At 41.7% G+C, this 72,089-nt stretch overlaps 1 protein-coding gene across 5 annotated transcripts; it reads left to right on the top strand.

The window, feature by feature from the left end:
* The first annotated feature begins 14,790 nt into the window (after window positions 1-14,790).
* Window positions 14,791-69,319, top strand: CPEB4 (cytoplasmic polyadenylation element binding protein 4). 5 transcript variants are annotated; one of them, XM_036313253.1, is made up of 10 exons: window positions 14,795-17,344; window positions 32,350-32,431; window positions 51,516-51,566; window positions 57,522-57,545; window positions 59,163-59,336; window positions 60,714-60,803; window positions 61,177-61,295; window positions 61,814-61,928; window positions 63,064-63,245; window positions 65,561-69,319. In XM_036313253.1, the coding sequence occupies exons 1-10, from the start codon at window positions 16,220-16,222 to the stop codon at window positions 65,786-65,788; spliced, it is 2,190 nt and encodes a 729-aa protein (XP_036169146.1). In that variant the 5' UTR covers window positions 14,795-16,219; the 3' UTR covers window positions 65,789-69,319. The 5 variants fall into 5 exon arrangements, with proteins under 5 accessions (XP_036169150.1, XP_036169146.1, XP_036169149.1 ...); XM_036313256.1 differs by lacking the exon at window positions 65,561-69,319 and adding an exon at window positions 63,697-64,899; XM_036313254.1 differs by lacking the exon at window positions 57,522-57,545.
* The last annotated feature ends 2,770 nt before the right edge of the window (window positions 69,320-72,089 follow it).

Here is a 72,089-nt window from a genome sequence, read left to right as displayed (position 1 = left end):
ACACAGCGAGAAGGAAAGAAAAACAAAGCCAGGCAGCTTCACCATTTGTCTCTCATGGGCGCATCTTAGGAATATTTTTCTTGTGAAGATTCCCGTGCCGAGGACTGGAGAAGAACGCGTGTGCATTCCTTGCATCTCCAACTCAGGAACGCATCCTAGGGCTAATTATTTTTTAACTAACTAATCAGCATGCTCCCGTCATAAATTGGGATTTATCAGCACAGCACATGCAAGGAGAGAACATATTATGATTTTGCTTTGGTTAATGTGCAAACGCGCGCTGTGTTGGTAATGACCTGCGTTCGCTGAGCAGAGGGGGCTGGGAGGGGGAGCAGCTTCCTGCAATGAGAGCGGCGGCCGGGCCAGCTCTCCCCACCAGACACTCTGCTCCCGGACCCATCCGTGCACGTGGCCTCGTGGTCCCATGGTTTCGTGGTCCCCTGGTCCTGTGGTCGAAGGTGAGGAGGCAGGAGCCATTTCCTCACTGGGGAGAACTGGACGCCTCGTGTTTGTTCTGCTGATAGAACCAGTTCCACCCGCTTTGTTAGTGGGAAGAAAAGGCCTGGGGCGTGGGGGTGGAGGGGGCGGAAGGAGTGTTCACTACAGGGCGCGCGTGCACAGGGAACCTGCCCAGAACAGGGCCCAGATCCATTCTTGAGACCCCCCTGTAATCTGGTGATTGTCTTCTCTCGTCGTATTGGACCTGCCCTCTCCTGCGAAGCTTGTCTGCCTGAAAGTAAGTGCTCTGCTCTGAAGGCCCCTGATAAAGGGATTTGTTTATCAAGCCGCCTGCGTGCCCCTGTGCTGCTGCCAGCAAGCTCCTCCCGGCTCTCGTGCTCTGGTTTGGAGCCAGGGCCCCAGGGCGCCCGGTTCACCTGGCTGAGCCGCGCCTGGTTACCTCCCCGCCCCCTCCAAGCATCAGGTCCGGCTTTGAAGCAGAATCGTCTGGCCACTCTGGCCTCACCTAGAATGAGGAGCAGGCGGGCGGGAGCAGGAGTGCCGCCGGCCTCCCCTCCGCGTGACCACGGGGCAGAGTCCAGCCGCATTCTTTCTGTCCGGCCCTGGTGCCAGGCTGCCGAGGTCTCCGCCTGGGCACAGCCTGATGGGGCACATTCTCCAGCCGGGCTCTGCTTTTGTGATTTAAAGGAGACATTTCCTCTCCTGTTTTATTTATTTACTTATTTTTTACATTTTTATCGAGGAGCTATTTTTAAATTATGAAAGAATATACATGCTCATTGTTGAAAATTTAGAAAAAGCAGAAAACTACCCATTGGGGGGAAAAAAACATAACTGCACCAGCACCCACACTCCCATTTGGGGTACTTCCTGCTGACCCTGTGTGCCCAGGGCCTCACAGGTCCTCCAGCCAGGGGGCCGTCTAAAGCAGCGGGAACACGGGACTGTGTTTTACATGTTTGCATTCAGCAAGCAGGGCCACGTGAACGGTGAGAGTATCCCTAAGTGATGATTTCTGTAACTGCATTTAGAGATCATGTCCAACGTCTGCATTTGAGACCTTGGGGAACATGAGGCTCTCCTGGGTTCCCCCACCCACCCACCCATGGGACTTACACAAATGTATTTGTGCTTCTGTCACATTTGAGACCATACTACCTTCAGATCTTTATACCTATTATTTTGTTAACATCTTTACAAGTCAACGCGGTTTAGATGGCTACCCAGCACGCCGTTATGTCCAGCGGCCGCTCTCGTCAGCTGTCCTTTGTTAGTGAACGATCCAGATGATTCCTTTCTTTTTCACGACGATAGATAACACGGCAGTGGACATCTTTATAGGAAACTCTTTGCGCCTCTCCGGGGTTATTTCTGTCAGATGGATTCCTAAGAGGAAAATTACTGGGTCACAGGGTAGGGCCATTGGAGTGTCTTGTTTCTCGTTGCTCAATGTGTGTCTAAATAGGGGGCGCTGATGGGCCCGCACGCCAGAACATTCCATGGCTCTGATGACCCTTTCGCCGCAGAGGCAACTCACAGAGCACGCTCTCCTAGGGAAAGATGTCAGGAGTGAAGGCCTAGCTTTGGTTTTCTGTTCAGCAAACGCATTTAGTTAGTCCTCTGTGTGCTTATATGAAATGTGTATCTATAAAAACTTGCATATCTCTGTAACTATAGGAAACATGCTATGTTGTGTGTGGATTTTTTTAAACATGAATGGTATCCTTTTGCATGTGAGGTATAGGATGTGTTTTTTTCCTTCAGCTGTCTGTCTTGGAGCCTTACCTGGGTATATATGACTCTACCTCACCCTTCCTAGCCTTCCATATGTTTCCATGGGATAGATATTGCCTAGTTCCGACAGCCATCCATCTATGCATAAATATGTAGGCTCATCCCAATTTTCCCCCTTTTTGCAAATAGTGCCACAGGGCACATCTTTTTACATGAGCAAGTTTTTTTTTTTTTCTACAATAGAAATCAAGAAATTGGATTTCCAGGTTATGGGATATGCACATATTTAATTTTAATGGGTACTGCCAAATTGTGGAGGACATCTTAATTTCCTTTCATGAGGGAAATTCTAGCCTGCCTTGGAGCTGGCTTCTCGGATGTGGTTCTGAAGTGTTCTCTGAGGCAGGCTGTTCCCCAGCGGTCTGTTCACGTGTTCATTCATCAGCCCTCCCACCTCTGTTTGTGAGGGCCCGGCCTGGCCTGAGACAGAGGACACAGCCCGTGAATGTGGGTTAGGTTCTCTCCTCTTGACCAGCCGCACCCTCAAGGGGCCTCAACCCGACACCCGAGTCCTTTCCCCACCTGCCCACCCCGGCTCAGTTTTCTAGACGGCGCTCAAGTGTCACCTCTTCTTGGAAGCCCTCCCGGGAGCCCAGGCCGAGGAAGGAAACCTCCCTCCGTGTCCCCACGCCACCTTAGGAACTGGCTCGGCGTGCCCATCGCGTGTGGAATTCAGTCCTCTCTCCCTGCTACCTGGGATCCTCTCGGGATCTCAGTGGTGCGTGGCTTTGGGGCATCGCCTGGTCAGTGTCTGTGGACTGGCGTGTGAACCACAGCAGGCGTGCGTGGCTCTGCTGTCACTTGGTAAGGGGAAGGGCCGAGTGCACGCAGCATTCCTTCTACAGAGCTTAGCAGAGAAAGGCCGTAAGAGATTAGATGGCTGGTCATTGACCTTTGACAGTGATGATGATGATGATGAAAATGATGAACAACTGGTAAGTTGGGTAAATCAGAAACTCTCTCACACAGAAATTCAGAACCACATCATTCTCCTCACGCCAATGTTTCTCCACAAAATCTAGAAGTTTCTCAGGCAATTTGTCTTTTAAAATGTATCATGGGGAATGACAAACAGCAGGAAGGAAGCTGCCCAAATAGTTGGAATATGTCAGCTTCGCATCATAAATCTCTGGGTAATGCATCAGCTATGAGCAGAAATGTATGAAAAAAAGACTAGAAATAAATACATCAAAATGTTCCTAATGGTTGCACCAGTTCTCTTCTCTTCTCTATCCTTTTTTGAACCTTTTAGATTATTTTAGCAGGTATATAAATTCATTTTAAATAAAAAAAGAGAAACAACCCCAACTAGTCTAGCCCTTAGTGAACTTTCTAAGGGAAACATTTTAAATCCCCTGTGATGTGTGTGCATATGTGACAGGAGAAAACCATGCCCAGAGGACGCACCAGAAATGGCAGCAGGGTCCGGTGGTGGCGGTACATTTCCCACCCTCAGGAAGCCCACAGTCTAGCTGGAGCCACAAACCCAAGTGCTGACAGGGACCAGGTGGCAAGGAGAAGGGAGTGAACCCCACCAGCAGGCCCCCTCCTGTCCTCTGCTAAGATTTGCAGGCCCAGGGAAAGCCCATAAACAGAAGTCCATTTGCCATACGTACAGGTTATAAACCGAGTTCACAATGGAAGCACCTGCAGTCTCTTAACTTGACAAATATACCTTTATAATGACCAGGAAGGCCAAGTTCAAAGTTAGAATTCTCAGACGCCTCAGTTTCCTTACCTGAAAACGATGACCTGGGGAGAACTGGTCCCCAGCCCCGTGTCCCCCAGCCCCCCAAAAACACCTGCTCTTCTTCCCTTCCCACGCCTGCCTCCAGCTCACATGGCAACGGGCTCCATGCAGGTGGTAGGCACCTCGGCCCGCACATCCAAGCTTCAATCCTCTCCTTCCCCAAGACCCCCCTGGCTCCATGGACTCCTGGCGACCTGGGGAAGGGCACGTTTGGAGAGGGGCCGGAGTCGGGCCTCTAAAGCATGTGGCCCAAAGCAGGGACCCCCCCCTCCCCAACCTGGGTCTTAGGGCAGCAGCATCGTTGAGGCAGGTGGGAATCTGGTGGCCAAGAGAACCAGCGCCCTATCTACAAGAGCAGCGGCTACTCACTCCAGCCCTGAGTTCCCGCCATGAGAATCTGGGTGGATGTGACTTCCACTCCTTAAAGAGAAAACACAGATCTGGGTTTTCTGAGTGGATGATCTACGCATGTTAGCAAAGAATACTTTTTGAAAAACGAGTGAATTACTCTGTAGGCCAAACCTCAAATATCTGTGACCACCTGCCTGTGATTTCCATGGGAGCCAAGAAAATTTAAATTCCATTTACACATTGCTTGACCACTCTTTGGTCTTTAAAATAACATTCACCAATTCATTATGCCACGTAAGCCCACAAGTAACCGATGACATGTCTCCATCGCTGCATGTATGTTTGGATTTCATGCATCTTCTGTTCCCAGTGGAAGGCCAATGTACTCGGTCCCTTCCAGCACGGATGTTTGTCTCCATAAGCCACTGGGAAGGGCCTGATGTCGGACTCGCACATCTCCCTTCCTGATGCTGACTTCCGTCATGTCCCGCTCTGGCCTGCCCTAAACCCAGGCACGTGCCTCTCACCGCCCTTCCCACGTTCTGCTGCCATTAGCTCTGAGCCTGTCTGTCACTCGAGACCGATCTGCATGTCACTAGGGCCTACCACAGAGCCTGTCGTGTGGTAGACACCGAGTACATCTTGTTTGTTCTGGACTGAACTTGTGGGTGGATGGTTCCCTGTGATCACCCAAGTTTTCCCAGTTGCAAGTGAATAATAATCATAGTGGACATTTCTGGGACATTTGCTAAGAGATTTAGATGTATTGCCTCGTGTAATCCTCTCAACTAACTGCTCAACAATTTTATCCCCATTTTCCAGACGCAGAATTGTGGCTCAGACAGACAAAAAGACCTGCTCGTGAGTCATGCAGCTGGCAAGGGGCAGAGGTGGGACTCGAACCAATCTTGCCTGATTCTAAAGGTGTGTGTTCTGAGCCAGGAAGCCAGTGCTCCTTAGGCGTGCCACTGACAGTCCTCGCGATGCCTCGAGGTGAGATGCAGAGGAACTCCTACTTTAATTACTAGGCATTTGTTTGCCTCAACATGTACTTATTTCAGTGTGTGTCAGGAAAAAATAAATGCCCATCTGTTTTACGGCACGACATACTGATTTTCCTATTTACATTAGTGATACAAAATGTTCCAGTTAAACTTATTTAGTGAAGTTCTAAAAAGTTGAGTCCATTTACAAATACTGTTGGGTGGATCATAAGTAAGACAGGTAATAATACCGCAATGCAGCAAAAATGACGTGTCTGGGTGTACACAGAGGCTAGCGTTTGCAGAAACACTGCCCCAGTAACCACCATGCATGGATTAAAAAGAAGCACTCACGTACCCATAATGAAACTCGTTTTGAAACTCGCACCATGCGTTTACAAGTTCGTAGAAAGTTGCTTAAAAAAATGCATCCCAGACCTTGCTTAACGAGGACTGCACCCAGCCTCGTAACTTCTAAGTTTGTAGCCTGTTTATTTCTTTTTCCTCCTTCTATTTTTGGAACTTCAGTGGCGGAGTGGACTTTTTAAAAAGGGCCCTTAATAAAAAATGAGCTAGGGGCCTGGAGCGCTCCTCCACCTTGCTTCCACTCTGAGCAAACGGTGAATTACAGCGCCTGCACACAGTGGCCCCTCACCACCACGCTTCTGAAGAGCAGCAGCCCAGAGTGCGCCCACAGCGCTGCCATTGCCCTGGCTGGATTATCTATGTGCTTATCATACTGCACAGGGGCCGCTGAACCTGAAGGTACGGCTGTGGGGCCGGGTCATTTCAAGAAACCCATTACTGGGAATGAACTCAGCTACATCAGAAACTGGCACATCCAGTCGGATGTGATGGTGCCCATTAATATTAGATAATTACTACCTCTGTAGTTGTTTGAGGTGGTGATAACTTGGTATGTGTGTATGTGTTTGTATGTATGTGTTTATGTATGTTTGTGTGTACATGTGTGTATTTGTGTGTGTTTGTGTGTTTGTGTGTATATGTGTGTTTATGTGTATGTCTGTGTTTGTGTTTGCCTGTGTGTATGTCTGTGTATATTTGTGCGTATGTTTGTGTGTATATGTGTTTATGTGTGTGTGCCTGTATGTTTGCGTTTGTGTACTTGTGTCTGTGTGTATGTGTGTGTGTGTGTGTGTGTGTGTGTGTGTGTGTGCGCAGGCATTATTGAATCGCTTCAAGGCAATCCACTTCATTAAGGAGCTGCTTACCACCGGGGGGATGTCGATAAAGACTGGCTAATGGTCTCGTGGAACTGGCCCTGAGATGACTCAGCCCAATGAAGCCATTACCCTGTTTAATGCATCTTACACAAGATGGAAATGGTTTACTGAGTGTATAAAGCCACTCTCCAGGATTTACAACGACTGATGTGCCAGAAGATCAACAGCGTGGTCCAAGTTTTATGCCACTCGTTCCTTGATGTACACTATTAGGAGATTGCTGTATTTCCCCCAAAACACCAACAATAAAATCTAGAGAACTCTAAGGTTTTCCAAGGCATGCTTGTTAGCTAAGTTCAACCTAACGTTTATTACTTTAGGACTCACTTGTGACTTGTATATAAGGAAGAAAAAATTGATTAATTCAACAAACACTCACTAAAGGCCTGCCATGGGCTGGGCATAAGGCCAGGCCCAGGGGATACAGAAGACAAAGAAAAGAGTGCCTGACCTGGAGGAGTAACTCTAATGGGAACCAAAGAATCCATAAGACAATAGTCGGTTATGTGGCCAAGGGTCTGTGCCAACCTAGAAGACACGCACCTCTGCTTGGGGCTCAGGGCAGGCCAGCGAGGGCGCTTGAGTGGGAGGAGCCTCTCTGGCAAACGCATCCGTGTTCTTGGCAGTCAGACCCCCATGGAAAGGCCTAAGGAAACAGTGTGAGCATGGAAGGCTCTTGTTATGCCTCCAAAGACTTCCCCTCCTCCTTCCAGCAGAATCCTGACGTTATGTTTCATGTTGGGACCCTTTGGTCTCAGAGAAGGTGGGCCCAGGTCTGGTCTATATCAAGGATTGTGACCCAGTTCTGACCGAAACAATGTAACAGGAAGTGTGTTGGAGGGCCCTTGGGAAAGCCCGTTCCTCCCTGGTCACAGGAAAGCACAGACCAGCTACTCTCAGCTCTTTGAAGTCCAGGGCTTCTTACTTCGAAATGCCCTGCATGATGACTGGAGTTGTAGGGGACATCTTAGGGCCCTGCAGGGGGGGCCGAGGTTCCAACCAGACCCTGGCATCACTGACCCGCCGGCATCAGTGACCTCTGGACTTGTTGATGTCTGAGAAGGATAACCTCTTGTTCAAGTCACTCTTCCTCACCCAGATGGTATTCACGATTCATGTCATTCAAAGTCCCGGGAAGTGTCTCGGGATGCTTGGAACAAGGCTCTCAGAGAGTTGCAAGAGGTGATACTGAACTGCCCTGCAGGTCAGGTGGTCAGGTGCACGGGATGCCATGTTAAGGAGCCTGGCAATGCTTTTCAGATGATCGGTCCTCTCCTGGTGGATTGTGGAGAGGATTGTGGGTGGCACCCAGGAGGGACCTACATAACCTTGAATCAGACCATGAGAAATGTGGTTCCTTTTCCATTCTCTTTCACTCCTTCTAATGCTTCCCAGATTGGTAGGAAGTCTTTATCAACTCTAACCCTTTTAATCTTCCTTGTTAACAAAGGGAAAGAAGGCCTCAGACTTACAGACTTTGATATGCATATAAGACGGAGGGGAAATTCAATACATCATTTTGTTTTCATTGTTTTAAATGTGATAATTACCTTTTGGTTATAGTTTTCACTTTGGGTGGTGAATCAAGTTGCCTTGAATGTATATTTAATTTTTTTTCTCTAAAGGTGAGCCAGCTTATAGAAAAATATGAAATATACGATAGTGTAGGAGCAACACCAATATGGCACACAAAAAAAATGTGATGCTGGAAGTGAAAATTGCTGACGTTTGAAAAGAACATCAGCTATACATCAGGAAGCCACTGCAAGTGTTTAGGCGATGGCTTCATGTAATTAGGCTCTCTATTTAGAAAGATTCATTGAGCAAGGCCAGGCATTAAGCCTGAAGATGGCTTTCATTAAAAAAAAAAAAAAAAAATTCAGGTGAGGAATGATCAGGCTTAAACCAAAGCAGAGATGGAGAAAAGGAGGAGATGCTGAGGAAACAATATGAAGACGACCTGAAGTCCAATTAGAGCAGCGGTTCTCAACCTGTGGGTCGCACAACCCTTTCACAGGGGTCGCCTAAGAACATAGGAAAACACATATACAATTACATATTGTTTTGTGATTAATCACTATGCTTTAATTATGTTCAATTTGTAACAATGAAATTGGGGGTCACCACAACATGAGGAACTGTATTAAAGGGTCGCGGCATTAGGAAGGTTGAGAACCACTGAATTAGAGGATAAAGAAGGAGAGGGAGGAGTTTGGAATGACTCCCGTAGGCAACTGACAGAAAGAATCATGGTACCATTGGGTGAGCTGGAGAAAATGGGAGGAGGACTAAGGCTGAGAAGGAGGCGATGGGTTCAGTTGGCCACACAGGATTGAATGTCCCTTGTTAAACCCATGTGGGGAAGACCTGTGGACCACTCGCTCTCAAAGCGTGTTCATCAAACCAGCAGCTTCAGCATTGCAAGTTCTTGGATCCCATACCTATGCCATCAGAACCTCTGGTTTGTTTCAACTGGTCAACCAGATGATTCCGATGCACTAAGGTTTGAGGACCACGGGTAGAGGAAGAGTCTGGGTCGAGATACCTGGAGAAAAGAGCTAACTTTAGACAAGGCCCTTCCCTGGACCTCAGCTTCCTCAGCTGCAAAATGAGGTCCTTGGCTTGACTGTCAGACCCCAGGTAAGTCATGAAACACCGCTGGACCTAAGTGCCCCACCCTATGGCATCCACCTCCCTTTTCTTCTTTGGTGATAGAATATCAATTTTTAACTAAGTGCATGAGTGTGAAATAACGACCATACTTCCCAACCTCTCTGCCAGTAGCTGTGACCATATGGCCAAGTTCTGGCCGATGGGAGGAGAATGAAAGTGATGCGTGTGTCTTCTGGGAAGTTTTCTCAAAGAGAAGGGTTATGTCCTTCGTTACCTTTGCCTCCTGCCTTCCGTCTGGAAGACAGACGTGATGGCTGGAGCTTGATCAGCCATCTCAGATCAGAAGGCAGCAGGAACAGGTTGAGGCTGGAAAACACTGCGCTGGAAGGAACCTGGTTTCAGATGACTTCCTGAAACCACCCGCCAGTCCTCTGTTGACTCCCGGTCTTCATTTATGTGAGAAATGAACTTCTTCGTTTTTAGCCATTCTTATTTTGGTCTTCCTGTGCTTTCACATTATGAGAAAATCTCTTGTACCTTATAACTGTATTAGAAGATACTATGAGAAAACATAATCAGAATTCTTGGGGGGCAGGGCCTGGGAGTGTGCATCTGATGGACTCCCCCGGGGACTAATGCACACTAAAGTTTGAGGTTGGATGCTTCCGAATCTACTCTTTAGTTACACTCATACTGCAAGAATAGGGAGCGAGCCATTTGGACATAAAAAGAAAGGACCAGCTTTAGTGTTTTTCTAATAAAGTGACTTCCTTTGAACCTTTATTGCTGAAGGGTTGTGAAGTGAAACTCTTTTGGTAGTAAAAATGCTGGCCGAAAGGAAATCATCAAACTGGACAAACTGGACTAGGGACTGAGTTGATGGCCATGTTGGGGCCACGGTTTAGGTCTGTGACTCCCAGCTCTCTGGTCCCTGAATCTTCCCTGGAAGCTCCGAAAAGCTGTTCATTTCCCGCATCGCCGGTGCCAATCCACCAGCGTAGCCACGGGTGCGAGCGGGCAGCTGTTTGGCCGCGCGGCCTGGTTCTGAGACAGAGAAGGGAAGTGTGTCCAATCACCGTGGCACGGGTAACGTGGGGCAGCCGCTCCCGTAGGTGGCGGGAGCCACAGAAGAGCCATGCCATGCCATGTGATGCAGTCCTGGAGGTCCGCCCCGCTCCAGCTCACCATGTGATGCAGCGACCGCAGGTGAAGCATGTCTGTGTCCGGACCTTCCCCAAGCACTTCTTCAGCCACAGGGCGTCGGGGGAACTGGCACCCCCACTCGCTCCCCATCCAGATGGCCTTCCAACTGTGGACTCCATGTTAAGGATCACCCCTCAGGTGGGAAGCGGAGGAAAACACCGTTCCCAATGCAGAGGGCCATGAAACACCACACAAAGAGAAGCTGTAACCAGCATGAGCTGTTAGGAACAGTGGTGCCTTCTAAGTAACATGCACACTTCCCAGGACTGACACAAGGTGAAGAGCAGAGGCGGGGTTTAAGGAAACCTGCTTTGGGGACTTGGCTTTGTTTCTGTCCTTCCCCGACCTTCCCAGAAACTGCCCTGGAACATTCTTACTGCATTGTTCTTTAGTTTCACTAACATCTATACCCCACCACCACATTAGAATGCGTATTGCCACTGCCCGGAGCATGCTGCTGGGATTAGTCTCTCGGGGGACTGGACCACACACCTGCCCGGACTTGCCTTCTCACTACGCTCACCACAGCTCCGAGGACACCGTGTCCTTCAGTTCCCTCGCGGGACGCTCCTGGGCCACCAACCCTGAAAGCGTCCATTGCTTTCAATATTTCCGCATGCGATGAGCATGTGCCCATGGAGTTTATGGTGGTGTCTGGTGGCTTCTTTGGTCTGGGTGTCCGAATTCCAGTGTGCCTCCGTGACTTATGGAAATGAACCAAAGCGGGGCTGATGCTTGTCCAACTCCGGGTGCCATTCCCACCTGGAGTCTTTGGTGCCCGATGGAGTGGCACAGTGCGCAACCTGGGCGGCCTTGGGTGGTGGCCCTGATTGCTGAAGTCATCAGACCGGCCCCTGCAGAGCCTGGGCGTGTGCTGATGGGGACAGGCTGACAGTGTGTGTTTCAAGGGCAGCGTGGAGGACATCAGAGCTGGAGTGGGGCAGAGTTCACCCTGTGGGATTATGGGGTGAGATTTGTATCGCCTGCCAAGCTTTCAGGGAGGCTGCTGAAGGAGATTTTAGGGCCTTGCTTCCTGGGAGGCTCTGGGTTTGGGGTGTGGTTGACCTCAAACCCCGGAGGGGGCTGGGCAGTAGCCAGCAGGGGACATGCACTCACCAAGCTATGAGCTCTCTGAAGGTGTGTCAGCCCTTGCTGGACAAAGAGGGAGGTTTTGTTTTTTCCTTTTTGAAAATCTAGTAGCGCCTTAATGTTTGGGCAGAGCTTGCTTTCTCTGCAACCCCAAGCTTCCCAGTGAGCGGGCTTCCTGGGAGGGGCCCTGTTCCGCCAGCAGAGTGCTCAAGCCAGCACTCATCTGCAACGCTAGGTCCCTTTGGAGATCCGAAATGGAGCTGCTGAATTGTTGTCATGGTTACCTGGGACAGTTTCTAAGGCCAGAATGTTTTCAAGGAGGGCAGCCCTGAGCTGGGTATCCTGGGTTTCTGAGCAGACAACTGAGCCCAGAGAATTGCTTCCCTCTTCCTTCTCCCATTCTCCCAGTCCCTCGCCGGAGCCTGGCTGATCACTCAGCCCTGCCCAACACCACAGCCCACGCTTGCCACGGCCTTCCGAGATCAGGCTGACCGGGCAGCACCCTGGGCTCGGGCTGCCTCCTCCCCCTACAAACCAGCACAGGTTCCCGGGCTCATTCATGCGTGCAGCTGCTTCTGGGCGAAAGACGTCTGTGAAGCAGTTCTCTGCATTTAATATATTAATAAGGAACTGCCATTTTTGGAAACCTATGAGCCCAGCACTTCACATGTATCTCGTGTAATTTACCAACCCACTGCTGGAGGAAATATCATTCACATTTTATCTGTGAGGAACCAGAGGCTGGCAGAGGTGATGCCTGGGGCTGTACAACAGGAAGTGGCAGAGCTGGGATTCAAATTCAGGTTGGTAGGTTCCAAAGATAGTCAGTCCTCTTTGCTCCAGTAATGGCTGCCATGTTAGCCACTGAGAACTGGTAACTCCAAAAAGGACTCTGCACTGTCTGCTGGGCACGGAACATCCGCTAGGTCATGTAAGAAACATGTCCCGAGTCTGCTCCATGCCAGACCTTCTGCTGGCTGCCGGAGACACAGAGGCAAATCAGGCCCAATGCTTGCCCTCAAGAAACTAGCCCACTGACAACCAGCAGCAATGTTCAAAGGGGGGCTCTATAAGATGCTAGAAAGAGGGCAGTCAGGGAACCCACTGGGAGGAAGTGACACCTGACAGCTAAGCCTCAGAGTCTGCCCAGATGTGGGGAGTAAACAGCAGACTAGGCCCAATCCCCATGCCCCAGGTGCGTGCAGGAGAGCCACAGAGATGGGATTCATGCTTGTGACACGGTAAGAAAGAATAAAACCACTAAGGCTCTAAACAGGTGTTCTACATGGAAGTGTTGGAAGATGGAAAAACCAGGCAGCAGAAGCTGGGGCCATTGAGGGAAGGTTACAGAAATGAAGTAGAAGCCACCTTTGTTCATAAAAGAGTTCTTAAAGGTCTTTGATCTCTCTTCCCCTACTCTTGCCACAGTCACTTCTGGCTCTACTCTGATTTCTTTTCTTCATTTTTCATTTCCTACTAAAGGAAAACACTCACCTATTCAACATCTTTAGAGCTTGTGCCGAGAGCAAGGCATTCACCTACCCAGTGGTTCTCAACCTTCTGGCCCTTTAAAGACAGTTCCTCATGTTGTGACCCAACCATAAAATTATTTTCGTTGCTACTTCATAACTGTCATGTTGCTACTGTTAGGAATCGTCATGTAAATATCTGATATGCAGGATGGTCTTAGGCGACCCCTGTGAAAGGGTCGTTCGACCGCCAAAGGGGTCTCGACCCACAGGTTGAGAACCGCTGACACACCTGACGATGGTCACAGTGGTGGGAACGTGTAACGATGAACAAAGCATACCCTTGAGCAGCAAGTGAACAACCTAACTGAGAAAGCACGAGAGATCGGAGTTCCAAACCAAACAGCAGAGGAATGAAATACTTCAGACTAGGCAAGGCGGCTGTCATTCAGGAATGACTTCATCCTTGCAGGTTTGTTCACTCGTTTCTTCAGCGTTCATTCCCTGATGCCTCCTACCTACAGGGTCCTCTCCTCACAGAGCCCACAGCTGAGCACAGGAGCATGGACATAAGCAACCGGTACAACACACAGCACTGTGATACACAAGCACGAGGTGCACACAGAGCCGTGGATGCTCAGAGAGAATCCACAAGACAGAGCGGGTGGCTTCTGAACTGAGTCCTAAAGCTAAACAGGGGTTCACCAGGTGGAGAAGAGAGGCAGGGGAGGGGAAAAGCACTGAGAGGATGTTTGAAACAGCTTGGTGTGGGGCGTTGGGGGGGCGGGGGGGTGAGTTTTAAGATCTACAAAGGCCTTGCCCAGCACGGCTCAGTGGTTGAGCGTGGACCTATGAACCAGGTCACACGGGTTCCCGGACAGGGCACATGCCCCTATCGCGGGCTGGATCCCCAATGTGGGGCGTGCAGGAGGTGGCTGATCAATGATTCTCTCTCATCATTGATGTTTCTCTCTCTCTCCGTCTCCCTTCCTCTCTGAAATTATATATATATATAAATTTAAAGATATTAATATATTTATATATTAAATTTAAAAATATATATATATAAATTCACAAAGGCCTTGAACACCAAATTTAGGCGAGGTAAAGGGCAATCATAGAAGAGATCTGAGCGGGGAGGACCACACGATTTTTGTTTTGAAGATGCCCCTCTGCTACAGGGTAAGGTGGGCTGGAAGGGGATGGACACCAGGGCTCAGCCACGGGCGGCCCAGCAGCTGTACCTTTGTGCCGCAAAGGCTGCGCCAGACCTAAGCCAGGCCGGGGGTGGGGATGAAGGGTGAAGGGAGAGTCTGGGACGTACGCAGTTCTAGGCACCGGACAGCTGGGAGGAGCCCCTCTGGGGCGGAGCTCGGGGCAGCACGTGACGCCTGGGAACCACCTTTACTGTGGGCAGTCCTTCCGCTCACCCGCGCTTTTAGGGGTCACCACTTCGACACCCAACACCTGGCCCCTTTTCCGCGGTGCTCAGGCAATCCGTTCTCTTCCCCGCGTCCCTCCATGCTCCTCCTGCCGGGGGTGGTGGGGGGAGATAAGCAGCGAAGGAGGCCTCTGCCCGCCCTAAAGATGGCGACCCGCCGCGCTCAGCCCGGGTGGGGGCGGGGTCCGGGCGGCCGGCCTCACTGGGCGAGGCGCTGACGGAAGGGGCGTCTCTCGAGGGAACTTTTCGACCTTCCTGGGAGGGGAGGGGCGTGGCCCCGTCTAAATTCCGGCAGCGGATTGGTCTCTCGGCGGGTGGGCGGGGCGTGCGCGCTACCCCGCCCCGCCCTCTGCGAACCGGAAGTGTCTCTCGTTCTTTCCAGCTGGTTGTCATTTCACTCGGCTCGGTCCTGAGGAGAAGGACTCAGCCGCGGCTGCGGGACCCGAGCACCGGAGGCGGCGGCGGCGGCGCCCGCGGCGACAGCAGAGGAGGAAGAAGGAGAGAAGAAGAAGAGCCAGGCGGAGGCCGCCACGACCACAGCGGGCACTGCGGACCGGGGTAAAGCGACGCTGGCGGCGGCGGCGGCGACGACGACGGCGGCGGCCCAGCAACCGTGAGGAGAAACAAAAGCCTTCTAAATTATAGTTTAAAAAAACAAAAAACCTTGGGGGAAAAAGAGCGAGAGCGCGCCACGGGGGGAAGGCCCTGCTCTCTTAACGCCGCTAGCGGGGTTTTCCTTGCTTCCCTCCCTGCGGAGAATCGAACTGAGAGAACCGAACAAACCGCCCCGGGGTCCCATGAGGGAGCCACACCGCGGAGCCGCCGCGAGGGGAAGAGGCCGAGCCCGCAGGACCGTCCAGGTCGCCCCCGCGGTCCCCGCGCCCCCGGGCCGCCGGCTGGCCCTCGTGCGGTCTCGCTAGTCCCTGCCGATCGCGACCCCCGCGGAGGGAGGACCGGGTGTTGCCAGCCCCTTTCATGGGGGAGAGGAAGCCGGGGGGGAGCCCAGGAACAGCGACCGCAGCGAGACCCGCACCCACAGCCTCCGGGACAGCCCCCGAGGCCCAAGCTGCACCCCGCGGAGGAGCAGGCACGGGACCGGGAACGGCAGACACCTCCCTGCGGTCACCTTCCCAGTAGTCGATGCTGACCTCCTCGCCCGCAACCAGGAATTCGCCGCCGCCCCAGATACCCTAATATAATCTATCTATATATAAATATATAATATATAATGTTCTTAAATTATTCCCGATTTTTTTAACCAAGCTGCCAAGAAAAGAACGTATTCTCTCCCCCTCCCCCCCCCTTTTAGCCCTATTCTAATTTTTATGTGAGTGAATCTAATCTGCTGAGGAAGACCATATGTGATTGTTAAATTATATATATACACACATAGACATATATATATTTTTTACTCCGCGCAATGCTTATTCTTCTACATCCATAGATGCTTGAGAAGCTGTGTTTTTGTCATTCATGTAACACATTTTCCTTTGGAAAAAAAGAAAGCGCCTATTTTACTAACCAAAGACTTGGTTTTTACCCTCTTCGTTTTTATTCCCTCCTAGAAAGAAGCCCATTTTGGATGAGATTTGGGTGGTTTTTTTTTTTAGTGTGTTTTTCTTTTCAGAGACCAGAATTCCAAATCAGAGCTATTTAGGGTGATACGCTGCAATCTTTGAGCTAGCTATTAATAAGACATTTCAAACAAACAAATATTTTGGGTAGAGGATACAAAGGCGTGAAACATCAGGTTGTCGTGTTTTTTTAGTTTTTTAATTTTTTGTTTTTTTATTATTGTAAGATTCTGCTCCTAAAAATAATAAATGGGGGATTACGGGTTTGGAGTGCTAGTGCAAAGCAATACTGGGAATAAATCTGCTTTTCCAGTCCGATTCCACCCGCATCTGCAGCCTCCACACCATCACCAAAATGCCACCCCCAGCCCTGCTGCTTTTATAAATAATAACACAGCTGCCAATGGCAGCAGTGCCGGCTCAGCCTGGCTCTTCCCTGCTCCGGCTGCCCACAACATCCAGGATGAGATCTTGGGGTCAGAAAAAGCCAAAAGTCAGCAACAGGAGCAGCAAGACCCCCTGGAAAAGCAGCAGCTCTCCCCCAGCCCCGGACAGGAAGCTGGAATACTGCCTGAAACGGAGAAGGCGAAATCGGAAGAAAATCAAGGGGACACTTCTTCAGAAAATGGCAATGGGAAGGAGAAGATCAGAATCGAGTCACCCGTGTTGACAGGGTTTGATTATCAAGAAGCTGCAGGGCTCGGTGCTTCCACCCAGCCCCTGACGTCCAGCGCCTCCTCCCTGACTGGCTTCAGTAACTGGTCAGCGGCCATCGCGCCCTCCTCCTCTACAATCATCAACGAAGATGCCAGTTTCTTTCACCAGGGAGGGGTCCCCGCTGCTTCGGCTAATAACGGTGCTCTGTTGTTTCAGAATTTCCCCCATCATGTCAGCCCTGGCTTCGGAGGCAGCTTCTCCCCGCAGATCGGGCCTCTGTCCCAGCACCACCCTCATCATCCTCACTTCCAGCATCATCACAGCCAGCATCAGCAGCAAAGGAGGTCGCCTGCCAGTCCCCACCCCCCACCTTTCACACATAGAAATGCTGCTTTTAACCAGCTGCCTCACTTGGCGAATAATCTTAACAAGCCCCCCTCTCCATGGAGCAGCTACCAGAGCCCCTCTCCTACACCCTCTTCTTCCTGGAGCCCGGGAGGTGGTGGATATGGTGGCTGGGGAGGTTCCCAAGGCCGCGATCACCGCAGAGGGCTGAACGGAGGAATAACGCCCCTGAACTCCATCTCGCCTTTGAAGAAAAATTTTGCAAGCAATCATATTCAGCTCCAGAAGTACGCTCGCCCCAGCTCTGCCTTTGCTCCTAAGTCCTGGATGGAAGACAGCTTGAACAGGGCTGACAACATTTTTCCTTTTCCGGTAAGATTGTGTTCCACTAACAGATAAAGATGAATAAGGAAATGGCCTGGTGTAGTATCCAAGTAAGACAGTTTGAATTGTCCATGTTCCTATTGGAGCTCTTAGAATATGAGTTACCAGACGTTATTTTGGTAGGAGAGGAGTGTAACTTGGAACAAAATGTTCAGCTGTTTCTTGGGTGAATGTCTCATTGTAATCTTCCCATAGGTAATTGTATGACTTGGCATAATTAATACCAGGTAGCTAGCTAGTGATGTCGTAATTATTAACTGTAATACCTTTCTAGCCTAACAAGAGAATCAGGGTTGGTTTTTCCCTACTTATTTATGTAAAGTACATAATGTAGAGATACCTTTGCTGTGGAAACTGCTGAGCATTTTCTACCCATATGCAGTAACTGTATAACCAAAAAAATTCCTTTTTCTCCACTGTAAGGTACCAAGTCACTGAAAACCAACCCTTAAATTGTAGTTTTCTCACGCTTACATTTTATACCTGCAACCTCTCTGAACCATGCGGTGTGAACAGTCTGAACTCATTAGTTTCCTTTGAAACCTCCGCAGTTTCTGGCCTGCCTTGTATCAGCAAGGACTGCTAGAGAAATGATCTAAGTGTCTTCTTCATGCTGATTTATTTGTGAATACTATGAAACTGTAGATCTAGAGTGACTCTTTTATGATGCCTTTCACCCATTTGTTTATTTTCCAATGTTAACACTAGGGGTGTAGTTAATTAAACCATGCCTAAAAATAGATCCCGGCCAGGATCACTTGTCTTTCTGCCACCAGTGTATCCTTATTCTGCAAGACTCACATTGTTTGATGTTTCTGAATTAATGAGCAGCCGGTCTAGCTGATAGATATGAGATAAGGGGAATTTCATAGTTAATTGAACATCAGATGCCCCACTGAATTTGTATATTTTGGGGGTATGATCATTTATGTGTTCAGGAAATTTATATGAGATAATAAACTAACATTTAATCAGTCCTCACAACAACCCCACAAGGTAAGTTCAATTATTATCCCATTTTACAGATGAAAAAATTGAGCATCAGAAAGTTATAACCTTCTTAAGAGCACACAGCTTATAAGAGTACAAACTCTAGGTTAAAAAAAAAGGATTAAAAATATACCTGTATACATACATGCTTATACATACACATGTGCTGTAGGTAGAGGATTATTTTAGATCTCTTTCTGCAAGGGCTAAAACAGATTACGTGAAGAATTATGTTTTAATTGATAGTTTACTTAGTGGTGGGGGATGTTTGCTAAGAAAACACTGTGTCATTCCAAGGAATGAAATATGCCCTCTCTAAGGATTCAGGTGTAATGGTTAGAATGTATCTTAAAATATTTGGTTAAATTTAGTTTTAGATTCTTTAAAAATAATTTTTTGCCTAAGGATCAAAAAGCTCTGTTGGCTTCTGTTTTTAGAAAGGGATTTTACTCAAACGGAAGGGAGCAATTGTTGTGTTCAGTGGTCAGGTAAAAGGCCGTTAAGACATTGACAATCTCATGAAGTCTAGTTTTAAAAAGTTACTTTTGACATTCCTTTGAACATAAATTTAAGGGAAATTTAATGCAAAGGTAACTGCTATGAGTTACTCATGTATTATTGCTAATTTAAAAAATCTAAGGTGGCATTTTATACATTTTAACTGGACTAAGATTGGCTCAGAATTGAATATTGAATATACTATTCTTTTTTATTTTGCTACTATACACTAATGGAATGGCTCATGGTTTATTGTCCATTCTCAGTTTACTAACTTTGATAAAGGTTTGCTTTGGGAAAAGTAAAAATTTCAGAAAATGAATAAACTACATGTGTGCACATGAATAATATTTTTATGGAGCTAATGGAATGTGTTTAACAAGTGAAATCTTTTCCATCAGATGGTTTCTATTAAGTTGGTTTCTGAAATAATAAAGTAGGCTAGGATTGTTACTAAAATCTATTGTGAGAAACTAACTCATCCCTTGGAATTGTTGTCTATTATGCTAAGGGTGGGAAAAAGGAGCCAATATACCTGGCTCAAACGTGATAGGATTAGAAAGTAAACTGCTCATTTCTCCTCACCATCCCCACAGTTTTTTAGAGAGACTGAGGAGTGTGTAAGAGAGCAGGAGAGCAAGTGCGCATGCACACACACACACACACACACACACACACACGCATGAGTATGCAGGCTCTGGCATTGGGGTGATTTGAAAGTCACAATAAAAATAAGTGATTTGAAAACAAATCTTTATAACAAGAAATTCCTAATTGGGTTTGGAAAATATCATAACAAGTTAGTAAACTGACTGCTGTGGTGCTTACTGGAATGAATGTAGTTCCGTGTGTTTGTTTTAACAAGAATTCTTGTGAATTAGTTATTTGGCACAAAAAATAGTTTCGAATTGATATGAATTAGATAAATTTGATATGAAAAACCTTGAAGGGACATTTGACTGGGAGCCAGGAGACCTATGTTGTGGTCTTAGCCCCATCAGTCGGTATCGTAGCATTGGGGGGACTCAGTTTCTTTATAAAATGTGTGTGTGGGGGGGTGACTTTCTAAGTTCCTTTTGATCCTTAAGCAAAGCAAGATACTGTGGAATTTACTACCACAATCCACTCTTTAAAAAACAAAAACAAACAAAAAAAAACACCACTACTCTCTTATTTAAATTTATTTCTTTGAGCACTATTAATTTTAGGAAAGACATTTTATAGATATTAGTAATTCAGTTTTGATTGCTATTCCTTAGATGTAAGAGAGATCTTTACATTTACCACAGACATTACAGGATAGAGCTACTTTATAACATTGGTATCCAATCAAAGACTAGCATGGTATTGTTTTTTAAAAGGAAATAACTTACCTGAAATGTAACTAATACTAAACAATGTTTATTTAATTTAAAATTCATCAGAATGGTTTTTATGTTTGTTTAATGCAGGTTTGAGTACCATATAGTGAATTAAAAATAATGGTAACATTTTTAATGAGGTGGTTTTTTTTTTTTTTTGGCCAATCTTAACCTTCTCTTTTATCTATGTTTATGGAGCAGGAGCACAGGTTCCAAATATGTGAATAATCTTCCAGATAACTGATATTCCAAAGCATTGTATTTTGGGATATTTCATATTAAAATTTGTTTCTAAGTTACTTTTGCTTAACTTAAAGTTTTCATTGTGTGAATTCAGATAACATTCTCAAGTCCAGTTTTCAGATACAACTAAATTTAACATATATTTAATAATAGCTAAGATGTCTATGATATTCTAAATGTTTTACACATATTAACTCATCTAATTCATTCAACAATCATGCAAAGTAAAAGTTATCATTATTATTATTATTATTATTATTATTATTATTACTATTCACACAAAATTTGGCTCTTACCTATTATACTACAGTGCCTCTTCACAAAACCTGATACAGGTGGGAGGGATGGGGTATGGGAAGGAAATGCCTCCCAGAAGCACATAAGATGAGAGGAATCTTTTTACAGAGAATAATTGATACATGCTGCTCTGAAGCTGATTATAGATAACATTTTGAAAGTAGAAAATAATAGAATATATTTATCAACTTTAAAATGTTAAACTTAGTATTCTAATCAAATCTTTTTTTGTTTTTATTACATACTATAGGCCCGATGCACGAAATTTGTGCAAGAGTAGGCCTTCCTTCCCCCGGCTGCTGGCACCAGCTTCCCTCTGGCACCTGAGACTCAGGCTTTCCTCACAGCCCCTGCTTTGTCTGGAAGGTCGCCTGGAAGGACATTTGATCTAATTAGCATATTACTCTTTTATTATTATAGATTATTATAGATTACATACCAGGCACTGAAATATAGGTGCTTTTGCATATGTTGTCTCACTTCCTATATGAGGTTTCTCAGCCCATGAGGTCTGGTTTTATTGTCCCAATTTCAAAATGAAGAAACGGGATCCATATTCATGTGACTATAGACATGATTTGACCTTCACATTAATGGGGGGTGGGGGGGTGGGGGGAGGAATCCACCCCGTCCTACAAGCACATCCTGGAATTCTGATGTCCAAACCAAATAGTATGTTGGGGCACCACCAACAATTATATTTGACTATAGGATTTCTTTGGAAGGGTGCCTAGATCATCTGCCCTACACAAAAGTAAAGGGGAATTGTGTAGTATCTATTCTCATACTCTCTTATCTTCAGCTCAGTTATGTTCCCACCTCCATTAGCTGAGAACCAGGAAGTAGGCAGAAAAAATAGGGGGACAAAATCTGTCACAAAGATTGATTGATAGGGAGACATTTTAGGACTTAGAGATTATTTGCTCTTACTACAGACACAGTCACCATGGATTTGTTTTCTTAACCAGGCAAATAATTCATGTCACTTTAATAGTTCTCCTTGGGTTGTCAATTTATGGATCCTTAAAATTATAAATGCCATCTTACATTTTAAAACAGAAAGTATACTGTGTTGCTTCAGTTCTAAAAGTCATGGTGAGTTATTAAATTATCTAAAGTGCAACCTCATTACATTTTTTGTTTTTAATATAGTTTTAAGAGGGGTCTTTGACTTTGTATTTATTTATACAAGAAGAGAGGAAACTAATATTTTCACTGTAAATTCCAGCAAAATTGAGATACTAGAAAAACTTTGGGAAAAGTCTACCAGATCTAATTTTAGTCTTTTTGTAGAAAGCTTTTTAACTAGGTGTAATTGCATTTCTGATGGAATAGAATTTGAGTTGGGTAGAGTTTTTGATTATGTTTTGTTGTCTTCAGAGAAGCCATGGAATATGATCAACACATTGTTCCAGCATCTTTCAGGAAAAAACTGTTTATTGCAAGCATACTGATTGTGTTTTTTGCTAATTGCAACGAGAAAGATGCTACTTACTTGGTTTGTGAATTTATGCTTTTGAAAATAATCCTTATGAGAAAGAAATGAAAGGCAGTCTTAACATTCACATATGTCTACTTTGAATTTTAAAGTCTTAATGTATTTTTCTTAAGACTGTTCTCTATGTTGCTAGAAGGAAAATAAGCTTGAAGATCCACCATCACATTTTTTCAGCACACTATTATTGTACCTTAGTTTTTTGCCCCGTCACAGATAACATAACGTGTTAACGTGTTTCTCTTTAAGGCAGTGAGCCCATAACTTTAGCATTTATCTTAATTTTTCCTGATAAAACTCATTTTATATGTAATGGTTCAAAGAAAATTGTTCTTGCAGAAATTAAGGTATATTTTACCATGATAAGTTTATAGCAATATGTAATTTGTTTACTTCAAATTTAGTGTTGATTCTCTCATCACATTTTATATTATTCAAACAGAAGGAGTTCCACTTTCAGGTTTTCAGAAAATTCTTAGTAGATAGAAAGATAAAGGTATTGATTCTATTTTTAATCCGTTCCTAAAGGTGAAACTTGAATAATTACTGAGAAAGGCTATTTTGTGAGTCCAGAAATGTAGCAGAGTGAAGCATAGGCTCTGGGTCCAGCCGTAAGTTTGACTCTATCTAAACTCTAATTATCTACGTGACCTTGAGCAAATTGCTCAAATTCAGGAAGACGGTCGTCTCCAGGCAATACCTGACAGCGAAGGCTTACTGTGAGGTCCCTTGAATTTTTTTTTTTTTTAAATTTAAAGCATAGATCTCTAATATTGAATTAAATTATGAAGTTAAAATAATTACAAATGTAGCTTGGGCATCTGTGAATGGTTCAAACAATCCTTGGTATTGCTTATTTTTTGCATAGGTTTTACTTCTCAGAGAGCTCCTTTTGGATAAACTAAATGCACCCCAGGACAGATAATACCTTTAGCAGAATTACTAAATTTCTTGAAAAGAAGTTTTATAGTTGTATATTCTCTAAACTTTCATTAGCGTCGGTAGCCTGTATCTTTCAGTATTTTGAAAGATTTTACCAAGTTTGTTATTTTAAGAAATTTGAAACATTTGCATATATTACAGAAAATGATATTTTAATGAAGAGTTTGTGATTTCTTTTTTTTGCTAAGAGATAGGAAAAGGTACCATAGATTTGAATTGGGTATATTTTAGCTTTTATCCTGGAATTGAGTTTTGGTTTTCATATTTTTATTAATTTATTTATAAAGCACCTGCTATGTTGTGGTCTAAACATAGGACTAGATATCTCATAAAAATTATTTTGATTTGGTTTATTTAATGTATTTTTTTATCTGTGCTAATCTTTGAGTAATATTGAACAAACATTTTTTCTCTCATTATAAACAAACTAGAGGCCCAGTGTGCAAGAGTAGGCCTTCGGAGCTGTGGCTGCCTTGGCCCTCGCAGCCCGGGCTTCGTCCAGAAGGTTGTCCGCTGTTCGGCCATTTGGTCGATTTGCATATTACACTTTTATTATTATAGATAAGCAACTAGCCCAGATAATTTCCTTTTATTTTAATCCATGAGCTGTTTAAAGTAAACTAACATTCAACTTTAGGTATACCAAAAACAATGTATAAATGGCATTTCTAAATATTTTATTAATGGTCCCATTTATAAATATGTGCTTGTACAAGCTTCCTTGTACACAGGTGTGCTTATTTAAGTTTGGTGGCAAAGTGGTACCACAGAAGGCAGACTTGAACCTATGGGTAGCAGAATGCAGGTCCCATTACCTGTCAAAGAAACACTCCATCAGCCACTTACAGGTGCTCGCTCATGTTTACAAAGTTTAAAGTCTTCAGCTGAACAGTGCTTTTCATATTGTAGAGTAATTAGATTGGGAAATTTCCGTTTGCTGAATATTTACCGACATATCCCAGCCATAATCCCTCAGCATTATATATTTGAGAGCCATATTTATGTTTAAATATTACATAACATACTTTTAATAATAGTTCTTCCAGTTGTTTTTGAGGATTGCATCAAATGCTGGTCAGTGAAGTAGCTGCTATCTGTAAGAACCTTAGAAAAACAAAACAAAACCCAATATGAGAATGATGCTACTCAGAAAAGTCTAATTATAGTATGGAACTCAGATCTTGGTTCCAAATATGGCTCAGCCACTAACTAGCTGTGTGATTGAGGGCGAGCCGCTCAACCGTCCTGGTCTTTCATTTTCTCATTTCTATTGTCTGGTCTTCTTGAGGATAAAATGAAATATGTCTTGTGTTTAGCTTCCAGAAGATTCTGTTGTTATAAGAAAGCAAATAATCAGAAATATTAAATCAAAATCTTGCAAATAGCACATTTTCTTAAAATGTGAAAAACACTGTATAATGGGCGTGGGGCAAAGTGAGCTTAATTTTAAGGAAAAATTTTATAAACAACTATAATTTTTTAAAATAAAGTCACTGTAGTTAAATAGTAATGGGAAACAGCCTAGATGATGCCTTCTTTCTGAAAAATTTAGTGACCAACTGTTTTTTTTCCCTCTGAGTAAAGTTTCCCCCCAGGCCTTTTAAATTTACTGTGGAAAACTTTAAGCCTGTTCAATAGTAGATAAAATAGAGCAAGCCCCTGTGCGCATGTCACCTGGCTTCACCAACCGTCAGCTCCTGGACAGTCCTCTTCCCTCTGTCTTCCTAACCTTTTCCCTCCCTTTCATGTGATTTTGACGAAGTTCCCAGGTATTGTATCATTTCATTTATAAATCGTTTTGTCTGTGCTTCTAAAAGATAAGGAGCTTTTCCCCCCTTAAAAACAAAAATGTTTTTCTTTAGTTATTTTTAAAAGAAAGGAACTAAAGCAAGGCCCATATTTCTGTCGCATCTGCTCAGCCTGTTTCACCACTCAACCTGGTGCTAATCTCTAAGGAAACCACCTTCAGGGCAGAGAAGGATGCTGGTGGTCACATGGCATCACCAGAAAAGAGATCCAGCAGACACACCAAAGCACCAGCCGGCGACCAACAATTTGGGAGGAGCTTGGCCAGTTTTCCTCTCTCAGCCTTCCCTGAGGTTCAGGCTTCTGTGGTCTTGTGCAAGGGTCCCTGGAAGGAGATTGAATAGGACAATCCTGAGAGCTTTTTGGTTGACTCTGTTTTTGTGCTTTAAGAGGAATTTAGAGGTTTGGAGGTCTTTTGCGGGCCTTTGGACTGCATCAAACCTTTTCATCTCTTGCTCTCTTTTAATCCACAAATGTTTGATGGTTCCAGAGGTCCCTGGAAGGGATTGCATGACCAGGCAAGCGTGCTCCTTCTCTATATGAAGTGTGAAGTCTGGTGACCTCTCACTTTGTGCCTGAGTTGAAAAGTACCTTCTGCTTCGGAGACGCAGGAGAACTAAGGATGGCGGGGTGGGAGCTATGAGGACCCAGAGAGGCTGACATTGGGCACAGGCTGCTTTGTGACAATTTCTGTCAAGGCTCATAAAAGAGAAGAGATGACATGGGTTACAAGCCTGTAGGACAGAAGCCTTGCCTATGAATAGAGAGTGTGCCTGTGGGTGACTATTCTCTCTGTGACTGTTGACCCTGATCAGGCCAGGCAGACGTGGAGCAGAGGAGCTCTGGCAGCCAGTAGGCAGCGCAATCGAGGAGCGGCCAGAAGGGCGCTCGTTACTTCATTTCTTAGGGAGGAATCTTAGTAGTATTTACCTACTTCCTTTAATGACCTCTTGCCCTGAATAACTTATTAGGAAGGATAAGTCATATACTGGTATTTTTGGGTTTATAGATTTGGGCTCACTTTGCTGATCTTTATGAAAATGCTCACTTTGCTGATCTCTATGAAAATGGGCTATAGGAAATATCACAGAACAGCTGAGTTATTCAGTTGCAAACAATACTGCATTGACAATGCTCAATTCAGGCTCTTTTGCCATTGCACCAGAGAGCAGGGGCAGAGGGAATAGTTACTGAAAGGGCCTACTGACTGCTGGGCACTGTGCACAGGTGGTCGCAGGCCTGATCTCATTTCTCCTCACTTTCATAAGGAAGGTGTGCTCCTCACTTTGGTGATGGAATCAAGGTTCGGAGACACTGCAGTGTCAAGATCACTTGTCTAGTAAGTGGTGATTTAACGCAGGTCTTGGAATGGATTTTAATTACTTCTCTCTGCCAGGCAAGGTGAGAACAAATAGTCAGTAGGAAGAAGGGACTATTGATCCAGGAACTGAGTAATCAAGTCAAGAACGCCGGTCTGTTTTTTAAATACAGTTAAATGGTGACAAGAAATGTTTACCTCTGTAAGGATTTCTATTGCTCAGCATTAGTGTGGTTTCTTTAGTGAAGGCTTTCTGGAGAGATCTGATTTGTCAGTTCACATGGGAGCGAATGGAGCTATTGTCCAATCAGAGTAATACACCGAGGACATTTGTTCCTTTGCTCTGTAGGGCTCTTTGCCTTCATTATAAAATGGTCATAATGAGAAAGTAGTAACTAAGGAAGGAACCTGCTTAGAAATATGGGATGCTACTAAATGTGCAGGCAAGACTTCACTGCTCACTGTGTGACTTTGAGGACAATTAGTTAACTTCTCATAGCTTCACTTGCCTAAAATGGGGATGATAATAGTACCCACCTCATATGATGGTTGTGAGGAACTGATTTATGTAAGTGATACATAACTCACGTAAGATGCGCAACACTGAGCCAGGAGGAACAAGTTAGCCACTTTTATATTGGTACAGACGATGATGGATTTACTGTATGCTACACATATGCTACCATCTGATTATGGGGATGAGTAGAGCTCGCAGTCCAGTGGGGAGATGGCCATAAGAGAGCTTGTCAATATCATGCAGGATGTCAGCCTGCTAAGGGAGACACGGGGGAAAAGGAGACTTGTGCCTGCACAAGAATGTGGGTTATCTGGAGGTGGAATCTTGAAAGTTGACCATGTAGTCAACTTTTATTTCTTTATTCTTAATTGATTTTAGAGAGAGGAAGGGAGAGTAGAGAGAGAGAGAGAAAGAAACATCCATGTGAGAAAGAAGCATCCATTAGTTGCCTCCCACACACGCCCTGACCCTGGATTGAACCCACAATCTAGGTATGTGCCCTGACGGAATCAAGCCTGCCACCTTTTGGTGTACAAAATGATGCCCCAACCAACTGAGCCACCCAGCCAGACCCATACAGTCAATGTCTGTGGGCTTAAATATTTAATCCAAGAAGAATATTTACATTCTGGAAAATCTTGGATTAAAACTCTTATAGTTACCGTTGATTAATTATAGGCTCTACTGGCATCTCAAACTTCCTATTTATTTAGGCACCTTTTTGACACACTGGCGTAGACTTTCAAAACAAAATATTTTCCTTTCCCTTCCTCACCAGGGAAAATTTAAGCCAGAAAGAGAAACTTCCACAGGCCGGTACAGATACACAGCAGTCTGAGAGAAGTGTCCATCACAGTGATGTGTTTATAGGAATAGAATGAGTCAAGGGAGTAGCTGAATTTTGTCTTGCTTTTTTTGTTTTTTAAATATATGTGTTTTTTATTGATTTTAGAGAGGAAGGGGGAGGGAGGGAGAGAAAGAAACATCAGTAATAAAAGAATCATTGATCGGCTGCCTCCTGCACTGGGGATCGAGCCCACAACTCTGGCATGTGCCCTTGACCAGAATCAAACCTGGGACTCTTCAGTCTGCAAGTTGACGCTCTATCCACTGAGCCAAACTGGCTAGGGCTGTCTTGCTTCTTAATGATGTGGCTACATGCAGTTATTGTATTTTATGTTTTAGACCCAGTCTAGTATGTTGAAACATATTAACTCAAGTATAGAAGAGAGAAGAGTCAGTAATAGAATGGTCATGGCATGGCGGTTGATTTGTTGAAATTGAACTTGATTGTAATTTTTTTTCAAGTTATGACCATAGAGAGTGAAACAAAGGGCTTTGTTTTGTGATTTGAGAGCAAAGCACTTCTCTTCATAAGGAAACCTTAAAGTGGTTCATGTGGAGTATTTAAGCTCGATTGTGTCATGACTGGTCACCCGGATGTAAGCTACGAATCACACCTCCAAGTACCTAATGAGGTTACCTGTTCAATGGAATTGCTTACCTCAGTGGTCCTCAAAGTGTGGTGGTCCTTAGCTTCACTTGAAGACTTGTTAGAAATGTGAATTCTTGGACCCTACCCAGAGCTACTGAAAGATAAACTTTGGGGGTAGACCCAGTCATCCATGTTTTGACAAGACCTCCAGATGATTATGATGTTCTCTTAAGTATGAGAAGCACTGGCTTAGATTATCCATCTGAACATTAACAACAACAACAAAACCCCAAACCACGAATGATGATTTTGGTTTGTGGCCTTAATTGAATCTAGTTCTTTCTGATAGTAGTAGACCACGTGGTTTCTGTGCTGCTTGTGGCTACTTCTGGAATGCTGTGAAAAGCCATATCTTGTCATCAGTTACATGCTGATGTAGGTCTTCCTATTTTGCCATGACAAGACTATTCAGGTGTGCATAATAAAGGGATGGGTCCTGCCTGCTCTTTGAAATACTAATTTGTTTTTTTCAGAAGGTTATTTTTTTTTTAAATCAAATTTTATTTTCATAATGACTTGTATAATTTTTCCTTTAGGAATTATCCTGTGAAGTAGAGATAGCAGAAACTGAAACCAATCAGTTACTGACATGCAGTTCCATATATTAAATATAACAATTAAGATTACAAAATAAAATGCGATCTAAGCATTGTAACCAAGTTTGCTTTGCTGAGCCTTAAATAATTGATGCTCTTTTATTTTCATTCATGATTATTAAGCTACATGTTCTATCATCATAAGGCCTAGTTCCTCCCTCAGATTCTGCCTCTACTTTTACCTGATATTGATAAAGTTATTAGTCACTTTAAGCTTCAGTTTCTTCATCTGTGAAATGGGACAATAACTGAATATGCCTAATTATATAGGATGTTTGTGAGTAATAAATAAGACTAGACATGTAAAGCATTAGAGCTAGATAAATGCTAGCTGCTGATATTATTATTATTACTATTACTACCACTTCTACTCCCGTGGTTAGCAGTGGATAACTTAGAGATACACTTGTGATGGGTCACTACTTTGTGCACCACATCTGTCTGTCATCTCAACAGGGGAAGATAAGGCTTCTCATCCTCTTCTTATGTTTTTAGTATTGCTGATATCATTCTAGATTACTCCTGTACATTTTGTTATTTCTTTAAGTTAATGAGTAATATTTGAGTGCCTACTGTTTGTCAAACACTAGCCCCCTGGACCCTTACTGAAGAGTGTCTCATTTATTCAAATGCATGCCTTAATTAGTGTGGTCCTTTGACTGCCATGACCATTACCTCATCCAAGGAAGTACTGTCTACTTTGGAGTGAAACTTGGACTTGACTCCTGATTAAACTGCTGAACTATGCAATATCCTATCTGTGCAGTAGACTGTGGCTTTTCCTTAGTCTTAGTCTTTATCATTAAAATGTGAATAATAGAACATAAGTTATAAGGAAGTTTGAGGATTAATTAAGACAGTATTAATAAGGTGCCTAGAATAAGGTAGGTACTGAGTAGATGCTCAATAAAGGGTAGTTCCGCTTTTCTCCCTTTTCTCCCTGTAGGCTGCCTAGAGAAACTGGCAATGGTGAAGCAAATATAGTTGCTGGTGTTCTTTTGTTTCATAATAGATTCTTTGACCTTTTTTTGAAATCAGGCCATCCCCCTCAATGAATTGTTTTACATAGATTTTTTTTTTAAAGCTTGTTACTTAGCATTAAACTGTCATGGACCCCCAGCTTCCTGTGGGCAGATGTGATAAACTTTGATTAGTAATTCTCATTCACATTTTTTGGTTCATGCCATAAAATAATTTAAACTGTGAGTCTTGGAAAAACACAAACTAAGGCCATCAGAAAGCTAGAATACAAGTATATTTTGGAGCTAGAAAGGAGATATTTGAGATCTCATCAAATTCTTTCCTTTCTCAGATCAGGGAAGAGATCTAGAGATGAAAGTGCCCAAGTTCACGTGACTTGCCAGTGGTGGCGTTGGGCTTCCTAGTGTCTGAGCTCATGCCATCGATTTCTGCTGATGTTCATGTTTTGGTCATCAGCTCACGATCAGTGAAGAAGAGTTGTCACTTAACAAAGCTTCTATTTTATAGTCGTTTACCTTCTGGGAAGTAGATCCTAGAAAATATATCAGTGGTTATGATATTTGGCCCAACTCACAATCATAAAAGGTAAAATCAAAGAATGAACTGTAGAAATCAAAGCACTTATGATTTGGCCTTTTGGTTGTTGGTAGGAAAACCATCTTGGTGGTGTTCTGATTCCTTAAGTTTATTACTGTCTGCTCCTCCACCTGCTGCCTAATGGCAGGGACACTTACATTGTAGTTTTTTGTTTTGTTTTGTTTTAATTGGAGGCTAAAAAATAGACAGAAAAGATCAGTTAGAGCAGTGGTTCCCAATCTTGTTTTGGCCATGCCCCACCTAAGCTTCTCTAAAATCCTGCTGCCCCGTCCCCCCCATGACATATAATTCTTATTCAAAAAGTGAATTCCTATTCATGTGGAGGAAGCCTAAAAGGTCATTAACTTGATCTAAACAAGCTTCCAAAGAACATGGTATCCATGAAAGAGAAAGATAAAAAAGCGAAAGGACAGTTGAAGTACTGAGGAAGAAATCACTAAGAAATTGTTAAAAAAAATAATATGAAATGATATGAAAAAATAGCAGAGTTTCAAAATATGTAGCAGAACTGAAATGCATAAATATGTCACAATATATATTTATATACTGTATATGAGGCCCCTAGAACCATAAGAAATGCAAAATATTCACTGTTAATAACTCATTCTCGAATTGCCCCCCCTTAAAATCAAATTGCCCGTGCCCCACATTGGGAACCACTGAGTAAAAATTAAGAATGATAAACATTACACCCTCTCTGAGAACAGAAAGATTGACAAAATATGTGGCTTTTGAACTCCTTGAATTACCAAAGCATAAGAAGTAAAGCGTTAGACAAGTGTAAAGTAGTTTACAATCATTGTAATTGGTCCTAAGGTTGGGTTGTGAGGGCTGGGGAGTACGTACTAGGCTGGGGATGGCAGGGGTAAGGCACTTGTGCCTTTGGGTTTTGTCCCTTGCCCTTGTCTGCATCAGCAAACTGCTGAAGCTGTTTCCTTCTGAATTCATGGAGCCTAAAAATCCTCAATACATTGTGTCTGAAGATCTTTGAGTTAAAAAATAATGTAAGAAACAATATCACTGAAGAGAAGGGTATGGAATCCTGCTTGTCAAATTCCTTTTTCTTTACGCTGGCTGCGATCTGTGTGTGTGTACTTATGCCTAAGATGCGATGGAACTGTGTATCACTGCCTCCTTTCAAAGTTTAATTTGAAAATGTTTCCATCTCCAACTTTTCACTTATCAAGCTAAGCATTAATTTTAGTTATCGCTAGTACTTGTCGTCCAGAAGAATGTCAGAGCAGTTGGGTTGTTGTGTATTTTAAGATTCCTCTCCCACTCCTGAAATGCATTGTGTTAAGCCAGGATTTAGACCGCAGTGTTCTCCACGCCTTTTCTTCCCTTTAATTTTAATGGCAGCAAAATCAAGACTACTTTGTCTCTTAGTGGTCTTGCAGACATTTGATGACTATTTTTAAATCGTGGCTTGTAAGAAAATAGAGCTATTCTGAATAGCATGTGTAGATGCCAGTCCAGTCAGTAACTGCTGGAACCAGTTTGGAAGGCTTTGCCATGGTATTGCGATCTTAAGAGCAGAGAAAGATTACAAATTTTATTTTTACATTCATTGAATGTTCTTTACTACTTTTTATTGTTTCTTCTTTATTAGCAAAAAGTAATGCTTCTATTGAAATTATTATTAGACATCAAATCACTCTTTGCTGAGCCCAGGGTACTTAACTTTTGTGTTTTTGATGTTTTGTAAGTGTTCATATTAAATGTAGCAATAATGTACATTGCACAGAGAGGGAATAAAATTGCCACTTTTTGATCTGTGTCCCATCCTGTGCAGCTTATTGTTCCCTTTTATAATTAAATGCTTTTTTAAAAAGTGGTTTGTGGCTGTTTGTGTTACAGGATCGCCCCAGGACATTCGACATGCACTCCCTGGAGAGTTCACTCATTGACATAATGAGAGCTGAAAATGATTCGATTAAAGGTACTTTTAAAAATTTAACTATTTGATTTTAATAGTTTAAAATTTATACTATCTACATAATCTGATCAACACTATGGCAAATATTTTGGATTCAAATTTTGTATCTGGTCAGGTCCATCAATTTTATGTATGTTGGACTTTTTGTTAAATATTTGATAGCCACTGACTGTAGGCCCATCATGAAATTAATTAAGAGAACTGCCAGAGTACTAATTGCTTAGGGTAGGCAGTTAGCTGAAAAGACGTGAACCGTACACCTCATTGTTTTATATCTCAGGCAAAAACTGCTCATTGCCTTAAACCTACGTGTCTGACCCCATGACAGTGATGAGACACTAGAAAGAGTGCAAATGTTGGTAGATTTTTTTAGCCTAGTTTCACATTTTTAAAAATGGCCAAGAGTTTCAAAGTTAAAATGATGTTTTGTTGTTCTTGAAATATTTCCTGTGTATTATGTTAAAAAAAATAGTGCTATTTCTACTTGTCTCAATTCTATTTCTCAATTCTATTTCTGACTATCTGTATTATCCTGAATAAGACATGTAAGTTTGAGTAAACCTCAATTTCATCTTAATAGCAAGGCATTTCGAATCACCCTAATAACAAGGGCTTTATAATGGGGAGCTTTAAAAATAACATACAAATGCCTGGATCCCATCCCAGTTGATGCTCACGTGTAGCCAGGGTTGAGAATAACTGAATAGATGTTTTCTAAGGGCACTTCCAGCTCTGATTTTGTGAAAACTACCCGACAAAATAATTTTTTTCTGCACAAATATACTTTACTTGAAAGTACTTGTCATCCCACTTAAGTTGTTTGTGTGTTTGTTTGTTCGTTCGTTCGTTCATTCATTCATTCAGTGTTAATGAGCCTGCTTTGTGCCAGACACAGGTTGCACTGACTGAGGTCAGAAGTGGCAAGGCAGCCTGTTGAATAAACAAACGTCCTTTAGCTACTTTTTCTGGACAAGGCAGCCAGGTGACCAACCTGGCCCAGTTTTTCTTTATTTTTTTTAAATTCGGTTTATCATATTACTGATGCAGTAAAACAAAATACTTTTCAACAATTGAATAATGGTAAATTTTTAATGAGGAAAGCTTTTTGAAGTCTGGAGAAATGAAAAATAATATATATTTTAAAATGCATCCATCCGATTAGTTAACTTTGGAATAAGATAATTTTGAATGTTTTCACTGATGTCCTTGTGGAATCTTGATGGGTAACTAACCAGATGCTACTGTTACTGAGGAAAGATGATATCTCATTCAGAGTTGGCCACTTCTTAGCACTTTGACTTTGAATAGTCCTTCAGCCTCTTTGACCTTTCTTCTCATTTTCTCATCAGAAAAATGCAGAGTCTGAGGTCCTTTCTAGACCAGGAAAAACTGCCTTCCTAAAAAGTAGCAGATGGAGAAACCTGAAGGAGGCCTGCGGGTGGCACCGGTGTCAGTGGCCTGGTTTTGTTCTCTGGTTAAGACACAACCCATAAGCCACAGCGGAGAAGGGTCATGGGATCGCACTGTTCCATGTTTTGCAACTTGCTGCAAATCTATAATTATTTCAGAATTAAAAATTAAGTCCAGAAAAAGTAGCTAAAGGACGTTTGTTTATTCTTAATGTATTTGATTCCTTCAGCAACTATTTTTTGGGGGAAGAGCCTCTTAGATACTAGATACTAGGGATAATAAATAATTAGACTTCATTTTTATGATAAGTGCCTATTTGTTTATTACAGAAAGCACAGTTTACAAACAGCACCACAGATAACTAGTTTATTTTGATGCTCAAAGAAGCAAGCTTCTAACTAGTATTTAGGTTAGATAAAAGAGTTTGGGGGACATCTGTAATACTGTCAGCAATAAATAAATAAAGAGTTTGCGCACATTCTAATAGTATTAGTGGCTATCAGATATAGGCAGGACATCTCTCTCAGGTTATTTTTCTCTCTTCTTATTGAATTTTTGTGTAAAGTTCTGTCTTTATATTTCCTTTTTAATATCTTCTTACTAATTTTTACCTAAATTAAGTTTCTTTCAGCCAATTCTGTAGGGAGAATCAAAAGTTAAGTCTGATGACAGAAAAAATGAAATTTGATTGGCCTAGTCTAGCAGCATTAAGATTTTGGAAAACTGATCTGTGAGAGGAAGTGTGGCAGAATGGAGTCGTGTAGATCTAGATCGGGATGGCCATTCTGCCACCACATGTGATGCTGTATCTGTAAAATTCAGCATGCTGCCTCATTCATCGCAGACACTCAATAAACAGTATATGTTATTACTAACCATCCATAAAGTCTGTTATCATGCTTATCAAATGAGAAAGCCAGTTTCGATTTAAGCTAAAGTGCCCAGGTGACTTAAGTAAACTTTAAATGAACTTTGTGTATTGTTTCCTTCAAAGAGCAATAAAGAATTCAGAGATGAGTTCATGGTCCTAAACTGCCAGATTATAATTGACATTTATATCTTTTTTAACCAAGATGATGAACTTTATGTCACTGTAGTCTATCACTACCAAATCGAATTTTGCTCAGGGAAATAAGTTATTTCTCATCAAGCTCTCTTTATTAATTTAGATACCTGTTGGGGAAACTATGCATACTTTTCCTTGTAGTTCTGCTTGTTTTGTGAGACTTTGTTAAAGGTGAAAATAAAAGTTGAATATTTTTAAAAATAACACATTGATCTTTTAAAATAGAATATAAAATCTGACTATCCATTTTGAAAATAGCCTCTCCATGTGCTCTGCTTCCTTAGCAACAGAGAAAACAGAAAATGGGCATTAATTCTATGAGACTAGTAGAGAATGAAATGCCTCTCAGAAAAAATTCACTTAAAAGAATTAATTTGAGAACTAAAAATGGAACTCCCATTTGACCCAGTGATCCCACTTCTAGGAATATATCCCAAGAAACTAGAAACACCAATCAGAAAAGATATATGCACCCCTATGTTCATAGCAGCACAATTTACCATAGCTAAGATTTGGAAACAGCCTAAGTGCCCATCAGCAAATGAGTGGATTAAAAAACTGTGGTACATTTACACAATGGAATACTACACTGCTATAGAAAGGAAGGAACTCCCATTTGCAACAGCATGGATGGACCTGGAGAGCATTATGCTAAGCGAAATAAGTCAGTTGGAGAAAGATAAATATCACATGATCTCACTTATTTGTGGAATATAATGAACAACATAAACTGATGAACAAAAACAGATCCAGAGATAGAGAAGCATCGATCAGACTGTCAAACCTCAGAAGGAAGGCAGGGGAGGTGGGGGTAAGGGGGAGAGATCAACCAAAGGACTTGTTATGCATGCATATAAGCACAAACAATGTACATAGACAGCAGGGGGGTAAGGGCATGGGGGGGGGCGTGAATGGGAAGAAAAGGACACATGTAATGCCTTAGTCAATAAAGAAAAATTTTTAAAAAGATGAAAAAAAATTAATTTGAGAATTGTAAAAAGACTCCATATGGAGATAAATTTTATAGTTGGGTTTATTTTATCTTAAAAATAATTTATAAAATATATTACAGTTGACATTTATTTTTATCTTTCATTTGTGGTTCCTCATAGAAGTGCAATTTGCATGTATATGTTTAAATAATACAGCTTATATTTGGTACAAGAACTACAAGTAGAATGAATTGGTATGGCTATCTTAAATTAAGAATAAACACATATGTGCCTTTTCTTTTTGGGGAAAAAATCTTAAATGTAGTGGGGTTTTAAATTTTTATTTTTGTCATCAACAGATGGCAAAATGTTTAATATACCTAGGAACCTTCAAATACCGTTTTTGAGTTTCTTTATGAATGCCTTACTGATTGCAACTGGTTGTTGAAAACCTTTTATCTTTTTTCTTTTTTAACATTTTAACAGATGTGCAAAAGGAGTACCTAGCCTTCATTTCATAGTTCATACTAGTTTTTTTAAATTCATACTAGTTTTTACAGTTTATTTAAAAATAGCTTTTCTAAGAATGTTAGGGCTCCTATCGTTTTCTCCATGCCCAGAGGTTCGGCTCTTTGGGAGGAAAAGGGTCCTCCCTCTACCTTATCTCCATGTCCTCGCTGTGATCAGCGGGCACGCCTGGATGTTATTTTTTATCTCACAATTATGGGTTGCCTCCTCCATAACCAAAGCCAGTGGCCGTCTGCAGGAGCTCCTCCCCAGCGGCGATTTCATTTTCTTTCCTGCACACCAGTCTCAGAAGCGAAGAGCCCGAGCTGCAGACCGAGGCTGGGTGTCCATCTCCCAGCTGGCAGCTTGTGCGCTGCTCCAATGTTATTAGGCTTATCAAGTCCTCTCTCTGTCTGGACAGAAGAATCTTTCACTGTGGTTGATGTTCAGGTGGTTATTTGCGGAATATTGTATCTTGCTGTTATTTGTGTGTGTTTTTCTCGCCTGTGAAATTGGTCCTTATTGTTTAGAAACGGAGCGGCGTGAAGTAGATTAAAACCACATGTGAGCACAGCTGTTCTCAGCCTTCTGAAAAAGAGGCTGGACACCGTGAAATAAAGATTCGTGAAGCTGTATTACATCCAGTGCAGAGTAGGAGAGACCTGCAAATCAAAGAGCCTTTTTATCTTTCCTGGGTGTGAAGGGAGTAAAGGGACATAGGTATCAACCAAACAGTAGTTTGTGGCCTGGAAGCAGAGGGGACAGCACTTGGAATCAAGGGACAGGAAAATAGCACTTGGAAAACTCTCAGATGTTGACGGAGTAAAACCATCCACATTTTCATCATAATGGTTGTGTATTTAATATCCTTTATATGAAAACAACTTCGTATCCAATTTGCTTCATTTCACTAGAAAGCCAAATGAGACAGGGCAATTATTGGGAGAACAAAGGCAATCTATGCATTGTCAAAACGCTATAGTTGTTCTTCAGATAACAGTTAACTAAATTATGAGTCAGAGTATCATCTTATTTGCCCTCAGCATGTTGTGAAATTGGTGTCTTTTTCTTTTCATAATGTTTCAGAATATATCTTTCAATTTTTGGAAGGAGGAGCTCAGCACATCCACCCCAATCCCTTTGAATGTCAGACTGTTTCAAAACTTAATTTAAATTTAAGCAATAGTGACCGCATTCGGAAATGCAGGTTGGTTAAAGCACCAATCTTTTACACATCCCCCGAGCGCCCAAGAAACCTCTGGCATATGTAGAGTAAGCAGTGGGAGTAGGTTAGCCAGTTAGCCAGTACTGCCTCACTTGCTCCATGCGTTCATTTAATAAGAATTTAAGAGCTGGATCTATTTCACATATGCTATGTGTTTTAATTCCCAACTCCCGAAGGTATTGTGACCTTGCATTTAAAAATACTTTGATATCTTTTTCTTTCTTTCCTCATTAAATTTGGGGACCCTTCCCCCCTATTTTTCACTGTCGTGGTTTTGAAACAAATGCCTAAATGAGTGGGCAAGTGATGATATCATCTGTGCCTCTTTTCTTTGTTGCTTAGCAGAAGAATTTATAATAATCTCTCTAGAAGAAAATCATGGAACTCAGTGGAAAGTTTCGTACACAAAGCCTGTTTTATTAATTTTATATAGGATTTTCTTTTTATGTCACTGTAAGAGAGTGACTGTTGGGCTAATGTTTAAATTCTGTATCTTTACAGTAGGGGAATTAAGTTAGTGCTTCTTAAAAAGGACACCATATGTAGGAAACCTGACATTTTACACAATTCTAATATGCCTGTGTTCCAAACTTCAGTCCCGTAGCTCTGTTGTAGAGAACAGATGTTGTGTACTGATACAGATGTTTTAGCACAGATAGTGCATACTGACTTTATTTAGACTGAGATAGCTCTAGAAATCTTCTATGAGAGTTGCTGAAAATAGGACCAACTTTTATATCATTGAGTTATAAATTTGAATTTCAGAGTAAATACAATTTTCTAAAGGGAAAGGAACTCTTACTAAAATAAATTCTATTGCTTTAATATTAAAATGATTTATTTCCAATGGTGGTGGTGGGTATCATTTTTTACAGTATTTAAACTATTTCTAGTTAAGTCAGTTGGACTGTGGTGATTTGAGTAAAGACTATGCACTATGCATCTCAGTCCTTGTCACCTTTTCAAAGGATTATATGGGCCTTTTCCTTTAAGGGAGATTTCGTAGCGCATGATACAACATGCCAGAAAGAAGAAATAGATAATGCAAACTAGCTCATTTTACTCGGATTTATAATCAAATACCTCCTTCCAAGTAAATTACCATCACTTGGGGTCAAAATGTCTTTTGGCAAGTTGGGCGATCTTTAAATATTACCAGTCTTGGAGATTCAGGGTCAGCCAGGCGGTTGCATAGAGCCAGGCTGGAGCCTTCCTGCCCTCCCTGGTTCTTTACTGCTGTGTTTGGATGCTACCAAGTGGTTCAAAGCCGTACAGCAGGGGAGCCGCTGAGATCTCTGGTGAGTAGAAAGTTGTCCTACTTCTAGAAGCCTCCTGAGGAATGGAGTAGGGCGCATAGCAAAGAAGACAATTTAAACTCGGCTACAATGAACTCTGTGTGTGGCTGTTCAGAAAGGATGTGATTTTCTCTCCTCCTGCACTCTCCCTGTCTGACTGCTGACATGGAATGATCCTACAGGCTTTCTCTTTTGCTTGGCTTAGTTGTGCCATAGGATGGACCTGGGCTTCTGTGTTGAGGTAACTTCCTTTGTGAGCAAGAAGAGGGCGAGTAGTGGGGGGTGTTTGTCTTTGTATTACTGGGCAGAGTGTGTTCTGAATTTTGCACCAGTGTCTCCTTCCTGGTTACTGTGGCCCAGGACTTAGGGTCCTCAGCACTGTGTAGGCCGAGTGTACGAATGTATGGATTTTGAACAGTGTGACTACCCTTTTTCAGATTGGGGCTTGGTGTTGGTGTTGGTGTTGATTTTGTTTTGTATTTTAAGGGGAGGAGGGGAAAGGGAAATGAGGACAAAATCTGATGTGCTCATAGCATTGGACTGAACTCTTTTTCACTCTGACCTCTGAACTGAAACCAACTCAGTTCACACTAAACGCCGGCGTGCCTGGTCCTGATCTTCATCTGCCCAGTTTATTTCCATAACCTGTCCTGGTGCGGAGGAAGTAGTGATTCTCCCCCCGCACATTTGTGATTGAATATTGACATTGTTTTGATTTGCTCTGAAAATTCTATCAGCAGCTGTCACAAAGGAGAAACTTGTCTTATGTCATCCATGATGTAAGTCCATAATTACCTGAGCAGCCCCCTTATCTTAACCCTGAAAATTGAACACACCTTCTTTTGAGGCCGTGATAACCGAGTAGCCCTCTTCAAACATTGTCGAGACTCTAATTTTACCTGGTGAGAGGTGAGAGAAAAGGGGGGAGGGGGGCAGGAAGAAAGTGACAGTAAACACTTTGTGTTATTAGAAGCTTTAGGCTCCTAAGCATTTCTTTAAAAGATTCTCTTAACTCGTTAACTTTGTTTTTTTAACCATTGTATTAAGGTGAACATATTTTGTGGCTGTTGTGACTTAATTTTGTTTGACACACATTCTTGACAGTGATTAGTAAAGGAATGAACTACATGTGACAGAAAACAAGCAGCAACCAGGTAGCAAATTAAGTGCTTTTCTGTAATGTTTTACATTTCACATTTTCTGTGTATAACTTAATAAGTAAGGTATTGCCATATGGACAGACAATAATACTACTTTCCATTGAGAAATGAAATCTGAGCAACATTTAAGTAGTAAGGTTTTCTGACTTTGTCAACAGTTTGTTGATGTTAAATATTAGGGACCTCTTTGCCATATAAAAAAAGTGAAGGAGGTGCGGGACATTTGTAGAGATCCATTTTGTTCATGTTTCACATCCAAATTAATAATAGTATATAGCAGTGATGGCGAACCTTTTGAGCTCGGCGTGTCAGCATTTTGAAAAACCCTAACTTACCTCTGGTGCCGTGTCACATAAAGAAATTTTTTAATATTTGCAACCATAGTAAAACAAAGATTTATATTTTTGATATTTATTTTATATATTTAAATTCCATTTAACAAAGAAAAATCAACCAAAAAAATGAGTTCGTGTGTCACCTCTGACACGTGTCATAGGTTCGCCATCACTGGTATATAGTGTACCTCTTGCTATGTCACTTACTTTTCTGTGTTTTCTCTCTGTTACATAATTCTGTAGAGAGGTGACAGCTAATAGTTCCATAATGGAAGTCCTTTGGACTATGGAGTAATACAATAGGGAGCTGGCGTGAAGGCCTTAGCCTTGATCCTGTACGAGATCCTGGAATGTGTTCTTTGCTGACTGTGAGGGAGGCACTGCTGTCTGTTTCATAGCTGTTATAAAAATATCCAAGATTGTCTTTGCTTTCAGTTTAGCAACAGGAAGGACAGAACAGTTACACACTTATGCACAAGATTACTTCTTCCTGATACGCATGGAATTGCCCAAATATTGTACACAGTTGACTCATTTATCAGCTGTACTGGCCTGATTTGTGAATTTCTCTGCTCGGTGTTTTTCCCCCTCCTGTGGCTACTGTCCTTGCTACCAAAGTTGAAAGAGGGAAAGGAGAGAAAACTCTGAATTTGTTGCTGTTCAAATTCGCAAAAGGAATACATTTTTAGCTGTTTTTAAACTAGTTACTGCTTTCTGCATCAGACAGTGAGAGGGTCAGGCTGCCCCTGGGCTTTCTTACCGTCTGACGGACAGACCTGAATTCAGCCCATGCCTGTGCACTCCATTCTAAAACAGGCCTTTGTGTTCTTCTGGGTCCCACCAGCTAACAGTAACACATCAGTGGAACTCTGAAGGAAAGCCTCTCCATAACCTCTTTCAAATCCAAATGGGCTGATGCTAGTCGACAGACATTGGGAAAGAGGAGGAATCAACCAATTAAAGGACCCTTTTTTAATCCTTGAGAAACCAACAGTCGAGTGCAAATCTTAATTCGGAAGAACAGTCATGATTAAGTGAAGTATGAAGAACCTAAAAAATCCAATTTCTACTGGCTGTAATATTACAAATAATAAATGTCTGCCATGCTCAGTTACATGGAGGTATTTAAATCAGCCACTTGATCTCTTTATTGTGAATGATTAGAAGCTGTTGGCTTATTAACAAACAGACTTTCCCAAATTTTAAGAGACTTAAAAAGCAGCGTTTAGGATTGTGTTCAAAGCTGGCTCTGCAATTCGAAGTTCTGGGGCTTTAGGCCAGTCACTTCTTTCTAGAAGTTGGTCTCCTCACCTGAAATGGAGGGATTGAGGGATTGAACTTCATGATCTTCAAATTATCATCAGCAATTCCATATAGTCTCTGTGGCATGCTCTTCCTAAGTGACAGAATTGAAGGTTTTGAGAATTGAAGGCCTGAAAGTCGCATATAAACTTCATGTGAGTCCTGGTGTAGCAGTATTTAATATTGAGTGGCTTGTAAAAGGGATCTAACCAAGAATCAGATTTAGTTGGCTGAGTGAAGGCTTTGTTCGAGACTGCATCATTTCTTTTTGAGCTAGGCCTAAATATATTATGTTTAGGAACAGTTGTTAAACTTGACCTCACCAAGTGCTTCTGTTTTTGGTTTGTGGACCGCAGGCCTCTTCAGCCGTGGGAATTATTTGATGGACCTGTGAACTCATTAGGACTAGGTATTCCAGTTAGATGATAGGTATGTCTTTTGCATACGCCTGATTATCTTCCAAAAGCATATGGATGCTGATCTCCTGAATTAAAATACATTTAAAGGTGTTGCTGAGTCACAGTAGCCTTTTATTTTGTGTGCTGTTCTTTAACTTGTAGTAGTCACTGGATTGGGGTTGGGGCTTCAGTTGTTACCATGATGGGGGGCCTCTCTGAAAGATTTTGATCAAAGTGGGTCTTACTAATTATACAAGGTTATGAGACACTGCTCCAGAGAGCTTCCGTCATTGTTCTGCTTTAACCGCCTACCATTAGAATAGCCATCTTTTCCCAAAGGAGCAGAACATAAAAAGGAATTTGCTAGAGGAAATGGTGAGGAGGAGGACAGAGAGGACTGAGGGGACGCTTGCCGACCGGACCCGAGGTTATTCTCTCCTCCACCAGGTAGCATTTTGAACTTTGTCTCTGACATCTGAAGCCGTCCTTTGCCCTTTGAGGCAAGGCTAGGAGTGTAGACTCTTCAGGCAACATCTGGCATGACGCTGGGGGCAGGGGGAGCCGTATGGCAAAAGGCTGCCCCTGGAGTTGGGTAACATGGCAGCCCTCTTTAGGAGGGGGAGCCGGTCTTCTTTAAGCCACGTGGTTTGTGGAAGCATCTTACATCTTACTTTCTGCTTGTATTCCAATCCCATGTCATTCCATGTACCAGGTAGCAGATTGAAGGCCACAGTAGGCACTGGTGGACATTTCTCCTTTTTTGAGGCACTTCTGATTTTTATCCTGTGTCCCTTCTGAAAAGTGTCTCTGCCTTAAATCTTTACAATAGCCTTTTCCACGAGTTTTGTGCTCTCCATTTCACAGTGGAGAAGTTGAAGTTCAGAGAAATAAAATAGCTTCTGTAACGTGGATCCTGTTACTGGTACCTAGAGGATCAAGATAGGAACACACAGCTCCTGGGTCTATAGCTTAGGTAGTTATTGTGTAGCACTTAAGAGGGCAACAAACCTAACAAAAGGTGAACATCTTTGTCTCAGTATATTTTAGACAGAGAGTAGGCATTAAAGTTTCTTAATTTCTAGTTAGGAGACTGGGCACAAAATTTTAGAACTATGTTTTATCATAATCTATAAAAGATTCAGATCTCGCGCCTGCTGGCTTCTTATAGACAGGGCCTCAGTGGGGCGGAGGTCGGAATAGTCAGGGAGGAAACTTTTCCAGGCTGGCTTTTCTTTCCTTGGTTCTGATTCACCAGATCTGTCATGAGACCAAAGCGTGTGTGCTCCCAAAGTGATTCAGAAGTGCTGCGCTCCCTCCCCACTCCACCCTCATTCCCTTCTCTTTGGAGTAAGTTCCTGTGAAGTCTGAAGCTGTGGGAGGCCATGCCTACACCAAACACCTATCAGGCATCTACTCTGTGCCAGGCACTATTTTAGGCTGTTTGTATACATCAGGGAAGGAAAAACAAAGACTCCTGCCTCATGCAGCTTATCCTCCATATGGTTAGCAGATACCTTTGAATGCCTGTTGATTATTTACTTTTGAAGACTAATAAGAGAAAGACTTGGTGCCTTAGGTATCAACAGAATGTGTATTAATTAAGCGATTAGAGTTGACAATAGGTGTGTGTGTAGAAAGCCAGCCAGTGACTTTGCAGATTGCCTTTTGGGGTTTGGACTTTAGTCGCCAGTCTTAGGAGTGGCTTATCTCTCTAAACTTCTCAATCTCTTACAAACAGCTTAACCTGTGGTCCCCAGGGATTTCTTAAATTTGTCTTGATCTCTTTTATTCATGCTCTATTCAGTACAGAGAGAAATTTCTCAAACCACTTTACCTTAGGCCACTTATACAATTCTTGATGCTCACTCACTAGTTCTTTTAAAACATGCCTCTTGTAATATGTCCTGCTTTTAATCAATCTTTGTGTGAGGTAGGAGAATTTTAATTTGCTGCCTTGGCTTTTTCTTAAAGCTTTTCTACTACCAGTTGGTCTGTTTTCCACCTTTCCCCCCATTATATTATCCTTAAACAAACACACAGACACCCAAAAAAACTGCCTTTGACTGGTTTAGTTTGGACAAAAACTATCCCTAGTTTTTTTAAAGCTAAAAAAATTACCATTAATCACTGGTATCATAACATCCTCTTAAGGCAAGTTATCTTGTTGCTCTGTCCTCTAAATGTAGCATCTAGAGTCAGAAGTCTTCTGGCAGGGCTAAAATTAGCCTTCCTGCTTGCTGGCTTGTTGTTCCTCTTACTGGCAGTAGGAAATCTTTTGAATTCCTTAATTAGGTCAGCTCTGTGCTGGCCTCTCTCTAGACATTCCCTTCTGCCTGAAATTCTGAGATGCTTTTAGATCTTGCAACTTTTCACCTGCCCTGAGTTAGATTCAAAGCCATCCTTTTATAGGGAACCTTCCACAATCTGTAGAAACCCATATCATTGACTTTGCTTATCTTACAGATAAAGGTTATTTTCTTTTACCACTTCACAATCTGTTTCAGCTCTCATATCTCAATTGAAAAATTAAATGTGATCTTTTTGTTCAAAAGGAAGATGCTCCTAGATTTTATTAAAAGGGAAAGTGTTAAGTTGAATTTTTGAAGTTTTCATTTTTAAAATAGTACTTCTGCTTTGCCAGTGTGGCTATTAGAAAAGTATGGAGTTAGGTTTTTTCCCTCTTCTCCCCCCCCCCCCCCGCCCCAGGGAAGAACTATATTCATGTTTGTAACCAAAACACTAGCAAATTCTCATTTCTCTGAAGCTGAAAAAAAAACCCAGATGGCTACTCCCTTCTCCAAGGTTCCAGTTTGGGTCTTATGTGGCTAAAAGGAATCCTTCCTCTCTGTCTCTCACAAGTGGAAATTTGTTGGTTATCTCTGGTTTATAGCTGGGGAGGGGGAATGAATTAATATTAATTGAGCACCTACTCTATACCGGGGATTTTTCTGGGCATTCTGCAAAAATTGTCTCATCAATTTCTCCCAATAGCCTTTTGAGATAAATGGAAATTTCCTTGTTTTACTGAAGCTCAAAGAAGGAAAGTAATTTGACCCAGGTCACAAGATGGGATTGGTCTCACTCTCCACCCTGTTCACTGCATGTTCCATGGCAGAGGGACCACCCATCACTGCTTTGCTTCATTCATTCATTCATTCATTCATTCATTCATTCATTCATTCAATAGCTATTATTGAGCACCTTTCCCTGCTCCAAGCTCTGGGATGTAAGATCCCAAAATCTGCCCGGAAAGATCTTGTTGCCCTAGAGCAGTAGTTCTCAATCTGTGGGTCGCGACCCCTTTGGGGGTCGAACGACCCTTTCACAGGGGTCGCCTAAGACCATCCTGCATATCAGATATTTACATGACGATTCAGAACAGTAGCAAAATTACAGTTATGAAGTAGCGACGAAAATAATTTTATGGTTGGGGGTCACCACAACATGAGGAACTGTATTAAAGGGTCGCGGCATTAGGAAGGTTGAGAACCACTGCTCTAGAGGAAGAGATAGTTTAGAAATAGGTCATTTAAATACAGTGTAACAAATGTCCAGGGGGTTGTATGGAGCACGTGGGTTATCTGAACCTGAGAGCAGTGGCTTATGATAGGAAAACTAACCACAGAAGGTGGGGCTTACGAGGGACACTAACTGGGCAGAAGGGTGAGGGTTTGAGTGGTGAGATACTAGGGGTAAAGGGGGAGGAGGGCATTCTAGACAAAGGGAGGAACTCAGAAGTAAATGTTAATGAGCCAGTGGTTCTGACGGACTGGAGTACCTAATATGGGAAGGGAAATGGCCGTGTGGAGAGGTGAACTTGGAGAGATAGGCAAGGAAAGTCAGTATTTTTGTAAGCCCTGGCTTTTAAACTGAAAGCCAGTTCTGTACCAGAGAGGGTTTTGTTTGGCCTAAACTCTTTGTATGCATTTATTAATTTAAATGACTTTTTTGGGGGGGGAGTGGGGGGGAGGGAAGCCTCTCTAGTTGATGTCAGTCCCTGCCAGTCCCCCCTTGTGGTATTGCATGCAAAAATCTTTACTGGAAGTTGATTGTATCACAGACAGGTCAGGAGGGAGAATAAGATTTTGATTTGGGGAATTACTTTCAGGTCAGTAGAATAAATTATTAAAAATAGTTATCTTTATATCATTCAATGGTAGAACATATTGAATACATTTTTGTTAGTACATATTGATATGTGTTCTGCACTTGTATAAGCATAAAGTTGGTACTCCAAAACTGAATTCATTACACATTTCTTGAGCCTTGCTATACACTGTCTAGGCCCCCACAGCACCTGCCAGTCTCCGGTAGCAATGGTAAAAACAGATGTGGGAAGGCAGGTGGCACCTCCTTTAAAAAAGTATTTATTGCCCTAACCGGTTTGGTTCAGTGGATAGAGCGCCGGCCTGCAGACTGAAGGGTCCCAGGTTCGATTCTGGTCAAGGGCATGTACCTTAGTTGCGGGCATATCCCCAGTAGGGAGTGTGCAGGAGGCAGCTGATCGATGTTTCTCTCTCATCGATGTTGCTAACTATCTCTCTCCCTTCCTCTCTGTAAAAAATCAATAATATATATATATATTTTAAAAGTATTTATTGCAGCATGGCTTTGACACACTTAGCATGAAATAAATAAAACTAGCAAGAGCAAGGTAGCAGGAGTACCTAGGCGACAACAAATGTATGTGTATGTATATACACATCTATGAGTTATGTGTGTAAATCTTGGATCTACCTTAGACATGGGCCTAAGCCCACACATATCCCTTTCCCTATTAGAAATTTGTAATGATGTTCACTGAAGACCCCTCCCTTTTCTTTGGAGTATCAAGTTTTTACAATGTGAGTCAATTAAAACATTAACTTAGAATTTCATGCTACTTGTCACTTTAGAGGATTGCATGGCTATCCACCTGTATTTTGGACAACCTGGTAGCTATCCCCCATTGTCATTCCTTGGCCTGCACCACGCCACCAGCAATGCTGGCATGATTCTGAAAAAGGTCACAGCATGACATCTAATAGCCCTGGAGAGCATTTGACAATTTTGCTGTTTGCGTGTTTGAAAGGGCAGCCTTTATTGTATCATTTCCTGCTCAGTCATCAGTAGCAATAATACCTGCTTACTTTTTAGAAAATAACTTTTATCTAATTTTGAAAGTAATATGCACATATACTGCTAATATATTAATTTCCTTCTAGTCTTTTCTTCTTTCATCTCATTGACTAGGTTACTTTAGTTAATGTCTTAAAAGAATATGATAGTACATACTGTTCTTTTGAGCACCTCTTCCCCCAGCAATTCTTAGTCAGTCTGGTTGGTAAATACTGGTTCTCTCCCAACTCGCAAATGCCTAGCATAGAATTGCCTAGTTGGAGTGTGGCTCTTTTCAAGGCTGTAGAATTTGGTAGTGTGGTTCCCAGAGTTGCACTGTATCAGTTGCCTATATTTGGCTAGGTTGAGTCATGTCACCAAATATAGCCTGTGCCTTCTGCATGATGTATGCCAGGCTCCTGGCTCCAAGTGCCACAGCTGGCCTCCAGAGACTGACTCTGCTGTGTCCTTTAAGATTGGGCCTGCTGACCAGGCAGTATTTCTTCCTATTTGTAACACAATCAATACCAAGATAATTCAGAGATTGTTTTCTTTACCAAATAGGTTCACTTGTCTGAAATCCTAATGCCCTCCTTCTCCCTTGAGGAATTAAATTCTAAATGTGCCCAAACCTGGGTTATGTTTATAGATAGGATGTGTTATAAAAAAATAACAGCCGCTCTAGCTGGTTTGGCTCAGTGAATAGAGCATTGGCCTGCGGACTGAAGGGTCCCGGGTTCAATTCCTGTCAAGGGCACATGCCTGGGTTGTGGGCTCGATCCCCAGTAGGGGGCGTGCAGGAGGCAGCTGATCAATGATTCTCATCATTCATGTTTCTATCTCTCCCTCTTCCTTCCTCTCAAATCAATAAAAATAAAAAATAGCAACAACAAAACAAAAACCACAACCACTGAGTTATATTTATATTTAGATATAGCAGTTATTTTTCTTTTATTTTGCTTTATTCAGTTGTGAAACGCCAGTGTTCTAAATTCAGGGAATGAACTCACTGAATACTTGCCTGGTACCCCAACAGGAAACTCAAGGTGCTAGTTAAAAAAGGCTCTAGTTCCTAAAGGGGTTATTATGTAAGAGAGATAAGAAAGCCAGTAGCTGAAATAATTACCTAAGAAGGTTGGCTGGGGCAGCAGAGCTAGAAATAAAATTTGGCGAGCTGATCTAAAAAGGGGGTTTCCTTTTTGGGAATGGTGCCCTGAAAAAGGTGAATCTGAAAAGAAAAAAAAAAGACTTGAGAAATAGTCTTCAGAAGGAGGGGATTGTGGGTAATGTACCCATGGAATAGAAAATGCCAAAGTGCCCATGTATATTGGCGTCCACAGAGCAGAGGCTGTTAAAGCAGAGGGAGCATGTGAAAGGCTCGTGGAAGACCTGAAAGACCTCAAATGGGAGCTCCGGGAAGGTTTCCAGAACGAAAGTGCTAGGTATCATCTACGATGGATGTCATGAACGGGTGACTCAAGATATTTTAATTATAGAAGGAATTTGCAGAAGGATAGGGCAGACAGGTTAGGGAAGCATTAAGAAAGCTTAAAAAATGCTGTGTCACTGCTTATATTTTTAAATTGAAGAAGAAAGCATTACCCATTACTGATTGTTTAACAAAATGTCCCAGATGTATTTGCTACTCAGAGGCCAAAATTGATTCCAACCTGACCAGGTCGAAACTTAAAAACAAGGATCACCTTTCAGAGTTAAACTCTGAACCTTGCCAGTGATTCTCCGGGGCCCTATTGTGTTAGCTGGAGGCTAGAATGACTGGTTCAGACATCTCAGGAGCAGAAAAAACATCAAAGGCCCTCCTTGGGAGGGGCGCTGTGAGGCGAACTCGAGAACTGAGGGAAGGGACCCTTTTGAGCCCATCGAGCTGAAACAGTCCTCTCCTTTCCTTAAAAGTCACCCAGAGGTGAGTTTCTGATGCGGCGGAGCTTGATTTCTTAAACTGGGCCAGCCTGTTTGGTCATTTGTCTCACTTACTCGCCCTTGCTTGGCATCCAGGAAAGGCATTAGAGTTCATGTGGAACAGCCAGGACTTTAACTGGAATGTTGGCATTCGAAATATTCAAATATCTGAATATCCTCTTCGAAATAACGAAACATTTCCTCTTCACTTCAGTTAATGAAGTGACACAGATGTCTGTCTTAACTTACATCATCCTTTTACAAAATGTTTTAAGATAAATAAAAATGGTATGTGTGATGGCTCTGTTAGTTCAACACCCGAGGGTTTTTCAGTTACAAATGTATGCTGTGCTCCATTATAGGAAGTCAGCAGCTACTACGAGTTACGTCATTCTGAAACAGCTTGCCCCCTTCCGAGTGTTTAACTGTCAAGGGTCATGTTCTTATTCCAGCATCTCAAGTCTTTTTTTTAAAAGCGCACTTGTGACAGGTCAGAAGATCTGGGCTTATAAGTCCAGCAGTTCAGGTGGAATTCCAGTGGAGCTGGATACTGGGCTGTGTGATTAGTATTAAACAATGAAGCCATTTTTAGGAATAAATTGAAATGTTATTTTGTACCTCTTCCTTCCTCATCTCCAACCCTACCTCCACTCCCTTAATAGGAATAAGCTGAAATTTTAAATAGAACAATTAACAACTTAATGACAGTAAAAACAATCCTTGTATTTGATTGTAAATTGCAGGAAAATTATTAAGTTCAGATTTTGTTTCATATTAGAGTCTCACGTTTTGGATATAGATTAATTAAAGCTATTAACAATGGAGAACAATGTTCTCTTTTCACAGTGTGAGTTCATTTCTGTGGAGACTCTTTCAAAGAAGCAGGATTTTGAGAGGTTGAAGGCTGGCTGAGGCCTGAAGTTCCTTTCTGGAGTTGTAAACATGGCTGTTGGATCCATAGGCCCGCAGGTTAGCTCTGGTCTCCATAGTACTCAGTGGAACCGGGTAGTCTTCCCGGCATGTTGGCAGACTTGCCCCACCCAGCCTCAGGGGATGGGAGAAACTCTGCTTACCCACTTTTCCATAGCCTTGGAGAGTCTCCTATGGTTCTGTGGGGTCGGAGTTTAGAATTACAGTTGTAATTCTGAGTTGGTTTTAAATTCTCACACTACTCATTTATACAGTGCTGGGATGGACTATGGTAGCTACTTACTAGTAATAGTCAGGTTCCCCTGTCCATTTCTTACATGAGCAAGACTTTGTTGAGAGTTCTCCACCATTCTTATGAAGGTGGGTGCAGATGGGCACGTGGAACATGGAGACTTACAAATGTTTCCATAATGATTTTTGTCATGTATAGCATAGAACTAGGTACATGGTGTGCATTCAGTAAGGATTTGTGGTCTAGATACCTCAACTTAAATGTAGAAATTCTCCCCTAACAGAAATAGGATTCCTTGCCCAGCCAGTGTAGTTCAGTGGTTGTATAAGGAGGTCCAGTTAGATTCCTGGTCAGGGCACATGCCAGGGTTGCTGGCTCGATCCCCACTAGGGGGCGTGCAGGAGGCAGCCAATCAATGATTCTCATCATTGATGTTTCTATCTCTCCCTCCCTCTCCCTTTCTCTCTGAAATCAATAAAATAAAAAAAATAAAGAAATTGAATTCCTTATAGAGGGAGAAACCATTTCCAGTGCTATCCTCCCTTTTTTTGTGGTTACTAATTTAGAAAAAGTTGCATCCTCCAAAATGTTAGTACCTTCACAAATTCTTTTTTGAGGCAAATAGTGGGTGTCCATTTTAGGTTCAAAACCTAGTTTTGAACCACTTAAAAATTCAAGGGAAACTATCCCAATATTTTTTTGAGTGTCTGCTGTGCTCTGGGCATTGTGCTGTGTGTTGTGTGCTTTGATATTTTCTGTCACATGTAAATACAGTATGTTTTTCTTTACCTTCTGTACTGATTCTCAAAATGCAAATTTAAACACATTAGCATATCTGTACATGTAGGCACAAGCCTGGCACTTTTGTTCTAAATCATAGAAAAATATTACTGCTAATTACATACTTCTAAAAAGCAATAAAAAACTATATATTTGAATTTTTTTCACATGTAGAGGGCTAAAAAAATGTGAAGATTGTCATTATGAACTGGTAGTAAAACATAATGGTATAAAGAAAATTAGTTTGCATGGGGATTTAGAAGTTAGAATGACCAAATGACTTTCCTACTTTCAGACTTTCCCATTTTGAATGTTTGCCAACGTGCTGATTGGTATGTCCTCTGATTCATTGTGGTTATTAGCACAACGAAGTTTTATCCCAAATGCAGCTTTTTTAATACCTTACCCATTAAAACAAGCAATTCAGTTTTGTTACTGCATACGCTTAAACCATCCATGAAGAAAATAAACTTAGTAACGGCCTTCTTTTACCTTCAGGTCGTCTAAACTATTCATATCCAGGATCCGATAGCTCTCTGCTTATTAATGGTAAGTGATGATCGATTTACCCTAGTGAAGTTCATAGACTGAAACCAGTTAGTATAGGTGAAAAAATATAGTAATTATGTTTCAGTAAGTAGAGAAATGGCATTAGTTTATTCTGTAATGACAATTGAAAGTTGCTATTACTCTATCAGGTATTTTATGAATAATTACTTTTCCTCCAAATTGTGGCAAGACCTTTTTGAACTTTGAGAGCCAACCAGTTCTCTGTCTTGAATTTGGTCACAGTGAGAATTATATAATGTTATAAACAGGATGGCTTAATCTAACTTGAGCTTCTGTAGAGTGACCTTCGAAATGTCAATATAAAAACCATCTCCATGTAGTTGGAGAAATGTTTCAGGATAATCAGAGATCTGAAACCAGGAAGAGCTGCCTGAGACCACAGGGGTTGACATTGCAAAGGACAAGGTCATTCACTGTTTGCTGTCTAATGAGAACAAGAGAAATGAAGTTTTATGGCCATTGCAGTGTCTTCAATAGCCAAGTAGATTACAATTCTAAGTATTACCACTGTGCTGTGGCGTTCTGTTTTTATGAGCTTATGCTGAAACAGACTAGATTTCACAGGGGAGGAGGAGACATGTAGGTGCAGAAGGAATTAAAGAATCAAAAAGGGTCTGTTTGGTAGTGCTATAAGTTAAAGTAATTGGGTGGAATACAGGGGCCTTGTTTACTTCTTCCTACTCATTTACTATTGAGTGGATTTCAAATGTTTATGTTCATTTTGCTTTCCATTTGTCAAAACTCATTTTATGTCCCACCACTTCTAAGAAGTATTCTTGACTAAATAGCTTTATTTTCATCATTCCAGAAACAAAACACACACAAAAAAACTTCTACTCCTTGTCTGTGGTCTACTGTGAATGGGGAATTAAAGTTATCTTTATGACTGGACCTCTTTTTGGCTAGTGTTGGAAGTCAGTGTTCTGAAGGACATAGGGTTGTCGCGCCAGGAAAAATGAGGAGATTTGATTTATGAGAGTGGCTGTGGGCGCATCAGATCCTCTGGAGACATGCGGTTTATAAAAACCTTACTTGTTCACCCGACTTTGGTCTTTTCATGCTATCGCTGCCAGAAATAAGGCCACAATATAATATTTCAGCAGAAATGTGTGTAGACTGAAAACAAAACCCAGTGGTGACAGTGGCATCAGGATAAGGGGAGCATGTAAAGGTTGCCTTTGTAGCTTTCCCTGGGGAACAAGCTGCAGAGTCGGGGCTGCATGATGGAAATGGCAGTGAACCAGGTTTGAGACACTGCTTTGTGATCTTAGACAAAGTGATCAATTCTTCTTTGCCCCTGTCTCCTCATGAAGCCACTGCATTAGATCAGTTGCCCTGGGTCCATCTTTGTTGAGGTGAGAAAAATAGACACTCTCTAGCGGGTTGTCCTTAAAGCTCAACTCACTTAATTTTTTAAAAACATCTCTTATGAGATTTTTCTTTCCCTCCTGCCCCCGTAAATATTTCTGCTCTTATGAATAGATCATTTTTAAAGGCATTTACTTGGCAAAGAAAAAAATAAAGGTAATCTTTTCCCAAAAATATTTGTTGGGACTAGATGTTTTTTACCATTGCATACATGGAAATTGTATTTATTATAAGGGTATACTGGCTGAGGTTCACACCGCTTTAACTGAAAGATAGGAAGATAAAGAAAGAATAAAGATATGTCAAAGAGATGTGCTGGCTCCTCAGACAAGACCCCCAGAGTGTGAGGTTATGCCTGTCATGGGCGCAGACCTAGTATTGTGATCTAGGGCTTCAGAACTTGATTTTGTCAGATTTGATCAAGTGTTAGTTCCTAATAACCAACCGACTAGGACCAGATATCAGTGTATGCATTTGTAATGGGAAATAACCCTTCTAGGTAGACCAGATGTGTGTCGACTGATAGACTTATTTTTCTTCAATAGCAAAGTAGATTATAATAGAAGATTGATTAACAATTATGAAATTATAATGAGTTGGAGGTGGAGGGGTGTTGAGACAATTTCTTAGTCACTTTGATTTAGGCATAGGCATAGCCCACTCTCTTCAGTCAAATTTATGAAACATCTTCTATGGTGGGCTGCTTCTCTAGATAGATTGATCTCATTCATGTATTGATTCTTAGGAGCTTTGTTCTAATTTTAGCTAAGGTTTTGGAAGCACATATATTGCAAATCTGGTGTAATACATTGTGCTTAATGAAGGTAAACTCAAAAGTCACAAATACCACCCATGTCATAGGATTGGGATAAAGATTAAATGCATGTAAATCATTAGCATAGGACCTGGCATGTAGTAAAATGAAAATATTTAGAGTGTCATTTTTTGGTTAGGAATATTAGTGTTAAAGATTTATAAGGAAAAAATACAATACAAGGGATTAAGAAGAATATATAAAAATTGTGGCTGAACATGCTTTCTATGTCTGTTGTTAAGGTAGATAACCTAAAACTTACTATATTCACTTTTAAAAGCAATCTCTTCATATTTTAATTCATTTTCAGTTTATAACTGAAAATAAAAGCCTAATACATTGTGTTGAAGGACATTGGAGTTTGCACATACAGAGATAAAAAGGGCTTACTCATCCAGTGGGGTGAATCACTGTTGTTGGGGTCATTTTTCCATTCTCAGTCATCGGTTCACTGGTGTTCATACTGTGCAGTGACCTTCATATACTACCCATGTCTTTTAAAGGTATTGCCAGTATAATTCAACAAATAATAATTGATAACTGTGCAAAGAATGCTGTAGTGCACATTCTAGGGAAGTATTCAATTTATTGCTGGGTTATTAGTTGTAGAGATTTTTTTGAGGGGGAATCCTTGGGTTCTACATATATAAAAAACAAACAAACAAGTTTTCTAGCTACTTTTGGCTACATATTAGTTTGCCAGGGCCACCATAACAAGTACCACAGACTGGGTTGCTTAAGTAGAAATTTCTTTTCAGTACCAGAGCCTAGAAGTCTGAGTTGATTTCTTCTGAGGCCTCTTTCCTTGGCTGGTAGACAGCTGTCTTCTCTCTATGTTTGCATGATTTTCCTCTGTGCTTGTCTGTGTCCTGAAATCTTATAAAGACACATATTGGAATAGGGCTCACCCCATTGCCTTCACCACACCATTTAGCACATTCTTGAATCATGTTAGTACTAAACATTAAATTATTGAGGATTTTATAAATCAAAACTAAGAAATAAAAGTAGATAAACATATAAATAGTATTCATTTTAATCCCAATGGGGATTAAAAGATTTTTATTTAATAATAGCATGTATTTTTGAAATCCTTTAATAGTGTACTCTTTGGTAATTAAACAAAAATTCTGAGCAGTTTATTTCAGCTGACTTAGCTAGAAGTTTTCCAAATGTAGATTTCTTTAAACATATTTAAAGTAATTTTTTTTACTTGCTACTTTATTGGATGTTTGAGAAACATCAAAAATATGCAGCACTTGATAATCATGAGATTGGAAATCTGTCTGCAAGACAGATTCCTCAGGAAAGTGGTGAGGATCTATCTGTGTTACAAGTATTTCATCATGTGTTTGCACAAAGTATACTTTGCAGTTGGTGAGGAAAAGGTGCTGCGTACATCTTTCATCCGTAAGATGAAGGGCACCATTGACCATTCTGTCAATATCTGGGTTCTGGTTACATGCGTGCGTTCACGTTATAGAAATCTTATTGATCTGTACATTTGTGATTTGTGTACGTTCTCCTATATATGTCACATGTCAAAATCTACATTAAAGATAGTGTATAGTGTTAACAGCATTATAATAAGTAGAACTCATACATTTAAACATGTTCATTTTCTGTGTTCTGGAATAACATTGTTTTTATTATTTTGGTACTCATTTATATTAATTTCCCTATAAGGATGGGCAGTTTTTATAATTATAAACATTGTATACCAATAACTGATTTTCTCTTAATGTGGGAAAATGTTTCTAAATAGTTTTCAGGATTTAATATCAGCATTTAACCAGCTTCATTTTGTGGTACAAAATCAAAGTTTGAAAGTACCATTTGAATACTTTAAGAGTATTTGAATTTGCTTTTGATCTGTAGCCTTTATTGTTCCTGAAACTATATTTATTTTTTAAATAATGGAAGCTATGAGATTTTAATGTTAGTTTTGTAGCTTTTAAAAGACTAGTCTTTTCAAATATATTTTCTCAGAAATCCAAGCAACATCTGTTAACTTTTTGAGATCAACAGAACCCAGATTTTCAAATCAATAGTTTCCCCAAACTCTCGTGTCTTTGGAGCAGTTGTATGAATAGAATGTTTTTGGACAAGCATCTGCTTTTGTGGTGTCTTTGTCTTTCTGACCTCTGTCAGGTTGACAAAGTAAAAGAGTACCTTTCCCTTCTCCAAACAAGGCCTCGTAAAGGAAAACCTAACTGCTGAGGGAGATTTTATGCTGTTTTAATCCATTTGCCCAAGTACTTTGGTGTAATCCAGTGTTTTCTAGTAATGGTAGAAATGTATTTTGCTTAAGACATAATTCCATTTTGGAGAAGACGCATGTGGCACCTCTAAGCTACACTTCTAACTCAGTTATAACTGAGATATGCTAGCTCCGCTTCCTCCTGTGTGAACCTCCTCTCCAGCCCAGACGCCCCCTTGCTCCATCGGCTTCTGTTCTGGGCCTCTTTCCCTGAGCATCACAGCACCCCTGTCCGCACCACCACCCTGCAATGCCTTGCTCTGATTTCCTTTTAAGGTCAGATGCTACTCAAATGCTACTCACCCCTCTTTCTGCTCCTTAAATCAAGACCAATTGTTCGCCCTAGCCTGTCTGGCTCAGTGGATAGAGCGTCGGCCTGTGGACTGAAGGGTTACCACTGTAACCCTTGATTCCAGTCAAGGGCATGTACCTCGGTTGCAGGCTTCTCCCTGGCCCAGGCCCTGGTTGGGGCACGTGCAGGAGGCAGCCAACCAGTGTGTTTCTCTCACATCAATATTTCTCTCTGTCTTTCCCTCTCTCTTCCATTCTCTCTCAAAAAAAAAAAAAAAAAAATCAATGGAAAAATATCCTCGGGTGAGGATTAAAAAAAAACACAACAACAATTGTTCCTCCCCTGTTTGCTCCTGTTGCACCTGTCACCTAACTATCATAGCAAATAGACACATGACAGTCTCAGTGTTTACTTACGTGGCCGTGGAGTCAGGGCTCTGTGTGTTTATCCATAGTGCCCAGCAATGTGAGCATTCAAGAAACATTTGTTAAATAAAATTGAGGTGTTTGGACAGGCTGGGCTTGTAAATGCCAGTTCTTTTCAGGGAAGGCATTTTCTCAAAATTTTAGATTAGAAGTTCATGTGGCCATTTCCTGAGTATTCAGGAAAATACATATAATATGAATATACTGCTCTTCTTGGCTGTCACCTGCTTGGTGATAAAATGCCAAACTTTGTACTTTTCAACATTTGGGGTATAGTGGAAGATTTGATTAGGGTCAAGAAACCTTTGACCAAAAGGAAGTTTATAAATTGCTTAAAGATTTCATGTGTTATGATATTCTTTATTAGGGATTAATTGAGAGTAGTATACAATTGCTATTTCTCCTGTCGTGGTGAAATAGCCAAGAATTAAATATTGTGATGTTCATTAAATTGCTAGTTAGCATGGAATTCTGAGAGAAAAGAAGATTGATATGGTAGTTGGTTTAGATCACATGACATACTCCTTTAGTTTTATACTAGTTTGGACCTTGAGTGATAGTTACAGCAAAAAGCTTCCCTTAAAACAAGTATCCTTGAAGAACTTAAAAAAAGAAAGTATAAGATTGACCTCTCACCATCCAGATTCTTTGTTTTTGAGACAAAATTATATATAGCCAATCTTTTTCAATTACAAAGCTGGTAGATGAAATCACAATTGATCCTTTTGACAATGTTTGAAAGGTTGTGTGTTTTTTTTTCTCATTTGACATGCAGCAAGGACATATGGGCGAAGGAGAGGTAACATTATTGTTTCTAACTTTTGAATGTATAGTTGTATTTGGAGAGGATCCAAGTTTGCTCAATTTCTAACCCTCATGGGGCAGCGGGTGGGTGAATGAAACCCAGGCTTGATTCATAGATACTTTATTCATTGTAGTTAACATTATAGACATTCTCGTTTTAAGGAGTCAAAATGGTAGAATTTGGATTTGAACTAAAATAATTTTCCTATATTATATTATAAAGTCAACTTATTTATATATAAAGATTTGTTTCCTTTTTTTCTTTCTAAAATGAATTTCTTAGGAGAAAAAAGTTAAGACTCTTTAAAAAAGAAAATACAGCCCCAATCATCTCAAATACCTGAGTATATTAGAAGTTCAATTCTACTTGAATACCTTGTCTACTTTTTTTTTAACCAAGTCAGCAAAATGCATTTGGTTTAAAAGGTGATTAGCTATATAAGTAGCTAATCGTATACATTTGAAACATTGGGGGAAAGCTCTAGAAATTTTAGAGAATTTGAAAGAGTCAGCTCCGCTTCAAAATGTAAGTGATTTTTGAAGATCATTCAGGAAATAGCCTCCCAATTTTATAGTCATTTTTTAGTCTTCATTATATAACCTCTTTGAGCTGTGATTTTACAGGATAACAAATATACTGTTATTATTTGTGTTTAGTAGTGAAAGTTGGGAGGAGGAGAAGTGTGGCCACCAGAGGACATTGGAATGTTTTCGTGAAGGAAGAGCACTTGAGAGCATTTCTCCCGGGCCCATTAGCGAGTTCCTTGTGCTCGACCTAGACGTGATTGGCAGCCTGAGCAGTGTCCAGTGCGGGGAGATTCTGCACTTACTTGTAGCTCTGTGTTTTGCTCATTATTTCAAAGTTTGAATTTTGCTGTCAGGTCAATATGGGAAGAATACAAACACTGGCATCTCTGGTCTTTTCTTCTTATATATTCTAGATAGGATCTTCAACATCCAACTTAATGACTAGGTGTTAGCATTAGATAGCACTGTAGCCGATGATTACTCAACTGAAAGAAAATACGTCTTTAGCATACCTGAAAATCTCCAATTCTCTTAGACCAGACAATGAAGTTAGATAATAGCATTAAGTGGGTTTAGTTGTATCCCATTAGTTAATGTAACTAAGATGAGTGCTCACTTTAAAAATCAACACGTTCATTTTAAGGACATTCTTAGAGGAGATTGTGCAGGCCATATTATTGTTGTTTTCTTTAAAGTTTTAGTGATCTAGCATCTGACAGTGGAATCTAATACTCAGTGTACATGTCTAGGTTGCCAGTGGCCGTGGGGCCCTGCCAAGGCACTGCTGTGCACTGCCAACTGCTTTCAAAGGAGTGCTCTCCCCTGCTGCACTTCCATCCACCTCACTGGATCCCAGAGGGATAACTGAGCAGCCCTCTATTTAACCATGTCCTTTCTCTCTGACTCAGTTGGGACTTGAAGGTGATGGGAGTTCAAGAGCATATCGCAGTGGTGCTATTTGTTATTCAGTGAGAAAACGAAAAGCCGCAGTTTTATTGAATCACCTGCTTGCCTTGTTTGTTGTGCAAGATAACCAGTGGCCTGGAACATTTTCTGTTAGCTTTCTTCCTGCTTTCTATTCCAGGTCAGTCTTCACTGTTTCCAATGGAAGATGGATTTTTGGATGATGGCCGCGGGGATCAACCTCTTCATAGTGGCCTGGGTTCACCTCACTGCTTCACTCACCAGAATGGAGAAAGAGTGGAGCGATATTCTCGCAAGGTGTTTGTGGGCGGATTGCCTCCTGACATCGATGAAGGTATATTTAGAAAGAAGCATCCAGAGCCCAGTGCCCAGGCTGTGGCACACAGTAGGAAACTCATAGATAGAGTCACTCTTATGATAACAACAATCTTACCTGGCTCCAGGTATTCTGATTGGATTGCACTGTTCTCTTTTCGTATCTTCCTATCGCAGCCTATGCCATTAGTTCACAGAAGGAAGGGGGTGGGGGCAGGACTTTAGGAACCAGCAGAAGCAAATGATCAGACGAAAGGAAAAGGAGCAGACATCACGGAAAACTCAAGGATTCTGTTGAGGGAAGACATAAGTGCTAACTGCATTTTTGTCTGTGTGTGCTGCCTTGGCCAAATTCAGTTATGTATTTTCCAAAAAGATGTAGACTGTCATTGTGGTAGCTGGTGCAGGCCAGTCTTTAGTGCATGCCACAGTAGATGAGGAAATGTAATATTGGTGGGTAACACAACATCAAGTGGGCAGAGATGAACTTGACCAGGTGATCAAGCTTCACATGCCCAATTAGGACAGGATGGAGTGGCATTATAAAGGTGGGAATTCTGTTTAGAACGCACAGCATGCTTATGGTCACGGGGAAACAGTACGGACAGGCGAGCATTGTCTACACAATAACTGGCCTGCGTGCTTTAAAACTGTCAAGCACGTAAAAGACAAGAAAGAATGAGGATCTGTTCCAGATTGAAGATGATGATGCCCTAGGGCAGTGGTCGGCAAACTCATTAGTCAACAGAGCCAAATATCAACAGTACAACGATTGAAATTTCTTTTGCGAGCCAAATTTTTTAAACTTAAACTATATAGGTAGGTACATTGTTATTAACTTAATTAGGGTACTCCTAAGGCTTAGGAAGAGCCACACTCAAGGGGCCAAAGAGCCGCATGTGGCTTGCGAGCTGCAGTTTGCCGACCATGGCCCTAGGGACATGCTGTCCAAATACAGCACGTGTTCTGGATCAGAAGGGAAAAGAGAGATGCTGTTGAGATAAAGTCTGTGATGTGGGCATTGTATCAGTACTGACTTCCTGATCGGGAGTGCTGTGTGGTAGCACATAAGGAAGTGACCTCGTTGAGGAGGTCACAACAGTTGCATTATGGGATATAGAGCATCATGTCAGAAAAAGATGATAGGTGGTAGGTAGACAGGTAAATAGCTTGACTCATGTAAAGGTATAGGTGGAGGAAGGGAAGAGGCAGTTGTGCACAATATTAACAGTTGGGGAGTCTAGATGAAGGGATGCGGGAGTTGTTTTTTTGTTTTTTGAGGGGGGACTTTTTTGTACTGCTATGTAAATAGGAGATTTGAAACTGTTTTTTCTAAACTAATTCCTAAAAATGATCACAAAAATATTGAAATCTATTTTGCTTTGTTGTTTATTAGATGAGATCACAGCTAGTTTCCGTCGCTTTGGCCCTTTAATTGTGGATTGGCCTCATAAGGCAGAAAGCAAATCCTATTTTCCTCCTAAAGGTAATTCTCAAGATTCAATATACCACGTACATTTGTCCTTTTATTGTTTAATGTTTACCATTTTCATAAATGTTTGCCTTCAGTGTAAAATTTCCCATTGTTAAACTTCTATTTTCCCAAATGCATCTTTAAAATTTCTACCTAATATGTTACTTTCAATTCAAATTTAATTTTACTCTAAAAGATGTTTTAAGATATCAAACTGAACCTACTGTTGATATCAGACTTTAGGTATGAATATTGTTTTAATTAAAAAGAAATTGAACTCCTTTCCCCTTCATTAGTTTTAGTTTATATTTCCTTTCTCTTGAAATGTTGCAAAAAATAATAATAATTAGGAGAACGTCTACGCCTTTTCCCCCCTTTTCATCAGGCTATGCATTCCTGCTATTTCAAGATGAAAGCTCTGTCCAGGCTCTCATTGATGCGTGTATTGAAGAAGATGGGAAGCTCTACCTGTGTGTCTCAAGTCCCACTATCAAAGACAAACCAGTAAGTGCATTCCAGCATGAGAATAGCTTCTGGTTTCTGCCTCCATCTCTACTCTGTTTGAAAAACCCACAGCATCTTGATGTTTCTATTCATTGACACATTTGTAAGTAGACTGGGAATGAAGTTTTGTTACTGTTGTCAAGCTCCTAACATTGACATTCTGTATATTTGTGCATATTATTTGGCCATTGAACTTTTGATTAATTAAAACATTGGTAAATCTTTACTCTTAAAAGACTCCACTTGATAACGCATTTGATAAAGTAGCTGAGTTTCCTCTGAATAATAGATTTCGCTTCTGATAGGCATCACCTTTTCACCTTTGTTCAGTTTACTCTTAAAAATGAAATGCAGGGTTAGGATTCACTATTTTTAAATATTTTCTAGTTTTACAGCTTTATTGCTTTTAATGATGTGAGTTATTGTTTTAAAAATATAAAGTACTCTGCAACAGTTTTAAACATTTTCCCCCACAAATTGTACTGAGAATGAGACATCTGGGTCTTCCCACTCCCCAGGTGCAGATTCGGCCTTGGAACCTCAGTGACAGTGACTTCGTGATGGATGGTTCACAGCCTCTTGACCCACGAAAAACTATATTTGTTGGTGGTGTTCCTCGACCATTACGGGCAGGTATGATTAGACAAAAAGACCTTCCTCACCCTTTAGCATAAGATGTATTTTATAAAGGTTTCTCGGGATAAATTCTCCCTTAAGCAGTTGAGTTAATGTCTAAGAGTGAGAGTTCTGGAATCAAAGTGTCTGGGTTTGAATTCATGTGCTCTGCTCTCAGTTAATAGTTGAGTGACCTTGGACAATTGCTTAATTTCTCTAATTCTCAATGTCCTCGTCTGTCAAAGGGAGTAGTAAGTGTATCTCCTTTCTGTAGAGCTGTTTTGAGGGTTAAGTGAGATAACCAATGCAGGATGCTTAGTGCAGTTCCTTATAATGCCCATGACCATCACTCTCATCATCATCGGAAAATAAACGACGCCCTTCAAGAACAGATGCTGGATTGCGATGTTTAGTGTTTGTTTCCCATGTCCTCGTTTGCTTATCAGCTGCTTGCTGGGCTCTGAAATATAATACGGGTCTCAGCAGTGTATCATGTTTTTAGCATAGTGCTAACAGAAGAAATTTCATCTCCATCAACTCATTTGAGGTTTGGTAGTATAAGTACGATAAAGATCAGAAAATGAACAAGAATGCAGTTTCAGAATTGTAACATATAATGGAGAAAGTGATAACATTCGTTATTTCAAGTTTTTATATGAGAAATTGGCAAATAGCCTGTGGGGAAAGGTCACAAGATTTTGATGGAAAACGCCAGAAGAGCCTCCAAACAAAGAGCTTACCAAATCAGTTTTCTCGTGTTGAAACGATGATTTACACTAAGCCAGACCTTGTTAACCAGTGAATATATGGCAGCAACGTGGTATAGACCATGGTGCCAAGCCCAGCAGTGCCAGTCAACCGCCTGTGACCTTGGACTGAGTGATCATCTTCTCCGTGCCTCAGTTTCCCCAAGAAATTACTGCCTACTTCATAGGGCCGCTGTGGAGATGAAAAGAGAACATAAGTAAAATATCTAGCAGAGCCCTTGCCCTTCGTTAAAAGATAAATGGACAACTGGTTATAATAACGCTTGATTTGAATAATTATAATGACATGAGCTCAGAGTGCAGATGAGCTGCTTTTGATGAAACCTTTGGTGAGCCAGCTGAGTCTTCCTGATTTCAGATCCCCTCTCTGTGTCTTTCTTATTCAGTGGAGCTTGCCATGATAATGGATCGGCTGTATGGAGGCGTGTGCTATGCTGGGATCGATACCGACCCTGAGCTGAAGTACCCAAAAGGAGCCGGGCGAGTCGCCTTCTCTAATCAACAGAGTTACATAGCTGCTATCAGTGCCCGCTTTGTTCAGCTGCAGCATGGAGAGATAGATAAACGGGTAAGTCCTAGACTGCGTTCTGGAAAGTTCTAGAGATGGCCCTCTAACTGTGTCATTACCAGATTGGATGGGGAAATTTTATATGACCATAAATTGACAGCTGACAGTTATGCCTGTAGGACCTCTAGGTGTATGTTCTATAATACATGTAGGAATTTCCTAGGAATTGCTTCCGTATCCTTGTTTGAGTAGCCTAACCAGAACCCTGTATCAGTTTACTTATCAATTTAATTTTTCCTAAGCTATCACCTACATCCATTCATTTCTTCAGTTAGTCAGTCATTCAATATTTACCAAATCCTTCCTACTATGTTTTAGCAAGTATACAAACATGAATGTCCTTGAGGTCTCCTGACATTTTTTTTTTTCATCCTGGGACATTATGAGGACCTTAGTGAGCCCTACTTTCCAGTGCACTATGTGACAAATGATTGAATAAATTTACTTCTAGGTCTGCATGTCTTAGAAATCTGTCATTATAACAGATTGAGTAGAAGAAGTCACAGTCTTTCCACCTGTGGCCTGTCCTGCCTGGAGCGAGGTGGGAGCTGTCAGCATTGTTTCCACACCTCGCATTCCTCCTTGTGGGGTTTCTCTTCTGAATCAAAGGGCTAGAGAAAACCGCAAAGACAGCTTTGCCCTCTACTGTCTAATGTATTTGAAACGTTCCATTATGTATCTTATTTCTTTGCATTCACAGATTCATTTCTTATCTTTGTATTCCATGCATTCAACAAATGTTTTCTTGTCCTTGTGCCAAGGACAAGAAGTCCCTGTCCTCAGGAGTTCATGGTCTGGTAGATAGTGTGGCCTGTGCCGAAGGCCAGTAGGCAAACGGTTTGTTCCTAGTTTGATAAGAATGTACACAGAGTGTGAAGCGACCGCACTGGGGAGCAGTATTTAGTTCAGCTGACTTTTTTCATAGACAGACCCTGTGGATGTGGAGGAAACAATGCGTTGATTTGCATTCATGTGGGCTCCTTGTTTCCTGGCAGACGGCACCTTTCTGAGGCCTGGCTGGGATGCCCAGCGCTCTGAGGCGTTGTGCTCCCAAGGATGGGTAGATGTGCTATTCTCGAGTCGGCGTGTAGAAGCCACCCAGGCAGTAGTGGTTTACACAAACTGCTCATGCTTCATGTCGTGTATATTCTGTGTCAGAGGCAGTACTGACTGTAAGGTCATAGTGCCATCATGCTGACCAGCTTAAAGAGAAGGGCGTAGATTCTGTTGTGAATATGGAGGAAGGTGCAGTGTTAGCCACAGTGACAGGCCTCCTGTGTTTGAGTCACACTAAAAAATGAGTACATCTGAGTAAACAGTCTCTGGCTCCATTGCTTCATTCCAACACAGGTGCCAGGGTTGTGAGGTTAGTCATTAGAAATTGAGATTAATTTTTACTCCTCTGGTCCAGTTCTCCGGCCAGTGCTCTTGCTCTCTGTAGAGTTCTGGCGTGGCCTCCTAGTGCTCTAGTTCTGCCTGCCCCGCTGTCTCCCCTGTCACCCTTCTCCTGTTGGTCCCAGCTCCCCTTTGTCAGAACTGGATGGCACCGGCGTTAACGACAGTCTGGTGTAAGGGAGTGTCAACCACGAGTCCAAGACTAAAAACAACCACGTTATTCCCACTGGCGAATTAATAGCCAGGTTATTTTTAATACTCGAGAGGCTCAAATGACAGGCAGCCTATTGAACACTGGAGCAGGCCCAGTTCCTAAATGCACCTTTGGCTTTTAGACTCAAGTAAACCCTTCCTACTGACAGGAGGGTGCAGGGCTGGAGATTGTGAGTAATGTAGCTGCATGTGGGTTCCCAGAGTAGCAGCTTTGCAGTTCTAATCAAGATGTGTGCGCTGTGAACAGAAGCCACAGCCAGGCTTGACTACCACTCAGAAGCCGCCGTGGAAGTCAGGGTTTGACTAGCGAAGGGCTGTTTTGTGGAGCGGAAAGCTCTTAGTTGGGTTTGTTTAAACTATAATTCCACATATAATGAACAACCAAATCCACTAATTAAAATGCTGGTATGTGTCTGTGAAAATTCTCCCGGGGGTTTAATTTCATAACGCTCAGCTGCCTTCACTTTATTTCTGTGGAATTCTTTTTGCCTTTGAAAAGTGTTGATTTAATATGACAAAAATGTAAAATGATGGGTATAAAAACCTGACCGGGTTCTTAAAAGATGGACTCTCTTAACTTCAATAAGAGAATGTGGGGCATCTGGGCAGTCGTTCAGACAGTGATGGAAATGCGTGCGCACAGGAAGGAAGAGTGACCTGGCGGTGTCACAGGAAACGTAACCTCCTTCCCTTTATCTTGGTTGCAGGTGGAAGTGAAGCCATACGTCTTGGATGATCAGCTGTGTGATGAATGTCAGGGGGCCCGTTGCGGGGGAAAGTTTGCTCCATTCTTCTGCGCTAATGTTACCTGTCTGCAGTATTACTGTGAATATTGCTGGGCTGCTATTCATTCTCGTGCTGGCAGGGAGTTCCACAAGCCCCTGGTGAAGGAGGGCGGGGACCGTCCTCGGCATATTTCATTCCGCTGGAACTAGAGAACTACAGTGCTCATTTTCAGGCCTCAGAATAAGTGCACTCTTCTGTTCATTCTGCCCCTCCTCAGCCTCTTCACGCTGGCATGCCCTCTGTAGCAGTCTAACTCCACAATAGTATAATGAAAGAATGGCCTATACTAGAGGTGTTTTGTAGATTCTTGTGTCACTGAAAACAATATGTATGAGCTCCTTTTTCCTATCGCCATCGTGTTGCCTGGAAGTTTTATACTCTTGCTGGAGAGCAAGAGGACCCATACTTCCCGCAACATTTTCTTAGAGGAGAGCGAGATTAAGAGAGAAATGAAGTGATAGAGTATTTTGGGTTTTTAATTAAATTATTGTTAATAATATAACATATAAGAATACTTTTATTAAAATAACCATGCAACAATAACACTATTAGTCTATCCTGACACAGTTTGTCTCCCGGGAAACGCTTCTGCCTTTTTCTTTCTTTTCTTTCATCTTGTTGCCTCTCTCTGTTTCCATCCCCTTTCTGTTCTTTTACAGGCAGGGGAGGAAGTTAACAATTACTAACAGGAAATAGCATGTTAAAGCGAACGCAGATGCATGAGCAAGATTGAAGCAGCCTCTCACTCATTGAAGGGTTCAGAGGCCGAATCTAATTTCGTTCTGCCTCAGAGTTACTTCCACATCAGAAGCAGTCAAGTAGGCAGATCTAGGTTTATTTTCTTTTAAACAATTGTGAACATGTAGAATGTAAAAATTGGGGAAATTGACTACTGAGGGGAGTGCACTTATTTATTTTTAAACTTACTTATCTGGTCACAGCCCTAGGAAACCTACCAAAGCTAGAGTTCACGACAACTGGTGGAAGAAGTAGCATTTCCTCTCCCAAAGGACAAGTAGCTACATTTTATTTTTGATGTTCTAGATAAACTCTATTCTAATTTACTAACACTCATCACGTGTCAGCCTTTGCTCTCCATTTTGACGTTACCTCAAGGATGTCCTTTTGATTTTGTGTTAAAATACACTTGTAGCCAAAACTGGAAGACAAAATCAATACACTAATTGGCTGCTGATTGGCTTACTTTTAGATTTAAAGTTACTCTGGGTATCCTGTAATTTAGTTGTAACATAGAAAACGAAAAAAAAAAAAAATTAAAAAAAAAAGTTGAGTAGTTGCAAAGTGTTCTGCACTGTTGAACTAAGTAACTGTGTGACTCTGCAAAGGTCCGTATGTCTATCTTCCTCTTCCTATAAAATAAGATACCGTTACAGTTTCAGAGCTGAGCATGGGACATAGTCAGTGTTTGAAGTGCCAACTTCGCCGAGTAATGCATGCTTCATTATAAATAAACCCTAGCTCGGAAAGGCCTTCTCACGTGTGGACAGTGTGCTTCGGGGTGAATTTCAAATAGTCTCTTGAAGCCCTGCTCTTGGAAGGAACTTTGATTTTAATTGACTTTATCTTATTAAATGCCCTATCCACCATTAAAAAGATTATCATCAGTGTGCAAAACGTTTTAAAAAAAACATAATGGCAATCTTGCTAGTTGTGCTACCTAACAGTACCATCTTGGATCCTTCAAAACCAAAGACTTGCCCCAGCACTACGGTGGAACCACCTGGCTGATGCCCCTACCGATTGTCTTTAGGAAAAGCAGTCCTTTGTTTTAATCCAGGCTTTAATGAACGCTGTACTGTGCAGCTCCAAAGGTCAGAATGGAGGCATGTGCTGCCTAGTAGTCCAACACAGAGCGCAGCTGCTTTCAGGGCCCCTGCGAAGGCTGGAAGCAGCCACGTGGACGGAGGGTGCTCTCGTGTAGCTGGTCAGGGACTTTCTTTTCTCCTGAACTACATAATCCTAAGTGGAATGTTCATTTGCCTCTTTTTCTTCTTTTCAACGCTTGTAGGCGTTTTGGGGTGTGCTATTGTGCTGTTCCTACTCAGTAAACAGGTGTGATGAGTTAACAAGAAATAACACTGTTTGAGAACTAGCTTTGAATAATAATTTTTCCCTTTGTACATGACCTGCTGAATTTCGGTACAGTGTTTTGTAGCTAACTTATTTTGTCATGCACATAATGTATATTTGTTATGCACTACTTTTGTATATCTTGTTTTTCCAACAGTGAACATTTTTAGGCACACTTTTCACTGACGGGATATCTCTTTATGCAATACCTCAATTTTTCATATTGCAAAGAGTAGCTTTTTGTACTTTTATTACTGAGAGATCTTCATATACTTCATTTTTTAATATAAATAATTTTAATAAATTTTATTTTCTTATATTCTGCTTTTTATACATTTCAGTGCTCTGCATACATTTTGAATTATGGATGTTGTGCACTGGCAATGCTATTTTAGAGTCTGCAGAAAAGAGAAAGCATGTTGCTTAAACATCCTTCCCAGCACCAGCTGTTGGTGGACCTAGAATTTAAGAGATAGTCTATGTGAAGTCACAAATTAATGAAAAAAATTCGCATGAAAATGACAGATAACACTGTAGTTCCTAAAAAAAATTAAATGCATAAGCATAGGGTAGAAATTTAAAATGACAAAATTGTCTACAGCTTCTTACTAAGTTTTTAAAATTATTCATAACGCAGACATTTTTTGGTGAATGTTCAGCCATTTTTAATATTAATAAATTGATGTTAAGTGTTTGATTCAGAAATGTCTGCTCTTTTAAATTATATATAAAGGAAAAACCAGCCTGCCGTGGGACAGGTGTGTAATGTTAGTATGCATGACTAATGTAAGAAATCGCTATTCTACTAATATTTACTTGTGATTGTGTGACAAGTGTGTTTACAGATTATTTGGTTACACTTCAATTTACAGGGCATAAACAATTATTATCTATTACTCTGAACTTTATCAATTACATGTCCTTCAGATTACATGGGATTGTAGTTGGGAGTTACCATGTAACTCAAAACATAATTAACATGTAATTAGTTTACAGATTTTAGGGTATCACTTCAATTTACCAAGCATGTAGTTCTAGCGCACTAGCATGGCACCAGCCATGTACTTACAATGTAGTTACAGAGTAATTACATGGTTATTTTTGCAATGTAAAATAAAGTGTTTCTGATTATTTTCTATGTAAAGGAGCCCTCTCCCTCCTCCTCCTGGTCCCCACGCTTTGGTGGAATATATATACTTCTCCATACACAGACCTCTGCAGGATGCAAAAGAAAACTTGCAGTGAATGAATTTAGCATTTGATGAGAGTGCTGTTGGAAAGACTTGATAACTCACCCCTTTTGTTTTGAAGAGTTGAATCTTCTGTTAAAAGGTGATTTGAAACTTGAATGTGATGAATTGTGGCAAGTTAACTTCAAGTTATGTGCAATACTTATTTCAAACTTTTGAAAGATCTTTGCGGTGTAATTCTTTGTTTTCAATTGCAGACATTTAAAAATGTCATTTTCTACTGTTAAGAGTAATCCTCTTTCTTGTTGGTGTTTCTAAAGAAAAGAATCAGAAATCAATCTTTCTACTAATGTAAATTTGAGATTATTTTTAAAAATGGAATAAAAGAGGTTTTGGTCATTTGCTTTATTTTATTATCTTATTTTAAAGCTACTGTGACTGATAGCATTGTAAGAATTGGGACAATATTGTATTCAACTGTTTTATTTTTTATATTTTTAAAATTTAAAGTATAATTAGTTTTTATAATTTTCATCAGATTTTTGTTATATTTTTTGGAAGTGAAACTTTTAGCAAGTGGGTGTCTAGTTTTTACTAATCCCTAATGTTTTTTTCCCCAGTGTATTGCTCATATTATCAGAAGGAAAAGTTATTTAAGTATGTCAGTTAATTGTACTACTTGGCTGAATTTCCATATAGTTTTTACTGTGTATGGGGAGGTTGTAGTATTTATTATAGCATTTTAAATAAGGGTAATTCATTTTTTATTAAAGTCATTTTCACGTTAAGTTCCTATTTTTGTATGTTCTACTCTTAAGTTATATAACACAGTTCCTTTTTAAAAAGAGTTCATTTGTTGAAGTGCTAGTGGAAAATTAATGTTATTAAATAGTTTGCAAATGACTATTTATACCAGTATGCATATAATTTTTAAATATTTGTAATGTGAGATGTTGAATGAATAAAACTTTTAACTCAGCTTTCTTTTAATATACTTATTTTCAACATAAGTAGGTTGTGCTTCCATGGTTGGGAAAATAACATTTTATAAATATTAAGAATATATTCCTGGGCCATGGCAGAACGAGCGGTCAGGAACGATGCCCAGTCACGTGAGCACTGCTGGTGAGCGCGCACAGCCATGTGGGCCCATGAATGTCAGTTCCCATGCTGCCCCGCGCAGGTCTTCTCATCGGGAGTCTGGAGTATGTTCCGAGGCCTTAGCCCAGGATCTGCTTCAGGCCAACTGTCCAGGAACAGTGAGGGCGCAGGTGTTTGCTGGGGGAGGTCAGTGTCGGGGAGGTTGACAAAGGGCCTTTGTGAATGGAGAGTCTGGGTTTCTGCCCAGCTCCCAGAGGCCCCTGGTTAGCAAGTCTCCTTTGACTTTCAGTTCCTCCCTAGATCCTAAGGTCATAGAGCATGGCCTGGGAGATTCCCACCTCTGTGCCACGTGAGTGGAGAGTCTTATCTTCGTTTTGGCTCAGTAATTGTGGACTGCCGAGTGCTGTCATGTGTCGGTATTTCTATCTCACGCTGCATTTTCAAACTTCTAACAGAAAGCACCACACTGGGAAATTTGGCCCGTTTTGCCAAATTTAACTTCGGCTCTTTTTTACCTTGGATATAGTATTCTTGAGACTAGAAGGAGCAGCAGTTGTCCTGAGACAGACAGACTTAGAGGTCTTCTGCTTCTAAATTGTCTTTCCCAATATGCAACTTTTCCCACTACAGGGCCTGCTGAGGATTGAGCCAGCAGCGCAGAGGCTCCCCCAGAGGACCAGGTCACAGCTGGCAATAGCTAAAACTTACCTGTCATTAGCAAAACTTAGGGTCAAAGTTCAGAGGACCCCCCCCCCCCCCCCAGCCCATAGCATTAGCCCATAGCATTCCAAGGCATCCTGAGGCGGCTTCCTCGCTGAGGGTTTGGGGGGGGGGGGGGGGCGGAGGGAGGTACTATGAGTCGATTTAGTCTTATTTCAGGAAATATTTATTTTAGGCAAGTGCTGTAGCAACTGTGTGGTGAAGGAATGTGTGGGTGCACTGCACCCGGCGTCAGGAGTCGGAGTGGTGCTTCTGGAAGGGTGTGCGGAGCTGTCTGGGCTGAGCTTTCTTACTGGGAGTTCACCTAGCCCCACCCACCGGGAAAGCTCTCTGCCCCATTCTCAACCATCCTTAATAATCAAGGTACTTCATAACCTTTGTTGCTAATGGGTTTGTATCCACACCCAGTTCAGAAAGAAAATAAGTAATTTTTTTAGGGTTTTTTTCTTTTTTTTTGTTTGTTTGTGGAACACTCCCTTAAAGTGTGACCAAAAGTCACAGGAAAAGGAAATTCCTGATTTTAAAAATTAAGGGACAGCCAAAACCGGTTTGGCTCAGTGGATAGAGCGTCAGCCTGAGGACTGAAAGGTCCCGGGTTCGATTCCGGTCAAGGGCATGTACCTGGGTTGCGGGCATATCCCCAGTAGATGTGCAGGAGGCAGCTGATCGATGTTTCTCTCTCATCGATGTTTCTAACTCTCTATCTCCCTTCCTCTCTGTAAAAAATCAATAAAATATATTAAAAAATATATAAAAAATAAAATAAAATAAAAAATTAAGGGACAAAAGAATTCCTGATTTTAACTAACATTTCCAGGGTCATTTTTTTCCCCTGACATATGTAATAACAGAATAATGGACGCAAGAAACTCTAATATTTATCTGGCCGATTATACTCTTCAGAGCACTTAGGTAGTCTTTTCGGCAAGAAAATGACAAAAAGAAGGAGTGGTGTCATGAAGTACGCTTAGGAAACAAGGCCCTGCCCCCCGGGAAGCCCTAGGCCATCAGGTGAGTAAGACCCGAGGGCTCCATGGGAAAGGGCCTGCTTGGTTGTTGGGAGTCTGCCCCACGTTTCTTTGGCTCCAGACTGTTGACAGGTAACGGCTCCATCGTGTTCCCTCGTGCCAGCAGCCCTAGAGCCCCACTTCCCTTCCTGTTCTGCAAAGGCTCTGCTGGGCCACGTCCGGAGCTGGTGCCGTTGTCCACACAACTTCACTGCGGTTCCACGCAGCTGCCTGCTCGACCCCCGTCCCATTTCCAACTCAGCTCCAGTTTCCTTCTTCCTCACTCCCACTCGGAAGGAAAGAAAGTTCTCCGCAGATACACCGTCACGGTTCATCAAAGC

Source organism: Myotis myotis, unplaced genomic scaffold (assembly GCF_014108235.1).
Source record: "Myotis myotis isolate mMyoMyo1 unplaced genomic scaffold, mMyoMyo1.p scaffold_m19_p_6, whole genome shotgun sequence".
Lineage (NCBI taxonomy): Eukaryota > Metazoa > Chordata > Mammalia > Chiroptera > Vespertilionidae > Myotis > Myotis myotis.
This window is presented reverse-complemented; position numbering and strand designations above follow the sequence as displayed.

Bases quoted from the DNA above. Each gene is read 5' to 3' on its own strand.
- CPEB4 (XM_036313253.1), top strand. From the start codon at position 16,220: ATGGGGGATTACGGGTTTGGAGTGCTAGTGCAAAGCAATACTGGGAAT. The intron at 17,345-32,349 runs GTAAGATTGTGT...TTTGTGTTACAG, and splicing joins ACAACATTTTTCCTTTTCCG to GATCGCCCCAGGACATTCGA. The intron at 63,246-65,560 runs GTAAGTCCTAGA...TCTTGGTTGCAG, and splicing joins ATGGAGAGATAGATAAACGG to GTGGAAGTGAAGCCATACGT.